The sequence below is a fragment of the Gossypium hirsutum genome, chromosome D07 (genome assembly GCF_007990345.1).
Source record: "Gossypium hirsutum isolate 1008001.06 chromosome D07, Gossypium_hirsutum_v2.1, whole genome shotgun sequence".
Classification (NCBI taxonomy): Eukaryota; Viridiplantae; Streptophyta; class Magnoliopsida; order Malvales; family Malvaceae; genus Gossypium; species Gossypium hirsutum.
The window spans coordinates 31,131,175-31,203,263 of record NC_053443.1 but is presented as its reverse complement, the minus strand read 5'-3'; the positions used below and the strand labels follow the sequence as shown (position 1 = coordinate 31,203,263).

At 33.0% G+C, this 72,089-nt stretch overlaps 4 protein-coding genes across 8 annotated transcripts; 1 reads left to right on the top strand and 3 right to left on the bottom strand.

The window, feature by feature from the left end:
- Positions 1–20,637: 20,637 nt before the first annotated feature.
- Positions 20,638–24,194, bottom strand: LOC107954683 (E3 ubiquitin-protein ligase RNF4). Of its 3 annotated transcripts, none has more exons than XM_016890311.2 (5): positions 23,959–24,194; positions 22,945–23,306; positions 22,652–22,706; positions 21,601–21,716; positions 20,638–21,395 (listed from the first exon to the last, which is right to left on the bottom strand). In XM_016890311.2, exons 2-5 carry the CDS (start codon positions 23,188–23,190, stop codon positions 21,174–21,176), a joined length of 639 nt encoding a protein of 212 aa, XP_016745800.1. In that variant the 5' UTR covers positions 23,191–23,306; positions 23,959–24,194; the 3' UTR covers positions 20,638–21,173. The 3 variants fall into 3 exon arrangements, with proteins under 3 accessions (XP_016745800.1, XP_016745799.1, XP_040952468.1); XM_016890310.2 differs by having other exon boundaries at positions 22,945–23,244; XM_041096534.1 differs by lacking the exon at positions 23,959–24,194 and adding an exon at positions 23,356–23,586 and having other exon boundaries at positions 22,945–23,244.
- Positions 24,195–26,200: 2,006 nt separating this feature from the next.
- On the top strand, positions 26,201–33,229 carry LOC121219053 (uncharacterized). 2 transcript variants are annotated; one of them, XM_041096532.1, is made up of 5 exons: positions 26,201–26,518; positions 28,343–28,418; positions 30,214–30,295; positions 32,035–32,405; positions 32,481–33,229. In XM_041096532.1, the coding sequence occupies exons 4-5, from the start codon at positions 32,100–32,102 to the stop codon at positions 32,883–32,885; spliced, it is 711 nt and encodes a 236-aa protein (XP_040952466.1). In that variant the 5' UTR covers positions 26,201–26,518; positions 28,343–28,418; positions 30,214–30,295; positions 32,035–32,099; the 3' UTR covers positions 32,886–33,229. The 2 variants fall into 2 exon arrangements, with proteins under 2 accessions (XP_040952466.1, XP_040952467.1); XM_041096533.1 differs by having other exon boundaries at positions 26,223–26,518; positions 28,343–28,448; positions 32,481–33,209.
- Positions 33,230–37,114: 3,885 nt separating this feature from the next.
- LOC107954684 (GPI transamidase component PIG-T) lies at positions 37,115–42,247 on the bottom strand. Of its 2 annotated transcripts, XR_001699652.2 has the most exons (6): positions 41,830–42,243; positions 39,630–40,889; positions 38,633–38,782; positions 38,365–38,545; positions 37,322–37,563; positions 37,115–37,170 (listed from the first exon to the last, which is right to left on the bottom strand). XR_001699652.2 is itself a non-coding variant. In XM_016890313.2 (5 exons), the coding sequence occupies exons 1-5, from the start codon at positions 42,076–42,078 to the stop codon at positions 37,382–37,384; spliced, it is 2,022 nt and encodes a 673-aa protein (XP_016745802.1). In that variant the 5' UTR covers positions 42,079–42,247; the 3' UTR covers positions 37,115–37,381. The 2 variants fall into 2 exon arrangements, 1 of the variants encoding a protein (XP_016745802.1); XM_016890313.2 differs by having other exon boundaries at positions 37,115–37,563; positions 41,830–42,247.
- Positions 42,248–58,762: 16,515 nt separating this feature from the next.
- On the bottom strand, positions 58,763–63,961 carry LOC107954685 (ER lumen protein-retaining receptor). The gene is made up of 6 exons (XM_016890315.2): positions 63,707–63,961; positions 63,348–63,613; positions 63,128–63,243; positions 62,278–62,351; positions 59,067–59,130; positions 58,763–58,977 (listed from the first exon to the last, which is right to left on the bottom strand). The coding sequence occupies exons 1-6, from the start codon at positions 63,795–63,797 to the stop codon at positions 58,941–58,943; spliced, it is 648 nt and encodes a 215-aa protein (XP_016745804.1). The 5' UTR covers positions 63,798–63,961; the 3' UTR covers positions 58,763–58,940.
- Positions 63,962–72,089: the final 8,128 nt, after the last annotated feature.

Here is a 72,089-nt window from a genome sequence, read left to right as displayed (position 1 = left end):
GCATAGTCCCTCTTGGCTCATTCTCTTACCACATCACCTGAAATAAAAACAAATACTATAAGTTCAAGAGAACTTAGTTAATTTTAATACAAAATATCTGGGGATCCTCTTGGTTTTATTTCTCACATCAAACGTTTGATTTCATTAATGTTGGGCAAACACATTCATAATCCTGGTGTCGTACTATATGCCAACTAACATACTTAGCATACCAGATATATTATCTTCCTGTTTGACTTATGATCCTTTTAGAACATTCCAATTTCCTTTTTCTCTTGACTACAAAAGTACCTTTCCAAAGAATATGCCTTCAGGATCCACTCTTACAAACCATATCTTCATACATACACTTACTTCAGAATGGTTGATCAAAGATATTGTTCACTAGCGAATACATACACACTTGGCAGATACTCACGCAGATTTGGATACCATCAATTTACTAATCAAATCAAATTCTTGTTTGATACCCGACAAGATCACTTTGATAATGAACTATAAAGATCATCTAGATAAAATCCACACTACTTTATTACAGAACCCCATATGCTCATAAATGCGATGACTCGGGTTCCATAAGATTTCAGAAGAATACATGGTACTGTTCAAATATGGTGGATACTAGATACTCATATTTCAACACTATATAACACAAGAGAACTCAAATTAACATCTCCTTATGTTTTTGAAAACTAAAAACAAGCCCATATTCAACATTAATAGATTACCGTGGCGGATACCCTTTTCAACTTACAGATAAAAACTTCTTTTTCAAGAAATTCTTTTAAAAAAACTTCTTCGATTACATCTCAAATCCAATTCAACCAAATTAATCTTTGGAAGTATCATAACATTATCAGTGCAACACCTATCATAAAATACTCAGAATTTATCAAGTATTTACCTAAAGGGCGAATATCCCATTCTACCATACAGGCTTAGCAGGGTACGCCACAAAGGCCAAATAGAATATGCCACAAGGGATACATATAGAATCACGTGTTTGTTGTCCCGACGCACTTTCAGATAAGGTCCCATGGGTTTCTCCTTCATGGGCTTACACATAATTTCATATATTTCCATCTGCCCATTCAATCTACACATTATCAAAGGTCACACATATAGGATCCGGTGCCCTAAGTGTAGCATTTTCGTCTAAGTACACTTGCAATTTTTTCAAACAGATTGGTTAATAAAATTATTCATGAATTACATTAATACTTTGTATATTTTCCTTACAAGGTTTTTGCACGCAAAGCAAAATAGAAGCAAATGTTGCTAACTAGTTTTCTAATGTTTAACTAATACTAAACAGTATTACATAGTCAGATCATCATACAAAAAAATAGTTTGTATTAGTAGAAAAACCTAAACATGTCCTTAGTCTAATCAGAAATGAGCAAATAGATAGAAAGACTAATATGTTGTCTATCAAGTCCAATTAGGGATATGCCTTATCTTGGACATCAGAGAAGAAGACTCCCAAAAGATAGAGACATAGATGTGACTAACTAGACTGACAGTACATCGAACAGGACCCAAGGAGAATAGATCCTAAATTATTTTATGGATTTATTCACTTTTGACATTCGTAGTGTGGCACACCTAAATCCTAAGTGGATGGCAGACTATGTATGCGTGACTCGTAAACTTGATGTAAGTAAAATTTTGAGTTCAAATAAATAAAGAACCAAAAGTTGGTGTGTTGGGTTTACGACTTCTGTAGTATGTAGTGACATTCACAATAGTGGAATTCATAGCACAAAACATGGGTAAATGATATCCTTTCATTGGCATTACATGATTGATGAAAAGTAAACGTGGCCACGGGTCGTTTGTCTTTGTGATAGATGACTTGATTACTATTTGATAGTGATTAACTTTTCATGAAGAAAGGTGTAATGATTACCATGAGATAAAATAGAATTGTATTAGGAGAATGGATATTATCCCAAAGAGATCAAGGATATCCCATGAGGGTAACACACTTATGATAAAGTCATTAGACGAGCACTGAGTAGTTACTTTTGTACCGGTATGTCGTTGAGGAGAGCTCAGTCATGATACTATAGTGGATTGAATTTGTGACTAAATGAGTTTATAATTAATAGGTGAAAATCTGGAACTTAATTATAAATCATTTAAGCCTCAACTACGTATGTCCAATCAGTCCATCCACTAGCTCGTTGAAACCAAAAATGAATTGCGTATTTGAGTAGAAATGAACAGAATGAATAGAAAAAGAGAAATGGGAAACATTCAGGAATGATTATGGTTTTCTCCAAAATGGAGAAATTGAATCATTTGGAAGTGAATATAGATTTTCAAAAATGGAAATGAAAATGGAAATTTGCAATTCTATATAGGATTATGTAGAAAATGATGGAAGAATAGTTTATGTTTTTTAGTTATTTTGAAGCTCGAAAATAAAATAAATCATTTGGTCATAGTGAACATGTTAAGTTGTGACATATTGGACGAGTTTTCTCAAAATTTTATAAGGGTAAAACAGTCAAAATTTTACTGGAGTAAAATTGGGATGAGAAAATTATTTAATATGTAAATATTAAAGTTTATTTTGGGAAATAAAAAAACTGAATCGAGTTGGATCACATTATAGAGTACTAGGTCAAAAAGGCCAAGAAGTACTCGTAATTGGACCCGATGTGAGAGAGACCCAAAATCCCTCATATAACATGAAGGGGGTAGCAACCCTAGTAGAAATATAAGGGTGATTCATTCACCCCTCTCCTACACTAAGTAGGATATTGTTTTTCCACCCAAAATAAACCTCTCAAACTCTACAAGGGTTCCACCTTCTCTTCCTATAAATAGATGGTATCAGTAAAGCTATTTAGACAACTTTTGAAAGATTGTTATTCTGCCGAACAATAGAGAGAATTTATTTTCAACTTATAAACATATTTTTCATAATAACAATTTTACTGGTTTCTATTAAAGAAGAGAGAATTTTCATTTTCATCCCAAAAGGATTTTTTTTCTAGTTCTGTGTTTTGATTCAATTGGTTCGAGCCTACACTCAAATTAGTTCATGGTACGATAATAGTGAAGAAGATTGTTTGGTTGAAAGCCGAAAAACATCAAGGATCCGCTTATCCAAAAAACACAAGTACGAATTCGATTAAGGTTTATTTCTTTAAATATCACAAACCGGGTCGATTTTCAAAATTTTAATTTTTCGTTGTCCAATAAAATCGTATTCAAACCGAGTTTTTTCCAACAATACCATCAATATTCATACAATCATATTTTTCCATGGGTTTCAACGGCATGAATGTGCATACTTTCATGTATCATGATCTGTCAGTCTAGTCTTCATCTTACTAGAGGCTATACCATGAATGTTTTCATATCATATGGTGTCATGGGTCTCAACCTCATGGTCTTACACTTGTTTTCATATTGTGATCTGTCAATCTAGTTAGTAATATAACTGGCCTACCAGAGGCATCATAGAAGGACATTTACACAACTTCACTTACCTGAAATCGTTCACGCATCTAATTGATTCATACCTTTTCTATATCAAACTATATATGCATACTTACTCATCGAATTTTATTCCAACAGAACTTCCTACATATCATCATAACGCTTATCTCGTTCTTATTATTCTTCTGACACTTATCAATTACTAGAGATATCATCGTCATTTAGATATACTTCTATTTTTACAGTACACATACAAGAGTCGAGATAAAGATTTACCTTGTAACTCACCTACTATAGTTCGATGCTCCAGACCCAGGCATCCTTCTCGAATCAATAGTAACAACTGCTTAAAGAACATAGGTTTACCTAATTAAAACTCATTTACACACAAATTTCTATCATTTCAATTATTGACAACCCTCATGCAAAGCCTTGTGCTTACAACCTATTGTTCTTTTGTCCCCTACAAACCTACTCTTTCATAACTTAACATGCAGAACTGTAATGCTTATAGCTTATGGAGGAAAAGATACAATTAGACTTAAGAAAAAGAATCAAAGAGTAACACTAAAGGAAGAAGAAAAACTCCATTAGGATACCTTCTAACACATATATATATGTGACCCATTTCTTCATAGTGTAACTTAACAAGTATCACATATTTCAGAATTTGTCTTTCTTAATGGCCTATATATTTTAAGAGAAATATAAATGAGAATCCTGCATTATAGATATCAGAGCAGTCTATCCAGTTGGTTCCTAACCAGGTCACATTACAACCTAATTACCACAGTACTTCAGCCAAACAATGCGTACTATACCTTTGGAGTTAACTCATACCATAATTAATTTCCACTTAACAAAATATTTATCTTTAGATAAAAGAATAATTTTAAATAAAATCTTCACTTACTTACACGATGATTACTCTAGGCCCACACATATGCGCCAAAAGAAACAATTGTGCGAATTAAAATTCGCCAAACAGATTATTTTACTAGAATACGCCTAAATCTTGGACCCTTCAGACTTGGGATGTGACAGATCCGCTTATCCGAAAACACAGGTATGATTTCGATTCAATTTTTATTGCTATAAATATCACAAACTGGGTCGATTTTCAAAATTTTAATTTTTCGCAGTGTAAGAAAACCATTTTCAAATCGAATTTTTTCCAACAAACTTGTCATCACATCTCTATAAATCTTATATCCTTTGAAGGGAAGTCGGTTTAACTATTAATTCAGCCAAAATCGAGCCATCTTGGTCTAAGGTTAAGTACGCATTCATTGCTCTCAAAATGAACAAAGACTTTCGGCTCAAAGCGTTGGCCACTACATTGGCCTTTCCTAGATGATAGTTTATAATGAGATCATAATCTTTAAGCTGCTCGACCTATTTTAATTGTCTCAAATTCAACTCTTTTTGTGTGAGCAAATACTTTAAGCTCTTGTGATTCGTATGTATGTGGCACTTTTCTCCATAAAGATAGTGCCTCCAAATCTTTAAGGCAAAGACCTTTGTGGCAATCTCTAAATCATGAGTGGGATAATTCTTCTCGTGTGGCTTGAGCTGACAAGAAGCATACACAACTACCTTACCTTCTTCCATCAACACAAACCCTAGGCTATTGTGAAACACATCACTGAATACCACAAAATCCTTCCCAAGCTCGGGTTGTGTTAGAATAGATGCTTCTATCAAAAAAAATTCCAACCTCTCAAAACTTTGTTGACACTTATCCAACCATTCAAACTCCACATTTTTCTACAGTAGCTAGGTCAATAGAGAAACAATCATCGAGAACCCTTTTACCAACCTCTAGTAATATCCCACCAAACCAAGAAAACTCCTTACTTTGATGATATTATTTGGTGGTTTCCATTCCAGAATCTTTGAAATCTTATTTGGGTCTACTCAGATGCCTTTCACTTATATTACATTCCCTAAAAATGATACTTCCCAAAGCCAAAACTCATACTTGTTGAACTTGGCATACAATTGATATTTCCTCAATATTTGCAAAATGGTTCTCAAGTGTTGATCATGCTCTAACTCATCTATCGAGCGGGCTAAAATGTCATCAATGAACACCACCACAAAAAGTTCTCAATAGCACTAAAAAATTTGGTTCATCAAATAAATAAAGGTTGTTGGTTTATTGGCTAGCCCAAATGGCATTACCAAAAACTCATAACGTCTATACAAAGTCCTGAATGCAGTTTTAGGTACATATGAATCATTCACTTTAAGCTAATAATACCACGAGCGAAGATCACTCTTCGAAAACATACTAGCTCCTATGAGCTGATCGAATAAATCATCAATCCAAGAAAGCCAATAATTATTCTTCACCGTAACTTTTTTCAGTTATTGGTAGTCAATACATAACCTCAAAGTTTCATCCTACTTAACAATTAAAATCAGAGTACCCTAAGGTGACACACTCGGTTGGATAAAACCCCTATCATGAAATTCTTGCAACTATACCTTTAATTCATTTAACTCTATCGGAGCCATATAGTATGGTATAATAGAAATCGGTGTGGTACTCTATGCCATTTCAATAGCAAACTCAACCTCTCTATCTAGTGGTAATTTTGGCAATTCTTCAAGAAACACATCTGAATATAAAGAAATAGTAAGAACTTCCTTAAGCTTTGATTCAGAAACCTTGGTGTCAAGGATGGAAGCCAAATAAGCTTCATATCCCTTCTTTAAGTATTTTCGAGCAAGAAGGGTCAAAATTATATTTGAGGGGCACTTCAGTTTTTCCCCAATAAAATTTACTTCGACTCCATTGGGAGTTCTCAAGGAAATCTTTTTCAATTTAGAATTCACTATAGCATCATGAGTAGTCAAGCAACCCATACCAAGAGTTGCGTCAAACTCATCAAACAAAATTGCCATGAGATTGGTTGGAAACTCATATCCTTGAACTTTCAAAAGGAAACACTTGTACACTTTATTAACTATAATACTTTACCCCAACGAGTTGGTCACCCATACATCAAACTCGATAAACTCAACCAGAAGACTCCTCTCCTCAACCAATGCAGTACAAATGTATGAATGAGTTGACCCAGGGTCAACTAATACATGAATAGATAAATCAAATAAGGAAAATATACTAGTGATGGCATCAAGAGCATCTGCCTTCTCGCTAGCCTTAATAAGATAGGCTCTGGCTGGTGCACGGGACTTTGGTCTAGAGGAAGCTTCCTTCAAAATCCTCTAACTATTGTCTGTGTTGCTACTCACCCTAAACTTCCTACCTCATTGTGATGTAGGACCAGGTCTAGCATACTATTCTATAGTGTTCTCGTGTAATGTGATCCATGGAGCCACATCAAAATCAAGAAATCTCTCAAAATGTGATCCATGGAGCCACATAAAAATCAGGCTCCCGTAAAGTTTTTACACTCACTCAAATGCCTTCTTCCACAATGCTTAGAAATAGGTGTAAATACATCTCTCATGCCCCTAGTACTAGGAACTAAGGTAGTTTGAAGTTACTAGCTATCATGCCTTTATCCTCCCCTCCTAAAAGACTATGAAGGAGTGGAAAGATAACCTTTGAAGTCCTTAGCCCTTTTGGTTGATGGTGATGGCAAGGATCTAGTTGTGGTTCTCTTTCGTTGGTCTTTGTTTCCATTCTTGACCTTTTTCTTCTCCATTGTCAAGTCCTCCATCTTTTGTACCCTCTCAAATAAGGTTGTAAACTCTCTCAGGTCAACAATTCCCATTGACATGCGAATATCCTCATTAAAACCTTATTCAAACCTAACACACATGTCTTCTTCAATGGTTACAAACTCCTTTGCATACTTGCTCAACGATACAAACTCATACTCATACTAGGCTATTGTAATGTTACCTTGTTTTAATTTAATAAATTCTCTATTTTTTCTCTCAAAGTAGAGACGTCCCACATATTTTTTACAAAACTCAACTTGGAAGAATTTCCAATTGACTCGATCTCATGGTGTCATAATTGTCAAAGTAACCCACCATTGGTATGCTTCTTCCTTGAGTAGGGAAACTACACACCTTAAACAACCTTTTGGTATGTATTGTAGTTCGCTAAAGACCCTCTGAGTACTCTCTATCCAACACTCTGCTAATTTCTACCACCTCAGCTAAAACTGCATCTTGTGAGGGGCGTTTTCACACCTTCCTTTTTCAACCAAACCTCAAACCATGAAAACTTTCCAGTCACTGGGAATCCCTGTCCTTAATTTTCAGACATCTTGAGAATCCTGGGATAATTTTAGTTACTCATGATATATTATTTTCCATTCTTACCCACTAATTGCCTATATAAAAGGGTTTTTCCTCCCCCTACTCCATAAATTCTCTCAGCCACCACCCTTTAACCCTAAAAAATTCTCTCCTCAATTATTTTTTTAAGTGTTGAATATTTTGACGAAAATAATTATTTTTGTTTGAGGGAGACGGTGTGCTAGCTTTAATGTGTGTTTGAGTTCACGATGATGTGGTGGCACTTGAAGACCGATACATTTCATCTGTCATGTCAGGATGGAACCACTGCCTTAGAAGCCTATCACACTACAACTCAGGCTCAGACTTCGCCGTGCTTTTATGGTCATGGGTTGAAGTATAAAAGTGGATCGTACTTGATGAATATTAATGTGTGGTCACGGGTTAGAGTATAACTCGAGAGCCTAATTGACAGTGGTTTTGCGATCACTGGTTCAAATTCCATCTCACTAAAACAATATAGTTTGTAAACCTGATAAATAAGTTTGACATCATCATAATAGGAAAAAACTCTGGGGCTTTCCAATATAATCACAATAATCTTTTTGTCCATCTTCACCAAATGTAGTATCATTAACCTCCATCTTCTTCGAAACTTGTGACAGAGTTTGGGGTAAGAGGACTCTCAAAGGGGAATGACTATGACGATGCATAAAGATGAAAGTCCTTGTAGGCCAACAATGATTTTTGTGATCAAATAACTCATTAAAAACTACAACTACTGTTACCCCGACTCGAGTTTTATCTTCTCTCCAACGACACAGTCACTCCCCCTAAGAGTCTTCTTGTATCCAACTCTATCACAGGTTTCGGATAGAGAGGTTGATGATACTACTTGTGGTGGAGATGGAGAAAAATATTAATCTGATTATACTGGAAAGCCCCTAAGTGTTCCTTATGATTATGATCTTAAACTTATGTATCGGGTTTACAAACCATCCTCTTTTGATGAGGTGAAACTTGAACCCATGACCACATAACCACTGCCAACTGGGCTCCCCAGTTACACTCCAACTCGTAACTGCACATTACATTAATCAAGTAAGAGCCCTAGTTATAATTCAACCCATAATTGTAAAAGAATTGTGAACTGAGAGCCTAAGTTGTAATGTGATAGGATTCTAAGGTAATGGTTCCACCTCGACACAACAGATGAAATGTACGGATCTCTAAGAGTTACTGCATCACGGTTAACTCATATATACATTTAAGCTTTCACATGTCTACCTCAAACACAAATACAAATAAATCTCTACCCCAAAAACTTCCAGCCGTAAACCTTAAAAAAATAAAAACCCCAAAAAAGATTGAGGAGAGAGAAAGTAAAAACATGTCAAGCAGGACGTATTTTCGCTTCTCTCTGTAAAATCGACCTATACCCTTAAATATCTCACAAATCGAGCCAAAATCAAAATTAATTTTTAATTTTGGCATTTATGTTAAAATCCTCAATTATTTATTAAGGAAGAAAACTTCTTTTTCTATATAAACTACCAATGGTAGAATTCTAAAGCATACTAATAATATTAATTGGGTCAAGTTCTAATCCATTATGGACAGACTTAATCCAATATTTCCACCAAGAAATAGAGGAAAATAAAAGTTTTGATTTTATGTTTATAGAGGCTGCCGAAAGCATACAATATTTTGATTTAAAGTACTTTTTGGTTTTAGATTTGAAATTTTTGAAACAAAAAATTGATTTGGGAATGACTTATTTTAATTTTAAAAGACAGGAAAAATAATTGGTTTTCTAAAATTTTTTAGCTTAAATAGAATAGAAAGAATCAAACTTTTTAGCTTACAATAATAGGTTTTCTAAAATTTAAAGTACTATATTTATAAACTGTATAAAAATATAAGTATCAAAATAGACTTTTTAAAAGTAAAGATACCATATGAAAAGATTGGTATAAGTTCAAGGGGCAAATATGGGATTATCTCGTCAAATTTTACTATAGATGGAAGAAATTAGGTTTGTACAAGAATTGGGACTGAACAGAGAACTCATAAGATCCCCACCTAACTTACTATTTACCAATAAAAAGATCAAAATTACAAAATATTGTTGAGTAATATTTTCTTATATGTTATTGATAGAAGTATTCGGGTATTTATACATATTGTTACAGATGCTATTACAGCTCATGATAGGGCCCCACTATTTTGTCTTGACTCTGCTGCCTTTCGTATTGACATTCTCTAGCTCTAATATTGACATTCTCTATCCCTAGTACTGACATTCTCTGTGAACTCTAGGTTTGCTGGGTACGTGTCCATGGAGTATGCGGTCCTTTTTATTCCTGGTATTGGTATTCTGGGCAGGCTCCATGCCTACTGGACACGTGTTTAGATGGCCTGCGAAGCACGCGGTCCTTTCTGTGAGCTCATTGGGTGTATATGAGCTGAGACCGAGGCCTTCTTTAGGTTCTTACGAGCTAGATCTATGATCTTGCCCTGTGAGCTAGGTCCTTGCCTTTTCCTTACGAGCTGGGTCTTTGGTTTTGCCACATGAGCTAGGTCAACGAGCTCGTTTTGTTGTCCTTTCATGGTTCGCCTCCTACTCTATCTTCTAGTGAGACCTATCTGGGTCACGAGTCAGAGACCCAGATCCCTTCTAGGACTTGGGTCGATGATTAATGATGTATACCAATCTACTCCCCTCCCTAATGGGCCTAAAGGGTGTTATAAAGTAGCGCCCTTTAGGTCCATCAGGTCAAATTTAAATGCAACTTGCTGGGTATGCTGCAAGCTGTGACGTATAACAATTGTTCTGCCACGTGTGCAAACGGGTTTCACCTAGGAGTATTTGACCGTTAAGAGTTGAACCATTTCCATCTGCTTGCATCTGGATCGTTGATTTTCCTCGATTATACGAATCGTCAAAAAGTGTGAAGAGAAATCCTTATTTAAAATGGGAGACCTCTAAAGCCCTAAATCTTTCACACTTAGAATTTTCAGCAATCTGAAACATAATCTGAAATAAACGTAATTTCAAAAACATTTGTACTTTTAATTTCTACCTTCTTCTTTTATCAATACTATAACGAAGATTAGAGAGATTAGTAACTGAATCATCCAAGCCCGTCCACCGCGGGAAGGATTGTCTCTGATTCGGGTGACAAACAAACTTTATCCCTACATCACTAAGCAATAGGAACTGCAACGAGTTCTGGCCGTGTGAGGAATCAAACTTCCCAACTTTGAGTATGAGTTCTCCATCCCGAAGGGGTCACATTGGCTGTGCAAAACCACCGACAATAGCTTCCTACTTCCAATTTACGCACTTGAAGCTGGGTTTCACTTGCCACTGCACCTTTTCTTCTATAGTCTACTTAAGGACTATAAAATTTCCCCTGTTCAGCTCCCAGGCTTTTCTTGGTAGATTGTCATGGCGTACTTCATCGACTGTTCTCGGCGTGATGAGGTTCTTTTGCTCGTTATTTTCCAACATCTGTATCAGTTGAAGGGCCATAATCTGGAGAACTCGTTGGGGTTCTATTACTTCTCTCCTCAAAAAAAGGTGGAGACGATTATAGTGAACCAATGTTCCAACCTTCATCTGAATTAGGGGAAGTATGTTCGAGTTCGCAGCAAACTTGGCGAGGACTTTAGGTTCCCAATAAAGTGGTCCTCACCGAGTAGGGATGTGTGCTCATTTTATCGAACCCTCCCTTTAAAAAGAGCCGTGGCCCAATTTCAAAGGCTGCATACTGGATGCCCGCTAGTTCTGAAGGATCTCATCATAGCGAGGAACATATTTAGATATTTCTTAGAGGGTTTCAGCCCCAATGAGAGAAGGCCTGGTGATAACAATGAAGTCGCCCAGTCCGTTGGTGCACTGCCTAAGAGTTGTATGTGGCCTCATGACTCCTTTGATGAGTTATGTCTACTATTGCAAGGCTCCACAGAGGAACCCTTGAATTTTTTCTATCATTTCTGTTAGATGAAGCTTCGCCCGTTTGCTCTCGTTTAGTCTTCGTAAGGGGAAGATGGTAGGCAGAATGTTAATTTGTTAATTGTTCCCACTGATCACAGGGTTGTTGCTGATGTAGGGATTAATCAAAGCTCTAGGGATAATTCAAGTGAGTTTGTTAGTATCTCTTGCGAACTCAACAAGGCTATACATATTGATTCTTTGATTAGGGGTGCTCGCAAGAAGCATAAGACTATCGCGAGGGCTGTGTGCATTGACTCTACCAGTGTGTAGAGGAATAGTGCACCATTGAAGCGGCATAGTAAAAGAAGGGCAAACTCAATTGGTTGCAAGAAGCTACTGTGGCTAGAACTCCTAATTCTCCAAGTTCTCCAGTAACGAGCTTGCCACCTGTTCCCTTTGTTAGCTCACCGATTACCATTGATAAGGATACTCCCCCACATGTCCCTCTTGTCTCTCCCTCTATGTCTGTTGTTGGATAAGCTCCAATTAGGAGTAATAGAGGTTCATTTTTGTTGTGTGAATGATTTGAGTGCGCGTAGGAGTATCCATATAATCCTGTTGATGTGTGTTTCAGATTGTAGCCTCTTGTGCCAAAAGCTGAGAGGTTAAGCAGTTCACGAAGGCCTTCTACAATCAGCCTATTCTCATCCCTAAAATTCTTGCATTCTGAAGTTAACATGGTGGGGTTGAAATATGAAGAGGCTCATCAGAGGGAGCTTGTAGAGACTAAGGCAGAGTTGGCCAAAGTTCGCGAGCTATATCTTAAGATGAAGGAGGAAAATGAAGTTGTCAATAGATAAAATGGGGATCTTACAAAGCCTTTAATTTTTATTGAGATTAAAATGGATGGGCTAGCTTGCAATGTGGCTGCTGAGAGGCAAAGCAAAAAGGTTGCACAAGCTGAGCTAGATAGGGTTGTTGTAGAGCACGCCGTTCAGACGGACAGGACCATCAACAAGTGTCATTCTCAAGTAGTGAGGGCAAAGCAAGATTAGCTTGAAGCTCTGGAGAAATTTAAGAAGAATATGGCTAAGAATGTTTGTAAGTCCATCTCCAAGCTGAAAATGAACATATTGTTTCACACTCAGGTCGCTAGTGGCCCTTTCGATGCGCATAAAGTGGATCTCGATGCTCTAGATGTGGTAGATATAAGCGACTTGGGTTTTGATGTACTTTTTCCCTCGGGTGCTACATAGGATTCATTTGTGTCCATTTCAAAGAACTCCTCAAACTTATATTTAGAGGACTACCCAACTGAGGGTAAGGATGTGGTCCCTCCCACCAAAAATAATGACGTTGCCCCTCTAGATAATATAGACCAATGTGCTGATGGAGAAGATAATTTATCATAGTTTCCTTGTATTTGTTTTTTTTTTTGGAATGAAAATTTTTTATTGAAGAAGTCTATTTTTTATAGTCTATTGCCATTGTGTCTTTTGCAAGCTTATCACATTCGCCGCATAGCTATATTGTTATTATAAAGGCTTTAAGTAGAAACCTTCAAAAATCAAAAGCTGCGAGCTATTCGAGACTTAATGAGTTTGTTAGTTGGGAATATTAATCCGTATACTTGAGAAAATTTTGAAAGATAACCAACTGAGGATGTAAATCCACGAGCTGTTTTATACTTCCTTAAAATTTTGAAAAATAACACATCTAGAAGTTTTTAACTCTCACTAACTATGTTGGAGGATGCGATCTTTATCCTGCGAGCCTTAGTATGACAGCTAGGAGCTTTGCTCTCGCTAACTGTGTTGGAGGCTACACTTTTTATCCTGCAAGCCTTACTATGACAACTGGGAGCTTTGCTCTCGCTAACTGTGTTAGAGGCTATGATTTTTATCCTGCGAGCCTTAGTATGACAACTAGGAGCTTTGCTCTCACAAATTATGTTGGAGGCTGCGGTTTTTATCCTGCGAGCTTTAGTGTGACAGTTGGGAGCTTTGCTCTCACTAATTGTGTTGGAGGCTGCGGTTTTTATCCTGCGAGCCTTAGTGTGATAGCTGGGAGCTTTGCTCTTGCTAACTATGTTGGAGGCTATGGTTTTTATCCTGCGAGCCTTAGTATGATAGGTAGGAGCTTTGCTCTTGCTAACTGTGTTGCAGGCTGCGATTTTTATCCTGTGAACCTTAATATGACAACTGGGAGCTTTGCTATCACTAACTGTGTTGAAGGCTGCAATTTTTATCCTGTGAACCTTAGTATGACATAAATGTTGTTAAGGAAAGATTCTTCATTCACAGGGTAAGGATTTACACAATACTTTTTGAGATGTCGGGCATTCCAAGTTTGTAGTAAAATCGTACCCTCCATTCTTGCTAGCTTATATGCTTTGTAACCTATTTTTTCCATAACTTTGTATGGCCCTTCCCAATTTGAAGCCATTTTTCCTTATTGTGAAGTGAGTAGACTAGCTTCAATATTTCTTAAAACAAGTTCCCCAAATTGGAACTAATTTTTTATTACCTTGGAATTTAGTAGCGAGCTACTTGTTGGGCACATGCTGCATTTCTAATTTCAGCAGCTTCTCTAAGTTTGTCAATCAAGTCAAGATTGAGCTTGATGTCCTCCTAATTAGCTTCCTTGTCGAAGTGTTGTGTTGTGTGCGACCTCAAACCAATCTCTGTAAGGATTTCAGCTTATGCACTGTAGACAAGCAAAAAAGATGTTTCTCCTATTGCGGTATGGGGTGTAGTTCGCAGAGCCATTAAAATTCCAGACAGTTCTTCCAACCAAGCATCGTTAGCCTCGTCAACTTTTCTTGAGGCCTTCTCCTGATCTATGTATAATACTTGCAGTATGTCATAGCTCAGGGTCTTCCTATACTCGAGTAGGATTTTCCCTCTTTGTTCGATGACAACAGAGGATGCTAATTTGGACAAAGCATCAGCATGTTTGTTGTCACTTTTTGGGAGTTGCTTAATTGGAGTTTGTCAAACCTTGCAAGCAACTGTGTTACCATTGCATGATATTTTTTCAGCACCGTTTCTTTTACATCGTATTCGCCATTCATTTGTTTTGCCACCAACTATGAATCTGTGTAGACAATCAGGTCATCTATTCCTAGCTGGTGTGCTAATTGTAGTCCCGATACCAAGGCTTCATATTCGATGATGTTATTGGATCTTTAGAACCCAAATGACAATTTGCACTGCCATTCATTGCCACTAGGGTTGATTATGAATGCACCTACTCCCGATCTTGTTTTGGCTGCGGAACCATCAATATAAACTAGCCAACTTTTTGAATTATCAATTGCATGTACACTTTCTAGAGGTGGGTTAACTGCTAAACGGCGTACAACAAGAGAAAGCAATTTTAGTATAAAATGTAAAATACATGGTGCTTCATCATAAAGTATAACATCTGTAATTGTTAGCATGTTATGCCTCATCATAAAATATAACTAATCAAACTGTTAACTTACATCAATGTTCATACAACATACAATTTTTATAGGATAATTACAATCCAACATTTCAAATTATAACCCATATTACTTTTTGTGTCCTCAGTTCTTTCAAAAGAACACTCTACTATGAACTCAGCTAGCAAGTCTATTCCAAATTTAGCAAGTTCAATACTCCACTTCGTTACACTTCCTGAAGTGTCTACATTAGACAGCACTTCCTTTATAGGCTAATTGGTAACCACAACGATTAGATAGGCTTGGAGATACGAGCGTAATTTGCGAGCTATAATTATCAAAGCATAGATACACTTTTCTATTTTTAAGTACCTTAATTCATTGCTTAGGAGTACCTTGCGGTGTAGTATACCAAAAATTGGTGGACACCCTCTGACTTAACCAGTACTATTGCAACTGTCTCTTCCGATGTAGCCAAATACAGGTAGAGGGTTTCTCCTACCTAGGGTGATTTCAAAAGTGGATGGGAGGTGAGATATAGTTTTAATTCCTTAAAGGCCACCTAACATTCTTCAGTCCATGAGAAGGAGGTTATCAAGGCTTTGAAGAAGGGGAGGCACTTGTTCGCCATCCTGGAAATGAATCTATTTGGTGCCACCATTTTACCTGTAAGGTGCTATATGTCTTTTATGGTTCGCGGAGGAGGCATTTCCATGATAGCTTGGATCTTTTTTAGGTTCACCTCTATCCCTATTTTTGAAATCATGAACCCCAAAAACCTACCAGCTCGCGCACCAAAGGCACACTTCTCAGGATTCAGCTTCATGTTCTGAGCCCTTAGGACTGCAAATGTCTCTGATGGGCTTTGCACATATTCCTTCACCAACTTGCTCTTTACTAGCATAAAATTTACATCGACCTCGAGCACGTGACCTATCTCGTTCTTAAATATCCAATTTACTAGTCTCTGATAAGTTGGTCTCACATTCTTGAGGCCGAATGGTATGACCCAATAGCAAAAAATCCCTTCCTCGGTGATGAAGGTTGTCTTTTCTTGGTCGCTCTGATCCAACAGAATCTAATTGTATCCTAAGAAAGCATCCATGAAGTTCATGAACTTTGTGGCCTGTAGAGGCGTCCACTAATCGATCAATCGAGGGTAAGGAAAACTGTCCTTAGGGCACGCTTTGTTAAACTTGGCGAAGTCGATACAGATTCTTCATTTGTCATTTGTCTTCTTCACCATTACTACATTCGAAACCCAATCTGGATATTCCACTTCTTTGATGAATCCTACCGATAATAGCTTAGCTACCTTCTGCCTTACCGTTGCCACAACTTGTGGAATGAACTTCCTTCTCTTTTGCTTTACTAACTTCACCTTCGGGAGTACATTCAATTTGTGTACAATTACTTAGGGGTCCACACCTGGCATGTCCGTTGCGAACCAAGCAAAAACATTTCAATTCTTCCTCGAGCATCGGATCAGTACACTATTTTCTTCTTCTTCCAATGTAGAAGAAATTTTTACAGTTCTTTCTTCTATGCTCCTCTCTCACGTCCAAATTGTTTAAATCAAGAACCTGACCCAATTCAGGTCCTTACATACTTTGCCCTTCGACCACAAGATTTCTCGCTTGTTTGACAGACAATATAACACTGCCTCACAGTCTGCTAATCCGATCATAAGAATCTAACCCTAGTTTTTGTCGAAAACTTGATTTTCATATAGAACTTTGCGACCACCATCTTTTCCATCCTTATTATTGACCTTCTGAAGATGCATTGTATGTCATTGAGTGGTCTACCACGTGAAACTGAACATATTTCATGGTTGTGTGCTCAAAACCCATGGATTTTTTTTAGACCATCGAATCATTACCTTCTCCATCGCGGACAAGTTCCTCGTCTTCACTGCCAAATTCTACATTCTATTTCTCCTGCTATCATAGCCTCTTAGGAGTGCTAACTGATATTACACTTCACATATATACCCGTTTCTTTGTATTGGAACCTGCCCAATCCTTGTCTGTACCTACGATCACATGGATGGTGCCTCTAACTTTTTGCTTACCCTTGGGATTGTTGCGTGAGCTTTGACCCTACTGCAAACCACTCTGATTTACGAACTCGACTAGCTCGCCATTTTGAATCATTTTTATAGCATCTTTCAACATGAAACAATCCTCGATTTTATGTCTATGTCATTGTGGAAAGCGCACTGATCCCTCAAGTTCATCCTTCTCCCCATGTTCCACTCTAGGGTGGCTTGGGTAAGATCCCAAGGCTCTTGACTTGAGTGAGAATGTAGGTTCAGGTAGCATTTAAGGGGGTGTAAGCTTCAAACCTTCCCTAAGGAACATATTTTCTAGTATGGTCTTACTGAGGTCTCGAAAAAACCCTGAGTGTGTCACTTTGGGCCTGAATTTTCTACGGCCTATCGTTTTTTACTCGCAGTGATTGGCTAGGGGGCCCTGTCTACTGTGAGGTCCCTTATTGTTTCTGAACTTTCTATCTTCTCTTTAAAAGGTGGCACGCGACTCTTTTGATTTCCTTCGCTTTTACGAACTTGTGGGCTCGCTCATAAAGGTCAGTCAGACTCTACGGTCTATTATCTATGAAAGAATATTGTACATGGTCATTTTGTACACCCATGATAAAGGCATCTATGGCCCACTGGTCTTCTAAGTTCTTGGTGTTTAGGGTCACCGCATAGAACCTCTTCACGTAGTCCTGAAAGAGCTCGCCCTCACTTTATTTTACATATATGAGTCCCATAGGCATATTCATGATCGCTATGTGGGATCTGAATTACCCAAGAACATCTGTCCCAACTACAAGAAGTTTCAAACTGAACCTTGTGGAAGGGATAGGTACCAATCATTGGCACTCTCTTTGAGCGTTGTGGAAAAGGCTTTGCACTTCGTTGCATCTGATGCTCCCAGTACATTCATGTAGTCATTATATTGCATCAGATGAGCTCGTGGGTCCCTTCTTCCCTCAAATATATCTTTCGAGACCTTGAAGTCACGTGGTAAGTTCACCACTACGATTTTAAAGGTCAATGGGTTATTGAAACAGAACAGTCAATTCATGTCCTGCGATTCAGAGTGTAACGCCCGTACGTCTCTATGCAACTCGTCCATCTCGTTTTGTCATTCTTTGATCTGCGTGCCTAGGGCCTCGTCTTGCATGTTTACATTATCCTGAAAATCGGAGTTATCATAATGCACCTTTCTTCGCAGCTTCTCGTTTTGTTTCAGCAACTCTTATTGAATAGCTTGTTGTTCGAACCGCACCTCCTGAGCGGCCATCTATTCCCTCATAAACCTCATTTGATCCTGAAGGGCCAGGAACTGCTACGGAGGTGCCTCTTAGTTGAGAGGGAGTGGCAACCCCTCACTAGTGAAGATATTCAAGTCCAAAGGGCCAAAAGCTCCCTGATAGACCGTATTGCCGAGATTTTATGGTCTATCAACGAACCACTTGGCAAATAAGTTTGTTTTGTTATGATGGTCACCAAAACCTAACGCTCCGGCCTATCCTGATGAAGAGTTAAAAGGGAAATTTTCACTCGAATGAATCATTTGCTTCGAAAACTGAAAAACACTTAATCAAACTCAAAAAAATCTGATGACCAAAAGTTTGTCCGAGCTCACCACACTAGTTGTTGAGTAATATTTTCTTTTATGTTATTGATAGAAGTTTTCGGGCATTGATACTTGTTATAAATGCTATTACAGCTCATGATAGGGCCTCATTATTTTTCTTGACTCCGCTGCCTCTAGTACTGTCCTTCTCAATGAACTCCAAGTCTATTGGGCATATGTCCACGGAGCACACGGTCCTTTCTGTTCTTAGGACTGACATTCTGGGCGGGCTCTGTGCTTGCTAGACATGTGCTTGGATAGCCTATAGAGCACACAGTCCTTTCTACGAGCCCCTTAGATGTATGCGAATTAAGACTAAAACCTTCCCTATATTCCTACAAGCTAGATTTGCGGCCTTGCCTTGCGACTTGGGGCCTTGACTTTGCCTCACGAGCTCGCTTTGTTGTCCTCTTGTGGTTCACCTTGCACTCAATATTCTGATGAGACCTATCCGAGTCACGGGTCGGAGACCCAGATCCCTTTAAGACTCGGATCAATGATTACTGATAAATAACAAATATATAAATATTAATAAAGATGTTTTTGTAGTTTCAAATTAATATTAAATTCATTAAAAACAGACCTAAGCAAAAAAAAAGGTTCAAAGCGTTGCCCGGGGCAGCGGCCAGCAGAGAATGGGAGAAATGAGGTAGACATTCTACCAGCTCTGTCCAAAACTTTATTATTATACGAATTTTAGATATCAGATGGCTCCACGGATATTGAAATTGATAATGCTTAACCTTCAATTTTTTATCTACCATTCTTAGAGCAACCTATGGCGTGACATTTTAACGGGAAACTATGGATCTCAATTTTTTTTTTCTAACTTTTGTTCTATTTTTTATGTTTCAAGTATTCATGTTTTTTACACTTATATTCAAAAAATGAGTATATATATTTAAATTGTTTTAAAAAATTAAAAATATAATATCAAAATATATCTATTCTCTTAACATTGATTTAAAATTGGGTAAGATAGATAATCAGCAGGGCCGCCAGGCATGAACAATGGATAACCCATTCCAAAAGAACCAATCTTTCCGTTGCATAATGCAGCAAATATACCTCTCAAAAAGAGTAAGCAGAACGTCAGAATTTCACTATAAAACGGGTTCGGAATGGAACAAGGCACCCCAGGAACAGTGAGTAACACGGGGAAAATGGCCAAGGCAACAACACTCCTCTTTCTTATGGCCATTATCCTGACTGAAGGAGCAAGGGATATGCCACTGAAAGACCAAGTTTACAATCCCCAGGGCCTCCTTGGTCTTTGGGGCCTTCCTTTATTTGGTTTGCCACTTCCCTTCTTTAAACCACCCCCATGTCTCGGGCATGGAGGACCATGCTGCGGAGGTCTGTTTCCATTCCTCGGGAAACCTAAAGCTGGGACACCCCTCAAGAATTTCACTAGAGCTGATGTCAATGGCGATGCCATTGACCCATCCCCATGACCCAGCCGGTACAGGAGTTCACAGCCACCGCCGGTTTAACTGTAGTCATGTTAATAAAGATCGTACCACCTAGTTGAGTAGTGGCCATGTTTGTGCTTTTTGTTGTACTTGAATTAATGGGAAGTTCACAAGCTTCTAGTGATCTTTTACTTAAGATCATCCGTCGACAAACAATTAAAAAAAGTTCTGCGTATACAATAGATTTCAAGCAAACAGCCCCACCACCACCTCATGTTTAAAAGGAAAACAAAAAGCTAACAAAGGTAATTCAGCCTGACTTATGCTTGTGGCTGATAAATTGCTTGTTTTTGAAGGCACAATGGGGTCATATAAGTTCAACATAGGGAACTTAGGCTACCACCTTTCAAACCAACCAAACTTGCCTAACGCAATTCACCTTAACCAGCAAACCAGGCAGACAACCGAGACCAATCGGTTCACAAACCTTAGCAGAAGGTGCAATATAAGGGGAGTCCACAACCACAAGCAACCTAAAGTCAATTTCTTTTACTGTACATAAATAAGTTGTTTGTCAAGTCTAGATTTAATTCAAATAATAATGAAGCTGAGGTTATCAACTGGCAGATTCACATGCATCTAAGAAAGCAATGAAAAGCATGCTCAGATAACTTGTCAAAAGGATTGTTTGCAGAAATATAGTTTAAAGCTTGGGCATCTTGAAGATTCCAAAATCCAAAAATTAGCTCCGCTGATGCACAGAATTCAATGCTTCTTTCTCTTTTCAATTGCAGTTTGAGTTATCCCTGAAATAGAATAGCAACCATCATCAGAAGTTAATTTGAAAGAATGAATAATATCATTCAGAAAGCTGGCTACATAATTGAAAGAACATCTTGAAGCCCAGTATCATGACAGAAACAGAATGCTTTAGAAAAATGGCAGCGTAACAGTACATATATAATTCCCTTTCACAACCTTTGATTCATTTTCCTTCCAAAAAGACATCACACACATACACACACACAGAACAGCAAGTTTACATCACTAATTGGGCATGAAGCTCATTTTCAGCTGGCTGATGGAAGGAAGACCCTAATTAGTTCCTTTACAGTCACTCTTTTCCTGCAAGTTGGGCATTTTCCCTGGGCTGCTATTGCAGCTTTGATGCATGCCTTGCAGAAAATGTGCCCACATCTTGTTGACATCTCCTCATTTAATGAACCCATACAAATTGGACAAGTGAAGGTTGGCTCCTTGGGAAGTGACTGGGGCTTTGTAATTTCCTTGACCTGCCAATCAATTAGTTAGTGACTTTTATTCATAACTTCAACAAAAAGCCAGAGGTGCCACTGCATGAGAACATGTGAATGGACAAAAAGTTGGGAGATGTCCAGTCAAAATGTCTTAGATCTGATGACTAGAAACATATGTACACCCTATCCTTGAAAAAATCTGCCTTGCATCTTTTGTAAGCACTAAGAAATAAGTTCTTACCATAGACTGCGGTGAACTCTCCAAATTGATATACCGATCACAATTGATAACTACTGGGGTCGGAGGAAGTCTCCTGCACCTGTTCAGGTTATTATTAGTTGACCGAGCAGGCCGCCCTGGAAGGAGAGAGATGTGAGCTGCAACAACTTCAAATACCTAGTAATCTAGGGTCCAACACTTCAACTACAAAAGAATAAATAAAGTAAATAAAGAACCACCAGTCTCTAAGTTGGTTGACCTATCCAGTGACACAAGAAACATAAAATTGGAGTAGATCAGTTCGCTGCGAAATAACATTTACCTCACTTGAGGAAAAGGTCTGTTTTATTCTAGTGCTTGAGCCATCAGTAAACAGTACAACCCACTTCACAGGCCCCGATTAAGGGCAAACAGCTCAGAGACATGTGTATATTCTATAATCCCCTTAACAAACTAATATAGACTATAAAGTTATCAAAAATTAGTAGTATATAGTTCTAAATCTAAAGCAATCACACCAAAAATATGTTCTGAGAACTCGAGGACATACGAAACAAAGTTTTAATACAATTCTCAGAAGTATATAAAGAAAAAATTGATCGGTTTCTTCTAATGAGTTATGAGGCACATGATGTCAAATAGATTTCCACTTGGATTAAAGACATGTTTGGTAAATAGATTGTGATTGCTTTGCTTGTAATTGTCATTTCTGAAGAGAATTCATCCAGGTTCCTTCCGTATTCCTATTAATCTTTTATTTTATTATTATTATTATTATTATTTGGTATTTTATCACCCAAAAAAACCACACGAAAATCCCTTATGATCAACAAGTTAAAGGGTGGTCTTAAGTTTCCCTAAGGACCCTCTAACTCATAAAAATAATTAATCACCTAAATCATGTCAGAAATCAAATTATTATGGCGTCAATAATATAACTAAAATGGAATCTTTTGACGTCGAGCAGATATATAGAACAAGGTTCTTTTATGCAACATGCTTACGGCAATGCAGGTAGCAGATGACGAAAAAGAAAATATTAGCCACACCCTTCCCTAATAAATTTAGCTACCTGAATCTACGTCAACAACAGTCCTTCCACGGCTTCTCCTAGAATTGTTTTTAGCCTGACATAAAACCCCAAGAAAATTAATAACAGTCTACATAATGCAAATGAATCCATAAAGACAAGTTTAATGTACAGTTAATGTGAAAACAAAATACTATTGAACAAGAACTGCATACCGCTGCGAATGCTATAGCGGAAGATTCAATTACATCACCATCATGCAAATGAATCCATAAAGACAAGTTTAATGTACAGTTAATGTGAAAACAAAATACTATTGAACAAGAACTGCATACCGCTGCGAATGCTATAGCGGAAGATTCAATTACATCATCATCAATAGCTTCAACATCAATAGCTTCAACATCAATAGTTGCAGATGGTGGAGGCTGTACGGGTTGAGTAGTCAGTTGCTCAGATCCAGCCTGCTGCGAAGTACCCTCCTGTTCCCTGATTTCAGTGGGAGGAACATTGAGATCCAGGAGTGCCTTCCTTCGTCGATACCCTCTAACAGAAGGCCCCCTCACTTCTATTGTGCTCATGTTCGGCTTAATATTTTTCCTAAGTGCTATTCAAATATGCAGCCTCAACAATACCTAAAAACAATCACCTTGAACTTCAACATCAAGTTTTCACTAAAACCAATAAATTCTTTCACCTGATTGAAGCACGAGAAAAATAACATTTGAAAAGTATAAGAAACTCACAAATACTTGATTCAATCTCGACAGTTACGAAAAAAACTCATGATTTAGAACTCAAAAAGATCCAGAAAATGAGCAGACAGACACTTAATTCTTCTAAACTCTTAATTTGAAAAAAATGAAAGAGTAATATGCAAATAGTAATTTGAATAATATTTTAGCAAAAAAGATATGTTTTTTTTCTTTCTCAAGCTTGCTTCCTTAATGATCCAAACAGCACCAAATGAGTGAACAACTGATTTCCATATTTCCAGCTTGATATTGTTGATTAAATTAATTTATTTAAAGAAGTACGGGATAATGAACAACCACTCGACATAAAATCATTTTTTTTTTAATTAGTCAACATTCGAACTAGAACCGATCGGCAGATAAAAACCCGCAACCAATCAATTATAATAAACTGATAATCAAATAAAAAATGAACTTTAAGAAATTTAATCAAATTTAATTTAAGAACACATCAAGATTAGAAAAAAAAATGTAATAAAAATATCTCAAATCTCAGCAATTGAACATCAACCAGATCACCGCATTGATTAAAACGAATTGAAAAAAGAATAAAAGAAATTAACAAGAGAAAGTATGAGAGATTTAAAAAAATACCTTGAAATCATGGAAAAATGGAATCAATTTTCGAATTCAAAAAATTCCCAAAAGAAAAAAAAAGAATAATTGGAAGGAAAAAGAAAATTAGGATTTGGAAGGGAGGGAGGGAGATGAGGGAAGGTGGAAAACCTTATGAAAATCTTGTGAATTTAGGGTTTTTAAACAGGCAAAAGAATTTAGTGCGAGGGAATGGAAAGGAACTGCTGGTCACAAACCAGGAAATCTTGGTTTCCACGTGGCTTGATCTCTCGAATTCTAATACCTGTCACGTGGTGACTCACATATGCACCACGTGGCTATTTTAAAAATTAGTTCATTTTTAAAAGTTAGATTCATGCTAGATTCTCATTCTTAGCAAGTGGCTTAATTATGTTTATGTGAAACCATGGAATAAAAATATAAAAATTTTATATTTTTTATACATTTATAATTTATTTCTTATTTTAATTTTTAGGAATTTAATTTTTATATTTTTTGAATTTAAAAATTTAATTTAGTTATTATGATTATTAAATTTTTTATTAAATTTATTAGAGTAAAATCTTAAAATTAAAAATATATATTCACTTGATAATTATGCAATAATAACCATAATGTTGAAAATAGTAACTAAAATTTTTTTCCTTAAAATTATTCATTTGAATTTGTCATGATAAAATATTCTTGGTTGTTGTTGTGTTCATAAGAAAAATTGACATCAACATTTGATTGACATAATTAACGATATTAACTGTTTAGCCTAACTAATTATATTATAAAATAAAGGAAGCAAATTATATAAAAAATTAAAGCATGTATATATTAAATCTCACATTTCAGTATAATATAGAGACTATTATCTTATAATGTAAAAAAGAAAACAAAGACAAACTCAAAAGAAATGGGAAGCCACTCTATCAATCTCTAAGAGTTTTAAGACATTTAAATTATATATAACAAAGTAATATTTTAATAAAAAATAAAAATATTAACTATTTTAATTAATTAATAATATTATAAAAATATAAAGATCAATTTGTGTTAGAATTAAAATATAAATATTAAATCACAAATTTAAGCATAACAAAAGAATTAAAATTTTAACCACTAATTTATGATGTAAAAAAAGTTTGAGAGTACCATGATGTGCCATGCGTCAATAGAAGGAGGATCATTTAGACCTTTTTATATCTATATTATTTGTAAAGAATTATAAAAGATTATGTTATTTGCAAAGTAAGATATATGATTTTGTCAGTGTTTTTATAAATAAAAATAAAAATTTAGGCTAAATAGGCTATATATACCAAAAAAAATTAATTGACTAAATAGGTCGATATTTTGAAAATTTAAGGAAATAGACCGTTTTTAGAGAATGTGTGAAAGTGCCTCCAACTGGATGCGCTTTCCCTTTAAATTGCATTTTTTTTTACTTTTTTTATATAATTAGCTTCTAGTTAGATGGTTAAATGTTAGTGGTTTTGTTCTTGAGTTTCGAGTTAGATTCTTTTTTCACTCACATTTGTATTTTTTATCTTACTTTATTCTTACTTTTCTTATTATTCTATTGTTCTTGTCTTCTAATTTGAATTTTTGAATTTATTAAAGAAAAAATTTATTACAAATTGTCGAAAGATTCGATTCGTTAGAATCCGATCCAAGAACAAGGATTATTAGTAAAAATAGAATTTTCGGGAGATATAGAAAGATGCAAAACTCTATATTTCTATTCTATTTTTTCTCTATTTAAATTATATATACATATGCAATGGAGGAAGATAAAATTTGTTTTATTTGTCTCTCTAAATTCGAATTTCATTTCACAAAAGAAAATTTTACTTTTTATCTTGTTGCTAGAGGTTTACTCATTAGTAATGTCAAACAATAATAATTATTCACATAACTTGTTTTTCGACAATTCCTTTTTTGTCACAAAGTCAAAGCCCATTACGCGGGTTTTGACTTTTTTGTTCAATTCCTTTTTTTAGTGAAATGGGATTTTCCTATCATGTCAATATTCATGCAAAAATATTAAAATAGATTTTTCTTTAAATCAGATTTGTGGTTACAAAACTACTATTCCAATAACCTTGAAATTGGGTCATTACAAGGACACTATACATATAACAAAAATTTCTTTTACCATTAGAATTACACCATGTTTGGTTAGATGTATTGGCATAGCCATTACACCCCTATTCTGTGGGCCCCACTTAATTCCACTTTAATCCTTTGTTTGGTTCACTGTATTAGCTAACACGGGTCTATTACATTACAGACCTAATCCCTAAAATTCACCGATTTCTAATCCCTTGTTTAGGTCATGCTTCACTTTTATACCCTGTTTTACCCTCCCTCCCGATCGACGCTTCCCCTTTCCGTCTTCTGTTTCTTCCTTCTAGCTTGCGGTTTCTGCAGATTTACTCCTTCTGTCTCTCTGTCACTCTTTCGCTTGGCCTTCTCAACCTTTTCAACACAATTTACGCTTGGCCTTCTCAACCTTTTCTTTTCTTTTTCTCTCTGTCACTCTTTCGCTTGCTCTCATTTGGTGGGTTTCCAAGTTTACTGCAACTGAAAGGTAAACCAATTTCTAACTCTCTTTTGCTCTCAAACTGCTTTAATGTTTGCAGCTCTAAATTTATACTTTGTTTTTTGGTTTAACTTAAATCTTTCTTTTTTGGTTCTGTAACTCTCTCCAGATTTTTTTTTCTTTTATTTTATATTCACTGTTTTTTCTTCACTCTCTCTGGATCTGTAAGCCCTCTCTCTCTCTCTCTTTCTCTCTTATTTTCAGTTTTCATACTTCCCGTTATGATTAACTTGCAAAAATCCTATCAATAATTTTTCAGGGTTTATTATTATTATCTTTTTTTTTGGAGATTAAGTTGTGTGGTAATTAAATGAAAACTTGATCAAGTGTCAAGGACTTAAAGATTTAATCTTTTTTGTTATTTAATTTTGGTCACAGATTCATTTCTCTGCTATTTTTTTTTCTTTGACTTTCATTGTTCATAATATTACTACTTCTTACATCATGGAGGATTTAGGTTGACCGGTTCGTTTGACTAGGAATGGTCGAAAAGAATTTCTTATTATGGATTCCATCTAGTGTTTTGGTTTAATATACTGGAATATGTTCATGTTTCTGAAAATCAATGAATAAGAGCCTATAGACCCAGATTTAGATACAGATTATTTTGTTCCCTTTTTTGTTACATATTTCCTGTTTAAATAGCTAAAGAGTGAAAAATGGAGATCCTATTGTTTGTTAGGCAGTTTTGAAATGGATGTCTACTTTCAAATATGACTCTGTTTGATATTGAATCCTCGACAAGCACAAATCCCCTTTTTCATATTGAATTGCATTGTTCATGCTTCTTTCAGTGAGTCCCAGTTACTTCTCTTTTAGAGTTTGATTTAATAGCAGGGCAGCAATTTCCATTGCTAGTTATATTTTGTTTGGTTCCTTTTTCATGTCTATGGTTATGGTTCCTATTGTTGTTGCATTTGTACAAAATATTATCCAGTCGAAGAAAGGGATATCCCCCCTTAACTTCTTAAAATCCAAACATTAAATCTAGAAAGATTTGATATTGAATTGCATAAGCAATTGCTGTTATTGTTCTTGGATTTGTTCATACATTTTTGTCTCACAATTTTTGTCGAAGCACAAATCTCTAACCTTTGAAACTAAAGTACGTAGTATGTTTCTCAGTCCAACTTAGTGCTAATGCATTTTCAAAGAAACCATGGTTTGAATTAACTTTTTAGTTCCATTATTTGCTCACCTATTCCTTGTCTCGTTGAAGCAGTCCCCTAATACTGGGGTTTGATTGAAAATTAGCATATGTGATCTCATATACTTTACTAGGATATTGAAAATTTAGCAGTCCCCTAATCTTGTTTGTGGTTGAAACTTTAATAGCAATGGAAATTACTGATAAGATAGGATATTGTAATTGCACCAGCCGAGCTGCTGCTTTTATGTTATTATGGAGGCACTAGGTCATGTTGCTTGACCATGTCCTAATCATTTTGGCAACCTGAACAATTTTACTGATAAAATTTTATTGCTGCTGTAGTAGTTTGTATTCTAATGAAATGTCATCTATGTCCTAGTCATTGATGATATTCTAATGAAATGTCATCTATGACCTGGTAGTCCAATGCCTTTTTGTTTTTCTCTGGTTTCAGCGTTGTGGGCATAACAATTGTGGCTTCAGGCCTTGCAAAATTTGAGATTTCAGGCCTATCTAAATAATGTGTGATTGATTTTAATACTAGTCAAATGCTTAGAAGTGTAAATTATTTTGTATATTAGCACAGTTGTTAAATTTCTTGCGCCTGGTGTATCTGACCACTGTTGTTCCAGTATATTGATGTTCTATGTGAAATTTTGTAGGTATTGGACTGTTAGCTACCGATTTGCTCCAGACATAAATCGTTAGCAAGCTGAAGCTCTAGTTGCAATTCAAGAGGTTTGGTAACTTATCCAATCTTCTAAACTTGTAAGACTTCAAAATCAAATACAGAGAAACACAGTAAAACACATACATGCTGATTTTTTGCATGGAGTTTTAATTTTTTTTGGAAATTATTTTCTTTTTTCGGTCTTTTAGTTATTCATTTTCTATTTGGTAAAGTAAATAAGAATTTGTGCTTACAAGTATTTTTTTTAATTTTAGCTACTTGAATCATTATAATTTGGGTAAGTGTTAAAACAATCATCAACTGTTGTGAGATTACAACACTCAAGAGTTTGACTGGACATAAATGTTTCATCGTATCATAATAAGAACTGTATGATTATGATGAACTGTATGCTAAATTGCTAATTTCCATTTTCTTAATTCATCATATGAATTTTTTAGGCTATTAGTAAAAGATGTTGTTAGATTAAGCTGTGTTGTGGATCGCCTGAGTTCTACATGTTTCTTTTGTTGAAGAGCCAAGCCTTTTTCATTTTCTATGCTGTCATATTGCCATGTATTCACATACAAGCCTTCTATATTCTTCTTATTTCAGGGGCTACAGATTTTAGCAATTGATTGAACTTAATTTTAAAGCACAAGTTTGAATGAATTCCTTCTATTTTGCTTGTTTGTATGCATGTTACTTTGGTTTTGCTGGAATTCTTTGAGGGATGATGGGCTCAATTACGATACTTCATCATTGAACTCAAGTTTCGGTGTCTACGAGAACTATATATGTTCTGTTTTTTTTTTTTTTTTGGTTTACTCCATAGTAATGTTTGGAGAGTTATATTTTGCAAGTGGTGATGTAGTAAGTTGATTTTTATTGGTATTGAAAAATTTGAATTTGGGATCGAATTTCTTAAGTTGATGTAGTTCAAAAATTTTAATCGAATTTTTTAAAATTGGAACATTAGATATAATCAAGTAAAGAACTTGATTAAAAAACAAATATTCAATATATTAAAATTGGATCAGTAGATATAATACAATGAATAAATTGTAAGGTGATTAAAATTGAATAAATAAATTAGGAAAATTTTATTAAAAATAAAACTAATTAAATGTGTATATTCATATACACCGCATTAATTAAAAATATTTTTAAATGATACAAAGTAAAAATATTATTTTAATAATATTACATATATATCGACTTTTGAACCAGTGGCAACTACTCCAGTACAAAATAAAAAAGGTAATTAATAAGCAGGCTCATTCATAATTTTTTCCCCACAGAATGAATGATGTTATTTGCAAATAAAAGCAGTCCTCAGAAATCTTCTCCCAAATTTTCTGTGCCATTGATATAAATATAAACCGGTTAATGTGGTATATTAATATATAAAAAGAAATGAGTTTATGCTCTATTTATAAAAGCAGAAGCTAATTAGAGAAATTTTAATGAAAACAGTATACTAAATTGATCTACTTATAAAAGCAGAAGTTAAGAGTGGAATTATTATATGATGAATTGCATGTGCACCCAAATTTAGGCATTTAAACATAGCCATGTTCAGTATTTAATACAACCATGTATATTTTAAGTGACTATTCTCTTAAACCGCATTTGTAGCTAACACATTCTCATTTTCATCGTTCATGTTGGCTTTTATTGATTAAAAATACCAACACCATTTATTGTAATCATGTGCTTTCAAGTTTCAACTTCTACTCTTTTGTTATATATATTTTATTTTAATACAATGATACACGAGATATAAATTGCAAAGGTAATTTTAATTTCTATTTTTTGCTTCGTTAAGATTCTAAACTTGTATTGTTCATTTTTCTTTGATAGTGTGATATTGCTTCCTATTGAAACGGCTTGTTTGATTGCTTCCTCCACCCACAGTGTATCAGCTTTTTTTCACACAATCACTGTAAGTTCTTTGGCAATTAAATTATTTAATTTAATTTTACTGTTATTGAAATTATGATTGGAGAAATGTGACCCTTTTACTGCGATTTGACAATATGGAACACATTAATATATTGCAGTAATGGCTCGTCTGCCTTTAATTGCATAAAGTATGAGGCGTAAAAGAATTGGTATTGCATTGACAATATGGTTGGAAATCTGTAGAATTGCGATTTGGTTCTTATTTACAATGGGTGCCAGCCTTAGCCTACATACTTATAGACCAAGGATCATATACCTTAGATTTTTATGCAAAACGGGATTATGTGAAAAGGCTTGTATATGCTAGTGACGAGACATGTATTGAACAAGTTAGGATGAATAGAACTGTCTTTTTTAAACTATGTGAGATGTTAGAATCGTTAGGGGGATTAAAGTCGCCGAGAAACATGCTTTTTGATGAGCAAGTGGCAATGTTTTTACATATCATCTCCCATCACCTGAAAAATCGAGTTATCAAGCATCACTTTAGAAGGTCCGGGGAAACTGTTAGCAGAGCATTTCATAGTGTTTTAAATGCTGTCATACGCTTACAAGATGTGTTATTTAAAAAGGCGGAGCCAATTACAGCTGATTCTTCTGACACAAGGTGGAAATGGTTTAAGGTATTGAACTGAGTTTTATATATATTTTGTACAACATTTAGTTGATTTAGATTTAAATTAGTATTCTAACTCAAGGTTTTATATCATCTGATATAGAACTGCTTAGGTGCTCTTGATGGAACCCTCATCAAGATTAAGGTTCCAACCGTTGATAAACCTAGATATCGAACGCGAAAAGGTGACATAGTAACAAATATGCTAGGTGTTTGTACACCTGATATGCAATTTGTTTATGTTCTTCCTGGTTGGGAAGGTTCGGTTGCTGATGGACGGGTTCTTCGAGATGCCATTAGTAGGAGACATGGACTAAAAGTTCCTCATGGTAAAGTAGATAGTTAGAGGACTTTGAATTATTCATTAATATCAAACTTTTTGTGCTGAATTAATCATTTAAAAAAATTATTTTATAGGTTGTTATTATCTAGTTGATGCTGGATACACAAATTGTGAGGGATTTCTTGCACCTTTTAGAGGATAACGATATCATTTGAACGAGTGGCGTCAGGGTTATTAGCCAAGTTCTCCGCAAGAGTTTTTTAATATGAAACATACCTCAACACGTAATGTTATTGAAAGATGCTTTGGGTTATTAAAACTTAGATGGGGAATACTTAGGAGTCCATCATTCTATCCTGTAAGGGTGCACAATAGAATCATTATTGCATGTTGTTTGCTCCATAATTTTATTCGAACCCATATGAGTATTGATCCTATTGAAGCGGATGTGGAAGAAGGATTACCTAGTAATGTGGTGGATGACGATGAACCGAATATCGCAAATATTCATCCATCGGATGCTTGGGCTACTTGGAGGATGGAACTAGCCAACCAAATGTTCAATGAATGGCAAGCATCTAGAAATTAGTTAGGTTTAGGGACAAAATGAGTTTGAGTTAATTTGTTTATGTTATTTTATGTATCTAGTTTGTGAAACTTTGGTGGTGTGTGAATTGATTTTTCTATTGTACTAAACTTGTTGAATTATAATTTAATTTCTTTTCATTCATGATATTGAACTTAATTATAATTTTATAAAGTGTTCACATTTTGATATTAATTATTAACAGTAATTAATATAATTTGTTTTTTTCTTAAGATAATTATGTCAGGTGTGCAAGCTTCAAATATTTCTTCTCAAGCTTCTCGAGCAACCAAAAGAAAATGGGTTCCAGAAGAAGATGCAGCATTAGTTCCAGCATGGTGGACTTGCACAATGTTGGAACATTTAATGCTGATACTGGGTTCAAAGCTGGTTCTTTAAACGAGTTGGAAAAAATGCTAGAGAAGGCTTTACCCAACGCAATGTTGAAGGCTAGACCTAATATTGAATCGAGAATTAGGTTACTAAAAAGGGAGTGGTCAATCGTGTATGACATGCTTAATGGCCAAAACAATAACGGTTTTGGTTGGGACGAGCATAGGCAGCTCGTTGTTGTTGAAGATGTGGTTTGGGACTCCTATTTAAAGGTAAGAATTATTTTAAGTCTTTATTATCTTATTTTTACCAAACTTATAACCAATATGATTTCCCCATTTTTTTAGAGTCACAAAGATGCCGCTCAATTCAAACATCGTGTTTTCCCTTACTACGACCAGCTTACTGCCATATACGCAAGAGATCGAGCGACTAGGAAAGATGCTCAAACAGCTGCTGATGTTCTTGAAGAAATAAATGCTAAGGATGTACCTACTACAGATATGAATGAAGAAAGAAACTCATTCTATGACTGCGAAGCTGACATCCCTTTGGATGACATGATGTTTTTGCTACGGAGCCGAGACAAGATAGAGACCAAGGGGGTTCCTCATCTTCAAACAAGAAAAAGAAGAAATCCGATGCTCTTGATAATATGTCTTCTTCATTTAATGAGGCTGCCACTTTATTGGCCGAAAACATACGGGCCATTGGCGATCAAATCAGTAGGAGTATTGCCTCCGATGTGGTAGTTCAGCAGAAGTCAGAAGAATTCCAGATCATCCAAGAGAAAGCTACAAATTTATATTCAACCTTATGGGAAATTGAAGGTTTAACCGACGATGAGCGGTATTGAGCTTTGAGTAAAATTTCAGATCATCCAACTCAAATGCTCGTTTTCTTTAGTTTACCTTCTGCTGCGCGATTGGAATGGGTCAGAAGATTTCTTTCTGACCATTAAAAATCAATGTTCAAACTTTTTGATGTTGTAAAACTATATAACATATGGATTATGATGTAGAATTTTATTTTCATCTAACCTTTTCTTAATATAAGTTAATTATGTTTATGCAGAATATAATTCTCAAGTTATATTATGATTTTAGTAAATTCATATATGAATATTTATTATTAAGAATTTTATGAAATTATATATCATTATTAAATTATATTTAATATTAATTATTTTAAATTATATAAATTCATATAAGAAAATTTATTATCAAGAATTTTATGAAATTATATATCATTATTAAATTATATTTAATATTAATTATTTTAAATTATATAAATTCATATAAGAAAATTTATTATCAAGAATTTTATGAAATTATATATCATTATTAAATTATATTTAATATTAATTATTTTAAATTATATAAGTTCATATAAGAAAATTTATTATCAAGAATTTTATGAAATTATATATTATTATTAAATTATATTTAATAATAATTATATTAAATTATACAAATTCATATAAGAAAATTTATTACTAATAATTTTTTAAAATTTTATTAAATCATATATTTTAATTAAAATATATTTAATAATAATTATTTAAATTATATTTTATACTATAATATATTATGATTTTAGTAAATTCATATAAGAATATTGATTATTAAGAATTTTATTAAATCATATATTTTAATTAAAATATATTTAATAATTATTATTTCAAAATATATTTTATACTATCATATATTATGATTTTAGTAAATTCATATAAGAATATTGATTATTAAGAATTTTATTAAATAATATATTTTAATTAAAATATATTTAATAATAATTATCTTAAATTATATTTTATAGTATCATATATTAGGATTTGAGTAAATTCATATAAGAATATTGATTATTAAGAATTTTATTAAATTATATGTTTTAATTAAAATATATTTAATAATAGTTATGTTAAAATATGATTAAATTATTTATTATTGATATTAATAATCTTATTAAAATTTAATAACAATAACAATAATCATTTATCTAAACAAATTTCTGCTAAGGGTATTCTAGTCATTTTAGTTTTTTTCCTTATGCTATTACACCTCCATTCCATTCAACCAAACACAACAATACTATTACGCCTCTATTCCATTACATTCAACCAAACAATTGATTTTCTATTACGCCTCTATTCCAATACAGCGAACTAAACGTGATCTTAAAGTATTTTTAATCATTTATAAGAATTTTTAATAAGTATATTTATTTTATAAATTTGTTATCTATTTATTTATCTATACTTACTATTTATAAAGCATTTTATTGAGCTGGTGCCACCCATCAAGCGAGTCTCAATTCAGTTAGGGAATTATAAAAAAAATCAGACATGATTTTGTGAGTTTTTTTTATATATATATTTATAAATAAAAATAAAAATTTATATATAATGAGATTTGAATAAAGACGTTTTGCATATTAAACTTTTACTTTTCTCAATTGAGCTAAAGCAATTTTTAGTTTTTATAAGATATTTTAATAAATATATATTATATAAATTTGTTATATATTTGTATATCTATATTATTTATAAAACTTTTTACTGAGTTGCTATCCTATCAATTAGGGAATTATAAAAAAAAAACCTTATTTGCAAAGTAAGATATATGATTTTATTAGTGTTTTTGAATTTTATATTTTATAAAAAATAAAAAATTATACATAATGAGATTTAAATTAAGAACACTATACATAAAAATTTATATATAACAAAATTTTCATATTTTATTATTTATTATATGTTATTTTTATATTTATATTCTTTATTCGCGATTTATGCATGTAATAAAATAAAATTTCTAGTATAGTTTACTTACGAAAGTGATATCAGCCTGATGATACATACCATATTTTTAACTGAATCACATATAATATTTTAATGAGATCAAAATTAATAATTTTTATAATAAAAAGTTTTAAAATTTAGTTTGAGAATTAAAGCATAATTTAAAATAGTTTCTAAAATGAAATCATGAGAATCCAACTTTCCCCCATGATAAGAAAATGTTTTAATTTTTACCATCTAACTTATTTATAAATAAATAACTTTAAAAAATTATGACAATATCATATTATTTATAAGAAATATTATAAAAATTATTAAACACTTAATAATTTTTTATAAAGATTATATATTATAAATTTTTTATTTTTTTATCTAATTTACATATTATAAAAAGGGTTAAAATTTAGTATAAGTCTTCAACAAATTAAATTTATATAATTTTATATAACCAAAACTACATATTGTTTGCACCGTGAATCCAAATATTATGCGGTAGATGCTAATTATGCAAATACTAAATGTTTTCTTGCACCATATTATAGGGTAAAAATACCATTTAAGATAATGGAACGAGACAAAAGCACTAAAGATGACTCACAAACTATTTAATTTGAGACATTCAAAACTTCAAAATGTAGTTGAGAGGACATTTGTTGTTCTAAAAAAGGATTTCTCATATTAACAATATCATCTCATTATAGCATAAAAAAAAAGGTTTAATGATACTAGCATGTTGCATACTTCATAACTTCATTCATAGGTGGAATGAAGATGATTCATATTTTAAAGAGTACTTGGAAAAAAGAAATCTCGATAATCTTAATGATACATATTCATATTCAGATAACGAAAAACTCGGTCAATGACCAACAAATGATGATAACGAGTATATGTTAAGTGTTAAAAGGGAATAATCCAACAAGTATGGTACGTCAGAGCAATTAAATAAAATTGCATGAGATATTTATTTATTTTATTAGTAATCGTATTATCAACCACTTTCATGACTAACATATTACATATGATGATTTGATTTTAATTTTTATTACTCGTTTAGAAATTCTTTTATTGTACTAATAACTTTTTACAATAATTAATATTTTTAAAAATATTAATATAACTATGTAATTACAATTTGTACTATCAAACATGGTAGAAAATTACAATTCTTTATAGTTAAAAGAGAGTGCACTTACTTTAGTAATTACACTTTCATCTAAATATTTTGTGCTATCCAAAGAGACCCTAAATGAAAATAATCAATAAGTGGAATTAAATTAATCAATTCAATAAATTATTAGGTTCCCTGATTAAGTATCCTTTTATGAATTTGGAACATCATAAAGTTATAAAGTATTTACTTGAATTTAATAACTCATTATAAATTAAATAATTGAATTTGTTAGGTTTATAAACTTTATAATTAATCATTTCAAAGAAAGTAAAATAAAATATGGATGCAGTTAATAAGGGCATGTCTCTTAATTTTTATTGATTTAATAGAAATTCAATATATGAATTCTATTAACGACATATTATTGTTGGTGTATAAGAGTCACCTCTCTATAACAAACAAAATATTAACAAACAAATGAGATTATTATAGAGATAGTTGACTATAGAAGCTAAGCTAGTATAGGTAATCAATCTTGCATCTATTCTAATTGTATTGATTGGTATACACCGAAAGTAAATTAGAATATTCAACTCTCTTTTCTATTGGTACATGAATAAGGTTGGAAAAAAATTGTAAATTTACATAATTATAATAACATTGTTGCTTAACGTATGAGATGATTTTTTTGGAGTTGTTGAATGATAGATTTTTATTTGAATAATTGATAAAAATTAGTAAATATCAGATTCAAAGCAATTGACTAGCATGTACTAGTTATAGGAGAAAAATGATACATCTATTCATACAATACTAATTACCTTGATACAAAGACTACTTTCATCGATTTAATTGAGCCTTGATTGGTTAAAAAGATTTCTCCATTCCATAGTATATATCAAATCAGATATATCATTAATTTTCAACACTAACTAGCTCTAACAAAACATGAAAATGCTATTTGTGTTAAAGCACGACCGTATGATAGTCTCAAATCCAAGTACTATAGATTTATCATACTTTAGCAACATGAGTAGAATAATAAACAAAAAAAAAATCATAGCATAGATGGGGAATTCGAAACTCTTATCAAACCCTTCCTTAAGCCGTTACACCAACAGAGCTGGAAATCCAAAGGAGAACCATTTTTCAGAACCAAGTTCGGTTAAAATCTTCACATTTTCAGGAAAATTATAAAAATGGTTCAAAGTTTCAAAAACTAAAACAAAATGAACAATAGCTCAAAATGATACACAAAATCCTTTTTCCCTAACCTGAGGTACACTATGCTTTCGTTTTCCTTGTATTGTACACTGAAAACTTCTGTTATATCTTCATGAAAAATAGTATTGCCAATACACCGCGAGTCCAGCTATGAGTATGACTTTGAGTACTGATTTAGAGTTAATGAAGGATGATGAAGCTGGGGGTGCTTGAGGACCTTCCAAATGCCTACCTCTAAGCTTGGCCGACAACTTTGATAGCAGCAGAGGTATCCGATCCATTTTCTTGGCAGCTGCAAGCCAAGAAATGAAACGCAAATATCAGAAAGTGGATTATGAGACAATCCAACAATCACAACATCAATACTGGTTCAACAAACCAAAATTATTCATATGTGATGGGGAGATGAAAATAATCAAGATGATGGGTAATTAAAAGATATCCAACCATTCAACTACCCATTTTAGCTTAATGCAAAGCAACGGCCTGCAGTTTAGACATGAACTTGGCTACAACAATAAAAGATATTGTTGTTTTCTATTTTTATTCCGTATTGTTTTTATTAAGTTCGATCATGTATGCAACCCTTCAGACCTTTTACAACTGTAGATTACTAGATTATATAAGATATATGCATTCTCCAAAGAAATTGAAGTTCTGAAAGCATGTTAAAGAATAATCAGAGACAGCATCCCAATTTCCCAACTACAAACATAGAGAGAGACCCATCCAGAACAAGAAACAAGAAGCTATTATTATTACGTTGTCAAATGACTTAAATGGACCACAAAATTTAAGAATGATTGGCTACGAGTGAAGTCTAACACCCTTTCATTTCAGTCTCATCTCCAAAATAACTCATCAGACCACATGGCTAAGTTACTTAGATATGTGGATAGGCATGATCACACTGGATGTTATAAAAGTTTGCAATGAACTTGAAAAAATGGACTTTTGTGGTGTTGACCAACTACACATAAAGGGCTATTGCCATGATAATATAGGAGATTAATATAACAACTTAAAACAATAATTTAAGAAAACCAGATTCTAAAGAGAACTGATAATGACCTGCTCCATGAGGTAAACTTACCTTTGTCTTTAAGAAATCTCTCCTCCTCAGCAACACGCCGTCTTAGTGCATTGAGCAATGATCCAAAATACAATGCAAACACTGTGCATGTGATTGTGATAACATTGTAAGGCATGCTAAAATCAGGAGTTGTCAAAGGTACCAGTAATACTTCTGTGTAAGACATGACAGGACTCTTTTCCTGCATGACAGATCAAGCAAATCCCAGATGAGAAGAAGAATAAAAATTGATCAGGTTTAAGACCAGAAATCTCAAGAGGCTTAATACCTGAAACTTTGACAACAAGGGTGACTTGTTCAAAGAGTCATTTTCAAGGAAAACCATTCTTGCATGGAAATTGGGAAAGCTTACAATAGCTGATGGTATGTCAAATCCTTGATTAGCATCAGGGGGGTACTCATCAATATGTAAAAAACCCTATTCAGACATATCAAAACAGAGGATCAAACAATACACCAAGAAGCAAAAATCATGCTAAAGTTCTTCTCATCAAACAAGAAGCATGCTGTTTTTCTTTCAGTTCAAAATTTATTAGCTTCACCAAAACAGATAGTCATCATCCAAAAACAGAGAATGTCTTAGACTGATAGTGGTATATAAGGCCAGCAGATACTAATCCATTTTCTAATGGAGCACCAGTTTCTGCAATAAAAGGTCTTCTAACATTGCAATGAAATATATATTATAAGACAGCTAATAAGATGAAATATTATTCTTGTGTGAGGATGCTTGATGCAGCCTGTCCAAATTTATCCCCTTTTTAGGCAAAAAGATTATCTGAATTTAAGGTATTCTAGGTTTCATCATATGCATGCAGCTGAAGGAGTAAACAGTGGCCTTAGAATCTAGAGACTGGGATAGAGCCATGCTCAAAACATTATCTATATCAAAAGGAATTCATTGAACATTTTTGTTCAAACTCGTAACATTTCGGGACAAAGTCTGAGTTCAGATATATTTTAATGTCAATATTAGGTATACTCACAGCATTCAATTTGCCATCTTATGGCAGCTTTTATCAGAAGTAGCTTTAACAGAAACGGATTTTTCTTAAGCTATAAAATTGGACTCCAATGCAACAGCATGAACTCTCACCATTACTTGGTGTTGACATTGCTAGGTCTAATATACCTTTAAGTGCTGCTACCACATTTGAAGTTTAATCCTTAATAACAAATGCACTTCTCAGGTAAAAACAAATAACTTGTGTGAATTTATAGAACTGGATCAACTAATAGCTAAATAAAGATAATGATAAGCATACCTTATCAAATTCTATTGTTAAAACAGCTGAGCTCACGCTACAAGGAAGTGTCAGAACCAACTCCATCACACCTGGAGACACTTTGTCTTTGGAAGGTGAAACATGTATCTTCTCAATAATATCTGAAACAGCCTTAGGTTGTTGATCAACAAACACTTGCAGAGAATGGAAATATACCTTAACATACCAAGGCACAACTTGAAAAACATCAACTCGCAATTCACACCTTTCATCATTGGAATTAGAGCCCATGAAGCCCTCACTCGATTGTGTAGATTTTAAGGAAATAGCAATGGCACCCCTCTCATTCCCACTTCCCATCAAGAATCTATTAGCATGTAATGGTGCTTGTTGACACAACCAAACTACAGGAGTCTTCCAGAAAAGGCCAAGATCAAATGGCTCAGATTCACCGTATTTCTCAATTTCGAACTTGTACAAAACTGAAGCATTCTTGCTAAGCAAACTGCTTTCTTCTATGAATATCCTGTCTGGTTTAGCAGACAACTCAAAGCTGGGATTATTCCAAAACTTCTCAGATATCAAAACATTTTCTTCAGACTTCTCATTTTCTTTATGTATATGTTCTAGTTCAGCAACTAAGCCCTTGTCAAGTAGAAAGTACACATTACTAGTCTCTGCAAGAACACATCTTCCACTAATTTGTTTCCCAAAAATTGAACTAAGAGACCAGCTCGGTTGAAAATGTTTTTCACTAGCATGGGCCAGACTGGCCCTTTGACTATCAGGCTGGAGGACAACTGTAAGTGTCTGTTCTAATATGATACCTGGATCCATCCCCTCGGAACCAGATCCAGTTGAGGTGAGATGCAACCTCTGAGAATGATAAAAACCTCGGTAAATTGATGGCCTATCTAGTAACATGGAAATCCCAGCTTTGTCCCGACAAGGAAGCAACTTCAGCCATGGAGTTAGATTCTCTGTGCAAACAGCTTCACGGGGCAATGTACCATACCTCAGCTTGCCTGAAGCAGGTGGAAAACTCCATTCTGGGGCAGAATAAGCTGTACTAGACTCTAAGAAGTTGATTGAGGCACAGAAAAGACCAGAAAGCGTGTGTGTTAAATTCTTCCACAAAGCATCAATTAGGTGTTGTGGGGCATCAAAGACAGCCCATAACTCTACCCCAGGGGGCTTTGCATTGCTGCTTGGTATGGGATCAAATCCGCCCCAGCTTTCATAGTTCCAGCGCCCTTGTGTGAAAGACAGCTCCATTTCCTTAACTTGAAATTTCAGAACCTGTTCAAAGAAGTTCATAACTATCCACTGTTTTCAAATACTGCAAAGGCTTATCGTAGCTATTCATTTTTTTTTTCTTTTGGTACAAGGGAGGGCCGGTGACCCTATCAGAAAGCAACTACACTAGTTGTTAAACTTTTAATATCTAAATCAACTTTATCTTTTCCTAATGCAAAGAGAAATGCAAATTACAGTAGCACATAAACAATCAGTGCAAAATGTTTTTCAGGTAAACTTATAGCCAAGTTTATACTACACCAGACATAACATTGCAGAAATCATTGGGTGAGTGAGAACATTTTATTCTCATGAGAATTTATGAATCCAGAGAATATTGAACTAACCGTATCTTGAGCAAAAAAATAGCAGAGATGGGCTGAATGATATTTTCAACAGTACAAGCTAAAAGAAGGTCTTAAAAACAAAAAGACAAGAACTTTCTTAATTGACTAGGCCAAGCTGAGTGCTCCAGAGATAGTGATTATATTTAACCCCCAAATGTATTGCATCCATTTTTCATCATCAAACAAAAGCTAGCAAATCAAACTTTCAAATCCTAGTTATTCCAGTAACTAGTTGGAGTCCAATAACTACTTAGAGTGACTCAGCCTGAGCCGACAACTCCATAGTACTTACTTAACCTGACCCTTGAGCCTTAAATATAAATTTCAAGATCCAGGTAAAAGCAAGCAAGCAAACCCAAGACCCTCCTTACAGCACACAATGGTTCAATATTCAAGCCTTAGGGTATTTTCCCTTTTTTTAAACCAGCAATAGATTCAGAAACTAAAATATCCACTAGACTAAGCTAAGCTAACTTCTCCAACTCCATTCAAACAAAAGCAACACGAAAAATACTCGAAAAATTTATGTTCTCTAAACCACAGGATTTCCTAGTGACCCAGAAGAAATATAAAATGAATAACAAAACAAAAAGTACCAACTGAGAAATGGCTTTTGGGAATAAATGGTGATGGCGGCCATTCGAGGTAGAAGGAGGGGCAGAGCTTTGAAAATGGAAATGGGTCAACAGTTTGCGATCTGGCAATGGCTTCAAGAGTAGTTCCTCGTAGAATTCTTCTTGTTTCTGGCCTTCTTCATTGACCGATCCAAAAGCAATCCGAAATTGCAAGAATTGATGAGTTACTATAAGAAGGAGCAGGAGAAGGGTTCTTCGAAGAAGGGCCATTACTGGGTTTTCTTAGCAAATTGAAACTACGCTACTAGGCATAGAGAATCCGCCATGGAAGCACCCAGTCCACGGAGCTTTAAAAGATTTTATTTTCCCTAAAAAAAAAAAAACCTGATCAGTGAAGAGCTTTTCCTTCTTTCCTATTTGTTTCTTTTCCCCCTTTTCCTGGGCAATCAGAGATCGTATATTGGGCTTTATAAGCCCATTCGGTTATTATTGAGAAAATAATAATCATTTTCAAATAAAAAATCCACGGAAATATATGTGTATGATTTTACTACTTCTATTTTTCATCTTAATTTATAAGAATTAAATTGTACATATTTTAAAGATGAAATTCGTAATTGAAAATCATTTCAAGTAACCTATCTTTAACCCTTTTAAATCTACGAATAAGTATCTGAATTAAACTTTGTAAAACTTTATTGCAATTTGATATCCAAATTTTATTTTCGTGAAACACTTATAATTTACTGCTTAAACTTTACTTTCATTAAGAGATTAGTCATCCAGATTATCTGATTTTAGTTTCTTTTTCTTAGGAAATGTGAATTTAGTTATATACTCATAAATGTTTGTATAATGGTAAAATATATATATTTTTTAAATTCATGTTAACATTATTGAAAAGGGTAATCACAAAACTTCTATTTAAGTTCCTGCCTGAGTTGGTGTTACCCTCAATGGGGTCACCAATTTGGTTAGGAAGTCTTTCTATAATTAAAATAAGTGATATTATATAAATGATTTAATAAATTCAAGTGGTAAGACCTTAAGATCAAATAGGTTTAGAAAATGAGGTATCGGGACCTCGTTTCTATGAACCAAGTCGTAAATATTTTTATAAATATTTACAGAGTGTCATTAAGATGATATTAAAGTTTTGTTGAAAAATTTTAACGTTTCGATAGTTAATTAATTAAAAGGGACTAAATCGTAAAAGATGTAAAATTTGATCACTATTTGATTTGAGTGATTAAATGGCTTATTGAATAAAGGAAAAGGGACTTAAACAATAATTAGACCATTTAAGGAGTTACTGGACAATTATGGTCATGAAATTGGTGTTTTAATTATTTATTAACCAAGGTTAAAATGATAATTTGGTTTATTAAAATAAAATAAAAACAAAAGGTTAATTGGTTATCATCTTTTTAGTTTCTTCTTCAAAGAACCGAATGCCCACGGAGGTTTTAAGTTAGGTTGGCCATGGTGCTTTCCTATTGCATGGTATGTGATTTTGGCTCTATTTTTAATAATTTTTATGTTTTTGATATCGTTGCAACTAGGTCCAGCTAACTCGTACCTTCGATTTTGAAACTATTAAAGATTTTGAATGTTGCCATTGTTGAACCTTGTGATTTTAGATGTTAAATTATGAATTTGAAATATTATTTGTTATTTAAAAGTATTTCATTAAGTATTTTTTGATGAATTTATCGATTAAGGACTAAATTGTTAAAATAGTAAAAATATAAGGATTTGTTGTGAATTTGTTGCATGAATGGGCTGTATAGGATAGCATAAGTACTCTTCTGTGGTCAATTTTTGGTAAAAATGATTAATTTGCATGTTTTAGGCTCAACGACTAAATTGAATAAAAGTAAAACTTTAGGTGTAATTTTGTAAAAATTTCAAAAGTGACTAAATTGCATAAAAATACATTGTTTTACTGTCTAAATTAATATATTGAATGAAATTATTAATTTAGATCAAGATCCAGTAGAAAATCGAGGAGAATAGAAAACTACCAAAATGCCCTTGTACTTTGTCATTTCTACAATTTAGCCAGGTAAGTTTGTTCAATTTAATTTTAATTTATATTTAAGTGAGATATATGAACCTAATTGCATAATATTAGATTATATTGATGTGTGTAATTGAAAATGAAAATAATGAATTGATATTATGTCGATCATTGATTGAGAAACTCGGAGCCATTACTGCAAATTAACTATGTAAGTTCATCATACTCAATTATATTTCTAAATGTTTATGAATATTAAAGTTTAAATGATGTAAAATTACTAATATTAGATTGATTTGTTGATAGAATAAGAATTGTAAAAAGTTACGAAAATGATAATTTCTAATATCAAATGATACAGGTTGCATTCGCACGTAAGACCATAGTGAGGCTATGGAAATTATTCAAACGTAAGACCATGGTTGGACCATGGCAGTGTTTATATGTAAGACCATAGCTGGGCTATGACATTCAGATGATAAGACCATAACTGGGTTATGGCACTACGAATGTAAGGCCATGACAGAGCCATGGCAATGTATATGTAAGACCATAGTTGGACTATAACACAAAGGAAACGTATACCAGGGTTTCAATCGTCTTCACAGTATTCATCGATTATAGAAAAGAGATGGTTTCGACCATCGTTTAGCACACTTTGTGTGAGCTCCAATAAGGGTTTCGATTGACTTCACTACATCAAATATGGAAAGGTATGATGTGCCAATGATTAAAGTATGAATATTCATAAATATGAAAAGTATGATTTAAGAGATGCTATGTTTATATGCTATATCTTACCATGTGATGATATCGCTAAGTTATGTGTTTAATCATTAGCTTGTGGCTATGGTAAGTGTTTAATATGAACCAAGGCATGTGTGTATGAAATTTATTGAAATGGTGATACATGGAAAACATGATATGTTATGAAGGATGATAAATCCAATTGGATCATACTTAAGTATAATGGTTATTTATGTTAAGTTCACATGAATTATATTCAATTAAACATGTGTTGTTGTTGGTGATTAGGCTTGTGCCAAGTTGGTGGTTGAATTATATCATGTTTAATCTTAATGAAATACATTGAAACGGTAAGTGCTCAATTGGTAATATGCTTATGTCTATGAAAAGGTGGAATAAATCCAAGTATGTAATTTCTTATGCAATGGTTGATTATGTGGTTGATTCCTAAAGAGCTATGTTTAAATGCACTAGCTTGTAGTCATGGTTGATGGTATGCTTATAACTTGTGTGTTATGCATATGAAATGGTAAATACATAGTTGTAATGAAATTTGAGGAAAAGGGAAGTAATGAGTTTGAATGATGTATTATATGTGGAAATTGAAGTATGCTATGGATGAATATATCTATAACATGGATAAATACACTAAGCCGGGAATTGATAATGTTGTTTAGGCTTATGATAAGCATTGGGAACAGAATGAAAAGAGAGTAAATTAAAAGTGTATAATCTTATAAAAAGGTTGATGATTATCTATTAAGTCTCATAAAATCATATCATGATATGAATGATAAATATGTGCGACACTAGTGAACTTACTCATTTGTGAGTTAATGATCATATCGATTTATGAATCTTATGGCATTGGCATAGATTTATGTTTATTCTATAAAGTTTATTATTGAAATGGAATATTATGCTTTAAGTTTATACGAACTTACTAAGCATTCATTGCTTACGTAGTTATTTTTCTTTACTTTACATATTATTGGAAGCTCAATCAGGTTGGAAGCTAGTCGGAGATCCATCATACTATCCATCAGCTATATCGGTAGATTTTTATGATTTTGAGTCATGGTTATAATGGCATGTAGAGGTGTCTTTGTTTGATGAAATTAGTCATTATGTTTAGCTTATAAATATGCTATTTTAAATGATGAAATAGTTGTTATATTGACATATATGTATGGTACTTTAATGGTTGTTAGTTTGCTATCTAAGTACTTAAATGAGGGTAGTTGAAATGATGAATATAAAGGTATGCTATGAAATGTTGGTTTGGTATGGAATGAGATAGTGCATTGAGTTGTTAAATGGCTAATTTTGGTAGCTTTGGTTGTTGTTGGCATATGGCTAAGTTGCTAATATATTGATTGAGTTGTGTTGTGTGAATGGTCATATTAGTGGTTATGAGTACGAAAATGATATGTGAACATTATGGTATGTGTAGTATATAAGTTGTTCAATTGGTTGATTGATTGATGGCTAAATTTAGAAAATGTTTAGTCAAATTTGATTGAGGTGCCTTTAAGGTATATTGGTTGTATGGATAGATGTCATTTTGATTTAACTACATTATGCATGTTTTAGGTACATTTTTGAATGTTTGAAATAGGTACAAATGGTTTGTATGTGGGAGCATGTTTAGGGTGAATGAAATGGCTTGAAAATGACCTATTTCTTGTCCACACGGCCTAAGACACAAACATGTGTCTTAGTTGTGTGTGACACACGGTCACGCGACATGGCTATGTATCCCTTGTAGGTTTTTATAAGTTGTATTTCAAGAGTTACACGGCCTGGCACACGGGCGTGTGGCTTGGCCGTGTGACCCAAGTCAGAGAGTTACACGGGATGGGACATGGCCGTGTGTGATACGACCACGCCCCGGGTACACTTTTGGACCAGCTCCCTAAGCATTACTTGCAAACCCATGCGACCTGAATTAGTTCAATTCCATCTCGTTGAACTCCGTTTAGCTCGTTTCCAGCTCTTAGAGCTCGAATCAGCTCAAATCTAGCTTAATTCCATTTATGCAATAATATAGTTGCTGAAATAATTATTTGAGTTAGTTAATTTAGTTATATACAGCTCAATTAATTTTTAATGTTTAATTGGTCTTAAATCTGGACGAATTTAATTATGCATGTTAATTGTGTTTCTTACATGTTTTTAAGTCATCTTAATTCCTACAGCTTATAAATATGTTTTATAGCATGTTTTAATGTGTCTTGTCCTAACCGAATTAATTAGGTATTAATTTAATTAAATGTGTCTTGTTTTAAATATGTGAATTTAAATTTTCCAGATTGTGTTTTAATTATGTTTCAACTGAATATAAATTAATGTAAGTTCATTTGCTCCTTTTGTAGGTTGGCCGAATGTGGGAGTGCATTTAAAAGATGCATGCACGTTGGATTCTATGTATTTGGCAATACATGCATGGAATGCAATTAAAATGGTGTGCTGATTTTTGAAGTTTCCTAAGTGACTATTCGGCCAAAGGAGATGATGTTTCCTACTCCAAAGCTGCCAATTAATTCTTTCACATTGCTGGATACATTTTGGCTGTTCGGTTCATGGTGTTCACACTTCAAAAACTCTTCAAAGCTGAGCTTTCACACTTCATTTGGCTGCTCAATTTCCTTTTAATGGCTGGTCACTTTTCAGCAAAAGTTGCATCTTAAATGAGCTTATTTATGCTCATTGGCCGAACCAAGCTCATCCATGCACCATCCAAGTTGTCCAAGATTCATTTATCCATCTAGAAGCTGACCATTGGAGCTCACATTCAGCCGAATTTAGCAAGACCGTTAGATGAATTCATTTGCTTAATTCCTAAGGATGTATGTGGCTATTCGGCTAGCTTAGTCTTTGCCTATAAATAGTTTACTTGTTTATTGTAAAAGGTTATAGAATTTGATCAATTAAACTTAATAGAGCTTTTGTTCTTGTGAGGTTACCTCCTCTATTCTTTCGTTCGAGTCTCGAAGCGACTTATCTAGCTTACTAGTGGCGTCAATCCGAACTCCATTGAACTTATCACTGAACCGGTGTGGCGTTCAACCATATTATTATACCTTTGGTTCTTACCTCCATATAGGTAACAGGTCAAGGTCCGCTTCTATCCTTCATCAAAATTCACCTTAAGCAATATAAGACTCGGGGCAATACTTTTTAGTATTAAAACATTCTTGAAGCTTGAGTTCAACTTCCATTCCATTTTATCTATCAATTTTTAAATTATTTCTTTATTAAACTGAACCTATAAAAAAAACATCAATCCAAGCCATCTTTCGAACCCAAATTGCCTGCTTCCGCTTATACATCTCCATAACTCAATTTTCATACGACATCAAAACGAAGACTTCTCGTCGACGATCGGGCAACTACGTGAAACGACTCAATTAACCTGAGCCGGATGCATCAGTGTGTCCCTACTTCGAATACCCACACGGCCTGAGACATGGGCGTGTGTCTTAGCCGTGTGAGTCACACGGCTTGGCCACACAGCCGTGTGACCCATGTAGTATGAATTTTTCTATCTTTTGCCATGAAGTTCTAAATATTTTTGATTTAGTCCCAAATCATTTCTAAAGTGTTTCTAAGGCCTCGAGGGCTCGAAAAAGGGACGTTATGCATGTGTTTAAATGGAATATGATGTGTTTTATAAATGATTGTAATTGAATGTTTTACGTTAAAATTTTTTGGTAATGCTCCGTAACCCTATTCTGGCGAAGAATACGGGTTAGGAGTGTTACAGCTTAGTTAAGTGGTTAAGATATGACTGGCATGCCAATAAGAGACTCTTGTTTTGTACTTCGGTACTCATGTTATTTGCACTTCAATGTTCCTATTCCTGGCACTTTGTTGCAATCCTAATATTGTTTTTGGACACTTGCGCTTCGACGCTCCTGTTAATATAATTCTGAATAATTTTTCCTTAGTATCCTATCTTTGCTTTCTAGGCACGCTAAGGACTAAAGTTAACTAGCTTTGATTTCTGAGAATAACTTTATTTTAGCATGATAAATACAAATACTTGAATTGTTAAATGTGAATTCTTGCATGTGTTCTCATGGTACTAAATTGTTCTTTGTTTCTCTGAATTGTCATGTAGTAGCCATTCACATTAGTTTAAAGCATATTATATAATCTTGTACATGACCTAAATCTCAGTTCTAAAGATAAGTATATAAGGTATTATCCATACTGTCATACTATTGGAAAAACGAGTTTGGAAAACGCAGTAGAAAATAGATTTAGGGAAAAACCAAAGTTTTAAAAATTTTCCAAAATAAGATCTTGGTTGTGATATCTAAAGTAATAAACACTTAATCAAAATTGCACCTTTTAGATTCGTCTAGGATGAACGCTTCGGCCAAGTAGTCTTCTCTACTATCCTCAAGCTCACGTCTGTCGAGTGTGAGCTCACTTCATATCAGAAAACTTTTCACAAAAATTATTAGTGGAGTAATTTTACAATTTCTATAAACTTTTGGGTCAAGTTGTAAATCAAAAAATAATCTTTAGAAATTTTCTGGAATAATCTCTTCAAAGAATTTTCTTTCTACAACTTTCTCTTAAATTCAAATATGTGTAAATAATGACTCAAGGCTCTCTTTATATAGGGAGAGCTTAGAGAGTTCAACTATGATTAAACTTAATCACTTTAATATTAAATTAATAAAATATTATTAAGATAAGTATTAAATTAAATTTAATATTAAACTATTAAAATAATATTATTTTTGGAATAGTTAATTTGAAATAAAATTCTCTGGTAAAGTTCCAGTAGGAGTATAACTCTTCCACTATTCAACCACCAATAACCAATCGACGCCAGCCATCGGGACGTCGTAGTCGTAGCCACCAACACCGCTGTGTCTGGTGATGCAGGTGCGACACCCCGAGTCGGTTCGGCTGCTGTTGGTTCGGTCCGGGTCAATGACGACCCGACCGGTCCGACCAGTTTTTGGGTCTTAGTCTCAGTTTTGGGCTCTTGGGCCCAATTTACAATTTCAGGTTCAATTTTCAAATTCAATTATCCATTGGGCCAATTATCTGACTTGAAAATTAATTTCCAAAAATATCATATTAATTTTAATTAATTTGATTAATTTAATTTTACTTGATTAAAATTAATTTTTCTAGAAACAACTTATATTTTCCAAATTAATTTTTCAAGAAAATTTTTTAAACAGATTCTCTAATTGAACAATTCTTACGGCCACCTAATTTAATTCCACATCAAATAAATTGACTCAATGAAATTATTCCCAAAGCCGTAGAATTTACTTTTGATTCAAATGCAATCCGATCGAGCTTTTGTTGAGCTAGTGGAGGGACCAATCAGACATATACAATTAGGCTCTAGTGATTGTAATTATGTCCAGAAGCATTGTTCTGATAATTCACAATTACTTAATCATGGAGTCAGTCCACAAGAAGTTCCATGATTGAAAACTCTTTATTGTATACTCTTTACGAAAGTATTTCATCCAATTGTTTTGTCCAATGACCTCGTCATGTGTGTTACCCTCATATGATATCCTTGATTCCTTTGAGTTAAATCCGTTCACTTAATACAATTATATTTTATCTCATTGTCATCATTATGTCTTCTTAATGATTAATATGATCACTGTCAAAAAATTATTGTGATAAATTGCTTCTTCGAGAATAAGCAACCCATGACCATGATCCATATTTATCAATCCACACAATGCCAATGAGAGGGTATCATTAACTCTTTAATTGAGCTATGAATTCCACTGGTGCTAGTAAAGCCATGCCATACACAAGTCATGTACCCAACATACCGGCTATGGGCTCGATCTTCTTTAGAGCATAAGCCTCCACTTATATCAAAGTACATGAGTTGCATATGCATCGTCAGTGACTAACTCAAGATTTAGGTAAATCACATCATGAACGTCATAAGTAAATTAATTCACAAATGGATTTAGAATTAATTCATCTTAGGTCCAGTCCAATGTATCCTTCTACCAATGAATACATCTATGTCTTTACTCATGGAGTCAACTGCTCCGATAGCCAAGACTGACCATCTTCCCAATTGGAATTGTAGACGACATAATAATCCTTCTCAGTATTTGAATCAAATATCCACTTTGATTCTTTTACGAGATTATGGGCTCATTCGGATTATCTACTGAAGTAAGTTGTCTTTCTCGCAATGTAAATGTTCTTTACAATGTCACTTATCTTTTTTTTGAACTTCAGATAATCAATAAACTAATATTTGCTTGTCATAATTTTGCTATGCATGCAAAATATAAAAGACAGAAAATACAAAAGACATAATAGAGAAATTTGAAATTAACTTTATTTATTTATTCATCGTTCAAATAAATAGAAAACAATTACATGTTTAATACAATATGGGCACATTTCCCAACACTTACTAAGTTTTAAGCTTAATGTGTTGTTGTTTTTACGCGTAGGTCTTCTACATTAAGGCTCGGTGCATCTCAGGGAATCATAAACAAACACCATTGTCAACATTGAAGAGTATGAAATATTTGTATTTGCAATTGGTACCTACTAGTATGTATTAGAAAAGTCATTTAGGGATGCATATATAAATGTTCCATATAACTATTAGTTGTAATGGTGATGATATCTACTTCTATTTTGTTTATTTTTTATTGACCTTGAGTCAAATTCTATATATTTTGAATGTATGCATACAAGCTTTGATTTTCGATGCTTTAGATTGGTTTTTGGGTAATTTTATATAGGCTTAATGGGCTAGCTTAATATTTTGGTTATTATGACATGTTATACCTTATTTTGAACATGTTACGTAAGCATAGATTGTGGTTTTTAATTTATATTTTTAACGTGGTTTGTAAAAGTCTAGTTTGGAGGTGTTTCAGTGTTTCTTCTCAACTAATAAAATGTGAATTTTAAGATCCCAAAGTTTGGTTTTTATTATGGTTCAACTAATAAAATGTGAATTTTAAGATCCCAAAGTTTGGTTTTTATTATGGTGAAGTTTGAGGATGAAAAATGAGTGTTTTAGGGCAATTTTTGGCCTCAGGGGTTGAAGTATCTATAGAATGGCTCAGAGGTACTGACACAAGAGTGTTAGAATGCCTCAATGGGCTGTCTAGAGCATTTGTATCGGTACATTTAGGCACTTCGACCACAAGAAGTGCCTAGACTCGAGAAATTATACTATTTTAAGTAGTTTTGACTTTTCGAGTTTGTTTTGGGTCTCGAGCACCTTTGACCACCCCGAACATCTTCAAAATTATTTTAAATTATCTTTAAAGTCTTTTAATTTGTCAAAACTTGGATAAATGATTTTATGAAAATGTTTTTAAAGTTTCAAGTTTAGTAAAACTCTTATTTTCCTCAACCCAAATGACTCCACTTTAAGCCGATAAGCTTCAAACATTTGGTTTATAAACTAGATGGGTGCTAACATGTTTTCAATGACCCAAAATGATTTCAAAATTGTATATTATTTTTTCTTAAACATTGAGAATTGTTTTAAATAAATTCTATAAGGTTGTCAAATGGTGTTTTATTAAAAGAATATTTTGACAATGGTTTAGAAAGTGCTCCGATAGCACCTGTCATTCATATCATACGTTAGGACGAGTGAGGAGTGTTACAAAACCATACATTTCATTGTTTATTGTATGTAATTTTTAAATAGACATTTGTGTTCTAAACTTTGGTTTTCACACGCATACACGTATGATAAGATTTTTAGTTAAAATAAAATCGCCCAATACTCAATTCAACAAATTAAGTGAGCTCATAAAGTTAGATATGAAGAGATTCAACTTATCCTATTTTTGGATTGAAGGAGAGGAAATGAAGGGAAACGTTTATCCAATTCTTTATTTGGATTGAAATTTAATTTAAGCAAAGCCAAAAAAATTTGAATATCCTCTACATTCACTTGAAAACTCAAATTTTAATTTACCCCAATTTAAAGAGAAAGCTAAGTAAAGCCAAAAAAAAAATCAAGATATAAAAAAAAAATTTACCCTCTCTTTTTAAAATAATTTCATAAAAAAATCATAATTGTAAATTTTTATTATAATTACAGCATGTTTGGTTTACTTGAATAAGATTCCTATCTAGGCCTCATTCCATGCTCTGCAGTAAATTTATTCATGGGTCGGGTCAGACTAGGTTCAGTTTGGGTCTTGATAAAATTTTAGGTCCGTTTGATAGGCCCGGGCCCGACTTGGCCCAAAAAATGGGTCTAAAATTTTGTCCAATCCCAACCCGGATAAAAATGCTAAAACCTGAGTCCGACCATATTAAATTTCTATAAACAACTTTTAAAAAATATATAATATATCAAAAACACTAAAAATATTAAAATAAATATTTTCCAACAAAAAAATAAATTAAAATTTTTTTATACTTAAATAACATTAACATATGTGCAACTTAACAAGCAAATGCCTCTAAAATAGTAGCAAAATTAACAATAAAATAAGAGTTATACAATATTGAAACAATAACAACAAAATAGTAACAATATAATAGTGAAATGGCAGCAAAACAGTGAAAAAATAACAAGAAAATAGCAAGAAAACAACAATTTTTTTTTCTTTTTGCAAATTTAGTTTGGGCCCGGGCCAAAAAAGCCTTACCTGAGACCCAGCTTGTTTTCTAAACAGGCATTATTTTTTTGTCCAAGACCATTATTCAAGCCTATATTTTTTCCCAAACCCCCTCATTTTTCGAGCGGGTCTTCAGGTCGAATAATACTTTTGAGAGCTAAATGAATTAATTAATGATTCAAGTTTTATCATACTAAAATATCTTATTTTAATTTGGAAAAGTTTTCAAATATATATATGGTTTCAAATTTATGTGCTCTAACATGGAATCAGTTATATTCTAACAAGACTTTAATTTGACATATTTAATTTTTTTAATTTCACTTGATTAGATTCGACTCGACTCCATTAAAAAAATTTAAATTAAATTAAAATAATAAAATAAGATTCGTCAACTCGATTAGCTTGAAGCGTTGAGCGCTAATTATAAGTGTCATCGAATAACAAAAGAAAAGCTAGGTATAATTTTATCCCCCACTTAAAACGGTGGACAAACCCAACAGAAAACTGTAGAGGGGATTAGAAAAAAAGAGGGGGCAAGGGAGAGGGAACTAACTAACTTTGGAAATAGTAATGCCGGAGCACAGCCAGCTGAAAAAAAAAACTTTAAAAGACCATAAAAATCAATATCTTATGCAATCATCTAAAAAAAATAAGAAGAGACATAGAAGTGAAACTTAAAAAGACCATAAAATCAACATCTTCCTCAAACACAAACATGCAATCATCTAAAAGAATAAGAGACATAGAAGTGAAACTTAAAGAGACTATAAAATCAACATCTTCCTCAATACTCAAACACAAACATGCCATCATCTAAAAGCAGTTGATAATCTCCAGTTGAGACGTAAAAGTGAAAACTTGAGATTTTTATTTGTTTTCTCTTTAAAATTAGATTTATTATTTTAGAGGTTAATTTAGGAGAAGATAATTAAAGTATCAAAGAGAGAAATGAAGATCCACTTGTGATAGTTTTTGGAGAGTGAAAGAAGTTGGTCGGCGGCAACAAATAATGGTGAACTCGTCGGAAGATTGGGTTTGTAAAGGTTTCTGAAAAGAGAGCGAAAAAGATGTGGAAAGGGATAACAAAAAAGTAAAAAGCAGAGAAGAAACAGACGATTGGTGGAAAAAATAAGGTTTAAATACTCATTTAGCCTCCTCAATTTCTCATTTTCTCCCAACATGGTAATTATAGGGTTTTTTTTTGTCCCAAATTTGATGTTGGAATTTTCATTCCATCATGGTTTTTAGTACTTTTTTGTAATAATGTTAGGTTTGGTACGCTTGACACTTTTGGATAGTAACACCTAACACTGCTAATGATTTAAAAAAAATAAAAATTTTATTTTTTTAAAAATTATAAAAACTTTTAAAATAAATAGAAAAATTAGAAAACTCTAATTTATATAATTATAAAAACATATACAGATTTAAAAATATATAAAAATACATAAAATTTTCGCTTGCCACCAATACTCGTCTTCCTGCTTGTCGTCTTTCTTCAGTATGATGCCTAGAGGGAGATTGAGCCGAGTTGTTGTTTGTAAATGTAATTTCAACGGTGGGGATAAGAGAAGAAGATGGTCGTGGTGGTAATGATGATGATGTTGATGATGGTGAGAAAGAAGAGGTTGAAAGGGCGCTTCGTTTGGATAGTACGATTCCATCTACTTCCGGCGAGTTTCTGCGACGAGCTTCATCTCGGGCGTATGATATGTAGTGGCATTTGCAGCAAAGTTTTGATAGCAACAGTTAAGGTGCTTAACAAGCTCTGCAAAATTTGGGTGTTTTTCAATGCAATTTTTCTTCTGTCTTTAGCTTTGATTGCTTGTGATTTGAGTTATATCTAGTGTAGAAACCACATTTTTTTTAAAAATAAAAATTTGGTTGTTGACTTAAAAATGAAAATTGGAGTCGTCACTGATATCTTAAAGAGGCGTGATCGGATCACCTTGAAAATGATTTTAGGTCTATGAATTTTGAGAAAATAGGTTCGGGAGTCGGTTACGCACGAGGAAGGGTTAGCACCCTCGTAACGCCCAAAATTGGTACCGAATTGATTGTTTAATGTCTTAATGTCGAGAATTTGAAAAGATTTTAAAATACGATCCTTCATTTTTTATTAATGTTAATTTTATAAAAGATGCTTGGATAAATCGATGTGAATGCTAAAGACCTTCTCATCTCGGAGTAATGAAATGTCATGCCCAATACATTAGGACACGACATTTTTAGTCCTCAAGAATGAGCTTATCTTTTGATTTTCAAAACTCTTGTGGTAAAGTCAAAAAGGGATATTCAATTGCTTTAAGTCAGATGAAAAATTGAAATCCAATACGTTAGGGCACAATTTCTCAAAATTCCTAGCATTGAATATATCCCTTATTATTATTAAAAATCTTCATTTCGAGAAAACGACATGTCACATTCAATACATTAGGACATGATGTACCGAATTCTCGAGAATGGGTTTTTATTTATGTGTTTTGATTAAAGAAAATTTTCGATTATTTAGATTCAACGAGTAAAATTGGAACCCAATACGTTAGGGCTCAATTCTCTCGAGGATTCTAAATTTCGAGTATTGCGTATTTTGAAAACTTTTGTATGAAATGACTTTGACATTTGTGATCTTTTGAATGAATAAAAAAACGATTGAATAATAATGTACAACATAAAGGATGATTTGTAAATAACATACACTAATGAATTGCGAATAATCAATAGGCAAATACAAACAAACATAGTAACAATAATCTCAATCATACATTATGCCAATGCTAATAATATCGACATCCAAAGAATAAACGAATTATCAATAAAAAATGAGTTATATGTGTAAAATTTAAAATAAACAATATACATATATGAGTTTAAAATAAGTCAAAAATGAAGATAAAAAAATAAATACCATAAAAAACTATCAAAATGAAGTTTAAGGTGAATATTGTATACGAAGAAAACCAAAATACATGAAATAATATATATATATATTAATTTAAATAATATTACACATGTGAAATGAAGATGTTAATAACAATATGAATGATAATATATACATAATAATATATATAAAAAAAGGTTGAAATAAATGAAATATATAAAGTAGGGCTTTTAAAAGAAAATAATTATATAAATATAGGAATAAATAAAAATATATATAATAATATGAAATCGGTAATATAGTATATGTACATGTATGTGTGAAAATAGTTTAATATGAACTGTATATACATATATAGATAGAGCATTGTATAAGAATATTATTGTATAGTGAATTTTAAAAAGTATTATAAAATAAAATCATTAAAAATGTATAAAATATATTGGATTAATATAAAAATAATAATAAGTTTAAACATTCCAGTAATATTAAATTTTAAGTTAAAAATATCATAATAATAAATAATTAAATAAATAAACAAACAAGCGAATTTAAATCAACTAATAAGGATTGAATTGAATTTGAAACAAAATTAAAGGGAAAAAAACAAAAATAAAACAAAACTGAGGGCCAAAATACGACACACGGATAACATGAGGGCCAAATAGGAAATATTCCCTTCCCTCAAAACGCAGCGCCTTGACACGGCCCAAATTGGAACACATTTCCAATGTGGAGGGAGTTGAGGGAAAAATAACCCATTTAACAGGAGCGCGCGGATCCCCCATGGAGCAGGTCGGGTCGCGCGCGGATTGCTGGGTAATGGCCAATACGGCGCTGTTTTGAAGCTATTGAATCAAGCTTCAAGCGGTGCCATTCTATGATTCCTTTAAAACCAAAATCTAAACCCCTGTTTAGCAGTTCCTAAATCAGGTTGGCCAAAACCCTAGCCGCTCTCCTTAAAAATCTGGCCATCCGAATGCCGATTAATCTCCACCCAGACTCCGACGGCGACGGAGGGAGCGAAGATCCACCGGCGCTGTTAAAAGGTAATTTCTCCCTTTTTATTCTATATCTATTCTTATATATGTTTGATAAAAGAGGAAAAAGCAAAGAAATATGAATCGGAAAAAGAACCGAATGACGGAAAGGAAAAAAGGAAAGGAAAACTTTGAAGAATCACCTTCAAAAACGGAAAACTTTGAAGAATCACCTTCAAAAACTCAGTCCCTTTTTTATTCTCTTTGTGTATTGATATTGCGTGTGTCCGTAAAAAGATTACAAAGGTCTCGCCTTTTGTTTTATAGGCCGAGAAAAAAAAATGAATATGAAAAATAAAATTTCTCTTTTCTGTTGCGTTGTTTGCTCTATTTGCGGGTACGGCCGTACGGTTACGTGGCGCGGTGGAGGCGTGGTGCGTGGCGGTGGCGTACATGCGAAGGCAGAGCCTGTGTTCGTTTGTCCTCACTACAGGTATGGAAGAGTCCAGCTGGCGGTACGGGGACCAACGTGGCGCGTTGGTGGTGGCGTGTGGCTAGCTGCTGTGTGAGTAAGGAGTGGCACACAAGTTTGTTAGGGTTTACTGTTTCTGCACATTAGTTAGGTTAATTGGGTTTAGCGTTTGGGCCAATTGGGTTTAGTAGTTGGGCTTGGGGTTAGGTTAAATTTGGGTAGTTTAGGTTAAAACGGTTTGAGCCACGTTGGGCCCAAGTATTTAGACTGTGGACATTTAATTATTGTTTATTATTTTTTGTTTTTTTTTTGTTTATTCTGAATGGGACCCGGGCAAATTGGGCTATTACATCTTGAAGTTCTTTCAACTTAAAAATGATAACTTTAGCCTGTTATTGCTTAGTGGATTGTCTGTAATTGTAGCTTTCTTCCCAAATTTCAGGATGTTTATTTGGTGTTTCTTTGTGAATTTAACTTTAGCCAAAACCAGGAAGTTTTTATTTATCTATTTTTGAATCAGATTTATGTTAACAGAAATTTTTATCTGTTTACATGTATATAATATATATATATAATTTTTTATGTATTTATATATATTTTTATAATTATATATTTTTAGATTTCTCTAATTTTTCTAATTATTTATAAAAAAATTATGATTTTAAAATTTTTATGATTTTTGTAAAATATATATTTTTATTTAAAAAAATCGAATTATGGAAATTATAATTAAAAATATTTAATATATAATTATTAATAATGAAAAATGAAAAAACCTTATAAATAAGGCAATTATTAATAAATAATATATGTAATTAATATTTATTATATTAAAAATAAGTTTTTAATAATTAATACTATATATAAGCAAGTATTATTTTGTTAATCATATTTTGTATTATTTTATTATATAATTTTCAAATTAAATATTTAGTAAAGTATCTTAAGATCATATTTGTAACTATTAGATTAATTAAAAAATAAATTTAGGTAAAAAATTGTAAAATATTAATAATATAAATAAATAAAATATTTTTTATTCAAGTGATACTTTCAATGATTAAAATCACTTGCTTATCGTCCTTTAACTAATTTATTCTATCCATTCAGTTTCTGTTCTATCACATACGAGTTTTAAGTATTCAAATAAGATAAATTCATTTACTTTTCTCTTTTACTGATTTTAATCCAAACATAGTGTTAATGGTGAACAAAAAATTAAGATTTAGCAGATACCATACCATCTCTTACAGTTAATTGCATAAACTAACTGTTCAAAGAAAAACAATTGTTGTTTGTGTTTTTATCTGGAAAGGTATATATTTCTAAATGACATGTGAAATGGGATGAGCGTTCATCAAAAACAAAATTCCACAAAAGTTCAGATACTTGCAATCCTTTGCATGGGGAATCAAGCTGGCAACTGGAGCTTTTTGTTGTTCTTCCAGCTGCAACCATCATGAAGCATTTGAATATAAACGAGACAGTTTCAGAAACGAACAAGCATGTGTATGAAAAAAATTTAAACTTCTTTTACCTGTCGAAGTAATAGTAGAAAAAGTCTGCATAAAGGAGGGTCTGAACAATCCCAGAAATCCAAGCTGAAAGTGAGAGCCATAAAAGAATCAATTAGAAAGAAACTAAAGTAAGAAGTAAACAATAGAGCATAAAACGAAAGTCAGAATTATTGTATCTGATATTCTAAGTTTAATATTTTCATCTATCTACATTTATATTTTTTCGAACAAATTATTTTAATAAAATTATTCATAATTACATTAGTACTCTTTGTATATTGACTTCCCGTGATTTTTACATGTAAAATAAAAATAAATATCAGCTCACCGGTTGTCTAATATTTAACAGTATTACATGATCGGATCATAATACGAAAAGACAATTTATATTAGTAAATGAATTTAAACATGTCCTTAATCTAATAAAAAATAAACAAACAGATTGAAAGACTAACACGTCGTCTATCAAGTCTAATTAGGAAGATGTTTTGTCTTGAATGTTGGAGCGGATAACTCACAAAGATTAAAATATAGATGTGACTGACTGGAGTGACAGTACATCGAATTGAACTCACGCAAAATAAATCCTGAATCCGTTTGTGGATTTATTCACTTTTAACATTCATAATCTAAACTATCTTAATCCTGAATGGATGATAAACTATATATGCGTGACTCGTATATTTTAATTTAAGTAAAAACCCAAGTTTGAATATATGTAATTCATAGCCTAAGACATGGGTAAATGACATCTCTTATTAAGATTACATGGTAGATGAAAAATAAACGTAACCAAATATCGTTTGTTTTTGTGAAGAATGATTTAATTATTATTTGATAGTAATTAACTCTAAGAGATGAATGATATATTATGGGGGTAACACACTTATAATAAGATCATTAGACAAGCACTGATTGACTAGCTTTCGTAATGATATGTCAGTAGGGAGAGCTTAGTAACGATACTATAGTGAAATAATTTTGCGACTAAATAAGTTTATAATTCATAGACGAAAAGCTAGAACTTAATTATAAATAATTTGAGCCCTAATCACATATGTTCAATTGATCCATCCTTTACCTTATTGAAACCATAAATGAATTGCAATTTTGAATCAAATAGAGAGAAATTAATAAAAATGATAAAATTAAAGAAATGAGTTACATTCGAAAACAAATATGGTTTCTCACTTAGTATAAAAATGACTTGAGAAATAATTTAATTTTTTTGAATTATTATTTAAAGAAATAATTGAAATTCAAAAACGAAATGAAATTAATTGATTATTATAAAATCCGTTGAATGTAAAAATTAAATATATTTTTTTATAACAGTAAGGTTGTCATGATTTTAACAGAATTAAAATTAAATTAAGAAAATTATTTAAGTTAGAAAATTAATTAATTTAATTTAATAAATAATGTACATTTTGAGAAATAGAAAAACATTTACTTGGTTTAAATTATAAAGTGTTAGGTTAAAAGTTTAGGAAACACATATAATTGAATCCAGGAGAGGCCTAAATCTCCATCATAATACATTCTACTTATTCAAGTATAGGCTTCCTCTCTCTCTATACATAGATAACACTGATAGAGTTAAAAATATAATAAGTTACACAACTTTTGAGATATTATTCTGCCCAAAAGTAGTGAAAATTTATTTTTAAATATAAATTCTATTTTTCGGGAATAACAATTTTATCGATTTCTATAAGAGTGGAAGATTTACTTTCAATAGGTACTGAAAGTAAATGAAATGATTTTTATTTTGTGTTTGATTTGAAATTATTCGAGCCCACACTCGAAGCAGTTCATGGTACGAGAATAGCGGATAAGATTGTTCGATTAAAAGTCAAGAACGAGAAGGATCCGTCTCACTCAAAGCACAGGCATATTTCAGAAAAAAAATTTATTGCTATAAATATTACAAATCGACTCAATTTTTTAAAATTTTATTTTTCCACTGTGAAAGAAAATTATTTTCGAACTAGATTTTTTTCAACAAGAACTCCATGAATACCAAGACAAATTAACCTTGATACCACTTGTAAACCAAACAAGATGCTTTGATCTATCATCAAAAAAGAAAGGAAAGGTTTGCAAACCCCAATAAGGCAAATTTGCAGAGAGCTGGAGAGAGTAATAATCGTATGACAAGAGGTATCAAGCCAACCCTTAACTACCAAACCCCATGCCAAGCACCCCAACAAGGGATTAAGCAAGGTAGGCCAGGTGACTAGCCATGACAAGCCACACTGAGTGCCTTAGTGGGGGGTAAGAAGGTGAGCTAGCTTGTAACAAGTCTAGGTGTGAGAAATCAAATAAAGTACTCCAAGGAAGCAGGGTGTTTCAATCACACATTGCAAGACAAGAGGCCTTTGGGCATATATCCAATAAGCCAGTTTTGAGGAAAGGAGTTAAAATTTTCTAGCATTAGCTTCATTAAGTATGATAAAGTTGGTCATCAGTTTGAACCATTCCTAAACCAAGGGATAACTTAAGAGCTGCAAACAAATCTTCAAAGCCCGAATGTCTTCTAAAGGTCATTACACCACATAACGCTAAAACTATGGTGACAGAAGAACATGGTACCCTCTTCAAAATTTCAAAGCTACTAGTACTAATAAAACATGTTGTGTTGCTTGTAGCTAATCAAATATCACCAAGAGGATGCTAAAGGTTTTTGCTAAGGTAACTCCACAATCACCAACATGTCTAATTGTGCAAGGCAAGGAGAAAAGGCTAAGTAAAAACTTCGAAACCAACTTGATGCTAATCAAATATCACCAGGAGGATGCTAAAGATTTTTGCCAAAGTAACTCCATAATCACCGATCTGTCTAATTGTGCAAGGCAGGGAGAAAAAGCTAAGTCCAGACTTCAAAACCAGCTGAAGCATTTAACAACCATACAACCCTAATTGCTTTCTGAATTACAGTTACAGTTATTTTTCGTACTAGATACTAAGAGTAAAATTATTATTTTATGGTAACAAGATCATCATATCAACATATGTAATATGTTGCAGACAACAATTCAAATCATAGCAACTTATGTTTAAGTTTTGAATGATGTAACAACCACTATTGGTAGACAAAGAGGTCCTAGAAATCCCAACAATATAAAATAAGACATAAACAAATTCATATGCAATGACGAACGTAGAACATTCAAAGAGTACATGCTCAGAAAGAGAGAGAGAAAGAGAGAGAGAGAGAGAAAAACTTACGTATCCAGTGGACATAGTGTGGTTCAGTTAAATATCGATAAACCCAGTTAAGAATGTATAATCCTCGATATGCACTGCAATATAAGAGAAAGACCAATAAGCAAATCTGTCCATAACACAAAAATCATTTACACCTTATCTGATTACCAAAAGGAAAAATCAGTCCTTTACACACCTAAGACATCATCAAGTAAATATTCTAAAAAAAAAATGCTTCAAGTTTTAATTCAAAATTTCATATTAAGGTTAATGATGCATTTGTTTCTAAAACCATACTGCATATTATACTACCAGTGCATTTAGAATCATATGCAGAATAACAGCATCAAGTTTTTAATCTTAGTTTACCAAAATTCTAGCTTTCTTCAATGTAGGCTATAACTCTCTGATTCAAGCCTATTGTTCTTTTCCCTTATGGTTCGAGGCTACGGCAAAAAGGATATCTAATCTAATGAAGAGTAAACGTATCATATCATGAGCAGCAAAAATCCCAAGTCATTATCTCTTGAAACTTCAAATATAAACCTTCATAAGGTTGGGAAATTTTGAACTCACAAAGATCATACACTTCATTGAGTCCTAAAGAACAGGAAAAGTACTTAAGAATCCAAAATGCAATGCAAAGGAAAGCCCAAAGTTTTGATACTGAGACCATGAACTCAAAAGCCCCTGGTTCAAACTACAGATTGTCACGTGAAGCTTAATATATGATTAAATGTTAAAACAATAGGCAGAACCAATTCAAACAACAAATGCACTGACCTAAAATGATCAAAACATAGCAGAAGATCTAAGATATCGTCAATGTATAAAATAATTATTAGTTTAAGAACATTGGACTAAAGCATACCCAAGAAGGAACACATATTGGCCGGTCAGATTGTCAATGTTTCTAGTCCTTTGCAGGAGTACAAGCTGAGGAAGTATGGCAACAGCTTCTAGATACAACGAAAAAGTCCACATTACCTGGAACCCCATTTTCCATAAGTCCAATAAATCTTTTTTTTTAAATGAACCATATTTTTCTTTAAAAAAAAAAGAAAAGAAAAGAGAGAGAGAGAGAGAGAGACCTCCTTGAAGGTGAATTTCTCATGAATGAAAAGCGCCAAGAGTAGGCAAGGCAATAGAATAAAATAATGGCGGAAAGTGTCTTGGGCTTTATCGTAAGACCTCCGAACAACGTTATGACTACGCATGTACCAAACAATCGAAAAGGAGCTTCCCAAAAATATTAATTTCATCAAAGTGTTGTAAAGAGATATAAAATCAGTGAAAATGTCCAAGTAACGGCTAGCAAAAACGATGGCGTAAAGTTCTTGCGTCTTCAAAGAAATACCTGTGCCAATTCACAAGTGCTGTAAAATTGAAATTCGAAACCTAACAAAACCAGTATCAAAGAAAAAAAAGGGGGGGGGGAAACAAGGGTTACCGGCGCAAGATTTGATGGTGTGGATCTTGAGGAGCAAGACGAGAACGCTGGCCAGGTGAGTCATATCACCTGCTAATCTGAATATATTCATTTTCGCTATTCCAGATCCAAAACCCTAATTTCCTTTTAGCTTCTAAATGAAAATTGCCGAAATGTTTTCAAACGGCCTGTTTTCCTTTTTCAGAGTGGTTTAGGCTTTAGATCTGGTAGTGTTCAAGTTTTTCTTTTTATGCTTGTTTTTTCTACAAAATTATTATTAAAAAAAATCGAACCTCTTAACGGTGGAGCTAGATATAACGATCCACCACCAATAAGATATAGCCACGTCAATGGTGTGACTATTGACGCCAAGTCTTTCCAATCGTGAAAGTCAATTACCAGTCAATTGCAAAAATAAAGGATTTCTGAACCAAACCGGACCTCAATGTCTAATCGAAAATAGTTTGAAGTATCGGTTTGAAAAATAATTTTAAATAGTTTAGATCAAAAATCAGTATGGACTCTTGAGTAAAATATCGATTGAATTTTTTTAAAACTTTTAATAATTTTTTAATTAAATAGATTAAATTGACAAATCAATAACTTAATCAATTTGATCAATGGGTTGTTTTAAAAAGCATTGGCTAAAAGTAGTTTACAAAATAAATGGAAAATTTTAGAATGAGTTTAACTCTTTTATGAACCAAATCGGACCTACCGGTCAAATCAGTGGGACCGAAATCAATTAAGATATCGATCCATAATAAGAGATTAAATTGGTTGACTCACAAATCGGTTAAACTGTTTGAATCAAATTTCTCTATTTTTTAAAATATTTTATATATATTTTTTTTACCTTTTTAATAATTTATGCAATTGAACCGGTTAAATTGATCCAATTTTGATTCGGTAAATCGAATTTATCAAGAGGAGTGAATCCAGTGGCGAAGCCTGAAAATTTTTTTTGGAGGCAGAATTAAATTGTATATTTTTAGGTTGTAAAAATGTAATTTTATCATTTTAATAGCTTATATCTTTATAATTTTTGGAAGGCCTAAAGTACAATTTTACTATTACTAATTTAAAATATTATAAATTATAAATAGCCTAAATTAAAATTTTACTATTTTAAGAGTACCATAACCCATGAGACTCCATTACACCTCGCTACTGAGTGAATCAATAATTTTAAAATTTTTAGTAAAAGATGAAAAGAGTAGAAAAGATTTTTGTAGTGATTAGGTCTTAACCATTAAGTGTTAACTTCATTTAATAAGTATTTTTATGGTTTGCAAACTTTGAATTGATACTTTTTAGGAAACAATATAGGTTTTACAATTTTTATCTTTTTACTTAAGATCGTCATATAAATAAAAATTTGATTGATATGCAAAGCAATTTAAAAGCAGTAACATTAATTAATAACAATAAATTGAAGAGTCAGAATAATTATTTCCTCCAATATGTAATTATTGGTAACAATGCTGTGGCGTCAAGTCAGTTTATTAATCCAAATCAACAATTTATAGGCTTCTCTCGAAGTCACTATACTCAATCCTATAACTAACTTAACAAATGTCTATGCCAAATTAATGTCAATAATATAATTGCAAGCACCATTCCTATAGGATTATGCACATTAACAATATATGTTTATATCATTACACATTTAAAATCAAAGAAATTAATCATGCACCATTCAAGTTTTACATCCATTAATTACAACCTTTTCAAAATTAACTCAACTACCCACTAATGTTGATCAAGCAATAACAAGTATTAAAGATGAATAACACTTGAATGAATAAACCTTATATTACAACAAGCATCCTTATCAAAGTACCAATAATCTCATATTAGGGTTCCATAATTATTCTAACTAACAAATGTTTAGCCCATACCGAATTAAAAAAAATAAAGCAAAATTCAGTCATGGTTCAAAATAGCAAAATAAAATAAATAAAAGGGAAAGAGAAAGCTGAAGAGATGTTGAGCCGAATAAGGTGGTTTCTTCAAGTCATTCTTATATCTTTTTTCCTCTTTTTCTTCTCTTCTTCTTTTCTGGCTTTCTTTTTTCTAAAAATTTATGTTCTATTTTGTACCTAATGGCTCTCCTTCTTTGTTCTAAAAGTGTGATATTTATTGTTGGATCACTGGTACACCCCATGACGCAGCGAAAAAAATAAATCCGGCAATCACATCCAAGGATCCATGTGCAATGAACGAATCGAGGTAAAAAGGGTATGAACGATTACCTTTAATCGTCTAAAAAATCAAAGAAACAGATTACGCTATTGTATGTCGATTCCAAGCCGCTATGAAAAGTTTCGGCCTCTACGTAATCCACCCGATGTGACAACGAACGGTAAGTACTCTCTAAAACTTTTTCAAAGAGAGAAATATCTCTTTACGGCTACTAGACCTCACACAGTTTATTTTTCAAGTATATAAGGTTTTTTAAAAACCTTATATATCCTAATTCGGGAATAATTGATATTTTTTATATGAATCAAATTATAATAATTAATCGAATACAATAATTATAATTGCCATAATTATAATAATGTTTGACCAAAAAAATTACAATTACAATAATTATAATAATATTTGATCCTAAATTATAATTACAATAATTATAACAAGGATTTCAGTAAATTATTGTTAGTTAAATTTTATACGAATCAAATCCATATATTAATTTAACCATATTTTTCATTATGTGTACAACATACTTGTACATATTAATTCATCCAATATTTAATTGCCTAATTGATTTAATTCTATAATTAATTTAATTCATGTGACAACTAAACTCAATACCAACTATGTTTGGATTCTGTTAGTTTCAACCATAGGGTGTAACCTTGTAGGTTCTTATAACGTTAGCAATAATACTAGAACGATTTTAATATTACAAACAATGAGTGACATCTAGTAATGCACCATTGCTACCTAAGTTACAAAAAGTCATGATTCACATAACATCTCTGTAATCAACCCTTCATGTATTTAAATCCTTTTATCCTTTATATCTAAAATGGACACAAGTTATGGAATAGCCACACTCATATCTCATCTAATGTTTCTTGATATCCTGAGTAGACTATTAAAAACTAACAAGTATGATATCTCATATCAACTTATTCGAGCATGGCCATGCATTTCTAGTCTCACACAATCAAGTGGCCTAGGATATTGCTCCCATTATGTAGGAGGGACAAATTCTATATTGATCAATCACATCCCACTACATAGATTATGGTATATCCAACATCAGCCTTTATAGAACAACCAGTTATGGTGGACATTTGATTGTATCAAAATATACGACTCACAGTGTTAGGATAATGATGATCTCAAGTTTGAGGATCGTATACACAATAATCACTATAAGTAATGTTGTGACTATTACTTAATAATCCAAAAAACATACTCATAGCGGGTCAGTCCAATATGTTGTTCTTTAATACACATACTCATGTATTGATTTTGACATCTCATGTCAAAAACAACACTTTTTCATCAATCAATTACACGTTAGTCTTAATGCATTATTGTTGTCCAAGCCCACAATAATACTCGACTAAGGACCTTTTAAAAACAATCATATTATTCTCAGGACATTATTATAAAACAATTTATTTATATACATAGAAAATAAACTGAAATAATAATGGCTATGCCTTATATTAATAAACGAGATTAAATAAGTATGTTATTACAATCATCTCATGATTGGTCTTTAGGCATACTCTGACATTTATATCGCCCTAAAATATTGTGGACTAGGTCAACTCCCTTTTCTATTATATTTTTGTCCTCTTGGGAGTGTTTGGGCATTTACATTTTCACATAGTCTATTTTTTTTTGATTTTTGGTCATTATCAGCATTTAATTAAGAGATGGGTCAATCCTAAAAGCTGATGTGACATTTTTTAAGTGTGAGCCTCCCAATTTGTTCTTGTTAGGCTCGATGCTGAATTTGTCACAGCATCGGGGCTTCAGATGTTGAAATTTAACATATTATTATTCAATATTCCAGATAGCTTAAATTTAGTAAAACATAATATTTCAGAAAACATAATCTTATTCACATGTTCTTTCCTGTTAGATAAGCGAATCTCCTTATAACGCCTTAGAATGCCTTAATAAGTTTTAACATGTCCCATAAATGTAGCATAAAGTTAAACACTCTCCAAACACACCAACATGTTCCATTGAATGGAGCTTAGCTCGACATTCCCTTATCTCTCCAACCTCTCCCAAGGCCTTTCACCCAAAACATAATGTGAGTACTCACAATCCTATGGCATGTCATTATATCCAACAGTTTCAAAAGATTATAGTTTCAAAACAAATACTTAAAACATAGAGCTCACAAATCATGAGGAGCTTGCAAAACACTATTCATATTGAGTTTGTAATATAGAGCTCGCATATCATTCTTCATAAAAACACATATATAATCTCAAAATAGAGTTTAGAAAAAACTTACTCTCAAAACTTAGGTTAAAACCCTAAGCTCCTGATTAATACTATGGTTCGCACACATATGTAGCGATCTCTGAACACTCACCAATTTGCTGAAACTTTAAACAAGCTTCACTTTTCCCTTGCCTTTGCTTGTATACAGTTCTGTTAGGTTTGCAATTCCACAAACATACACAAGTCACTAATAGCATAAAGCACATTAAAACTCATACATAAACACAATCGAACCTAGGTTTGCACATGCCAATCTTTTGGCGAACCTAGTTTCCTTTGTTATGAACCTTTTTTAATTACTTCTAAACATCAACAGAACAGATAAATGGAGTCTTACCTTAGATTCTAAGAGCTAAGTTCTAGGTAAAAACTTTGATAACAAGATAATCGATAAAGAAATTTGAGAGAATTTTATCATTCAAAAGAATATGAAATTTCGAAAGAAAAAGCTTAATTTATAGGGACTAAGTGTTTTGGTGTTCTTAGAATTCCCTAGTCGTAGTAGAAGTAGGAAAAAATTATGTGCATGGATGGTGTTAAGAATAGAAAAGCAACTTGAATTTCCTAACTTTAGTATAATTACCCTTTGACTACTCTTACGTTTGACTCTTAGTCCAAAATAATGATTACAGCTTGACCGCCTCTGAACGTACTAACATCCAGAGTGTGAATACTGCTACTAAAAATATGGAATTGAGGCGGTGTCTACAAGTACACAGGTCAGGTTGTAATATAGTTATTATAACGAAGAAAGTGAGTACTCCGAGGATCGTACCCAAAGGAGGCGAGTACTAAATTAATATTAACCTAAACATAAATAGATCTAATTAGTACTGTAAATAAATTATAGTACGACAAAGTATAACGTGAAAAATATTTGTTTCTATAATAAAATAAATAAACATGCATAAAATAATGAAAATGGAGAATTAATATGTAAACTCAATCAAATCTAAGCATGGGTGACTAGCTCGCTGCGGTGGTCATAACTAATTCCTATTTCAGGTTTCTACTCAATCAACTAGTCGCTTACCTAGCAAGACCTCTCGATCTTCCACTAAACTAACTAGTCGACAGTAACAACTTATCTCTTGACCTCACAGTCCAGACCGAATTGGGGTAAGGGGTTGACGGATAGGCAATACCAATTTTGGGTTAATTCCCACCTAGATGACTTTCTATGGTTGTCAGGCTTAGGGTTTAAGTTCTTCCTATCCAAAACAATTAGCTTGCTAAGAAACCGTATATAAAAATTAATTAATCACACTTCCACTCGCTAATAAAAGAGGATTAGTTCCTCATGAATCCTATAAATAATATAAACTTGATAAAGAAAATAAACATAAAAAAGCAGGTTAAGAATAAAAAGTTAAGAAAAATCCTGAATTGTATTTTGAATTGTAATGACCTAAAATTTACAAGCACCGGAAAAGTGAGTTATAGGGCCTCCGTCTTAGTAAACTGAGTTCGTAAATAACTATTAGGAGTAATCATGAGTCTAGTTGAGTGTTTAATTAGGTTCAAATTGGGTGAATTTAGCTTAGTTAATAGATATTAGAAAAAAAGACTAAATTGAATAAGGTATGAAAGTCTAATTATAGATTAAAAGAAGATAAAGGGGACTTGTAACAGCCCGATTCTGGGCCTAGTCGGAATAGTGGTTTCGGGACCACAAATCCGACGAGGGAAAATATGGTTATTATTATATTTTTATGATCTACAATTTCACGGAAAATTTTCGTAAAAATTTCGTTCGAAAATTTCGACGTTTGGGCACTCAATTTAGTCAAAAGGACTAAATTGTAAATAGTGCAAAAGTTGAGTTCTACATCTTAGAGGTGTCTAATTGTTATGAAATTTTAAATTGGAGGTCTTTATGTGGTAATTAGACCATTAGTTAGTTGATGGACAAAAATAGACATAAGAAATGGGTGAAATAGATTTTTTTTAAATGGGGGCATTTTAGTCATTTGGTTATTAAATAGAATTAAATGGGAAAAAGATGGCAAAATATGCTCATCTTCTTCATGGTGAACGAAATCAGCAAGGGGGAAGCCATATTTAGGGTTTTTAAGCTTTCAAGCTCCATAGTAAGTGATTCTAAGCCCCGTTTTTAATGTTCTTCGTATTTTTGGAGTCCCGGTAACTTGGTTTAGCTTATTCTACCATTAATTCATGTTAGGGTTCATATTTGGAAAAATATCCATAGGTGAAATGTGTTTATTTTGCTGTTTTATGGTGGAATATGAAGCTAGAGATTATGTTAAATAACTTTTGCTAAGCAATTTTAAGCGAAAACGGGTAAATAGACATAATCGGTAAAAATAATTAATATTCAAAAGTATGTGTTGGAGTGGGAATTTGATGTTTCCATAGAAGGGAAAAATGTTCAGCATGTTATAAAACTTAAGAATAAGTGATGAAGTTTAATTTCCGAGCTTGGGGACAAAAGTGTAATTATGCAAAAGTTTGGGGGCAAAATTGTAATTTTCAAAAAGTTGGGTGGTGGATTATTTTAATAAATGTGGACTTTAAACGAGTTAAATTTGCTATTATAGATCAAGAAAGACGTGAAGAGTATATCAAACGAGGAAAAGAAAAGATAGTGGAGTAAAGTGCAAAATTACGATATTTTGCACCGAGGTAAGTAAACACGTGACTTAATGTATTATTTTGATATTATTTAATATATGTTGAGATTTATTTGGAATTAAAATAAATGTTTGGCAATATCCTAAAAATGTTGTTAAATCGGGAAAGGTGATAAAGGGTTGCAATATATGGGTTATGGGTTGAACACTCGGAATAAGCCGTAGTATGTTGTATATAAAAGGGGTTGCTGTGTGCTGATTCCCCGATTTATGGGTGGTGCTATGTGCGTGATCCACCATATCTTTGAAATGTGAAAGGGGGTTGCTATGTGCTGATTCCCCCGAGGGGTTGCTAAGTGCTGATTCCCCGGTTCATTGGTGGTGCTAAGTGCGATATCCACCATATCTTTAAAATGTGAAAGGGGGTTGCTATGTGCTGATTCCCCCGAGGGGTTGCTAAGTGCGATATCCATTGTATATTTGAAATGAAAAGGGGGTTGCTATGTGCTGATTCCCCGAGGGGTTGCTAAGTGATGATTCCCCGATTCAGTGGTGGTGCTAAGTGCGAGATCCACCAATAACGGTTAACATTCCGAGTGTTCAACAAAAAAGTGTGGAAGGTGAATATTGCCATATGGTGGAAAATTTTATGGGGTAAATATTGAGTTGGACACTAAATCGATCCATGTATGAGATGGGAGAAAATATCAAAAACGAAAAAGGAACGATTTAATTATAAACTGTGTTGAACAACAGCAGTTGGGTAACTTTGAAAAATCACCATAAATGGTGGAAAATGAATGGGAAGCTGAATAATATATGAAATTGAAGCTGGATGTGTCTGTTTTCATATGAAAGAAATAGAATAAGCAAAAGAGTTGTATTTTTGGAGATATCTGAATTTTACTAAAACAGGGCTGGATTGATTTCGAGATCCCCTGTTCTAACTTTGGAAAATTACCAAAAATTGTAAAAAAATAATTATGGCATGAAATTTATATCCCTGGAATCCTTATTGAGTCTATTTTTATTAGAAACAAGAAAACCCATTTTTCAAATTTTTTACAGAGAGTTAAGTAAATTTTAGTGAGAAAGGGTCAGAACCGTTGGGCAGTGAAACAGGGGAAGGTTTAATGAATAAACTGTACTAATTGGCTGGGTTAAAAATTCTGAAATTTTTATGGTGAAATGGTATATGAGTCTAGTTTCAGGGAAAATTTACGGAACTCAATTTGGAGCCCTGTAGCTCCAGATAAAAATAAATTAGCGACTATGACGCAGAAAAACAGCTTGCTGGAAATTGCCTAAACAATAAAGTTATTCATGAA

What these genes read in the sequence shown, in the direction of transcription:
- LOC107954683 (XM_016890311.2), bottom strand. Translation starts at nt 23,190, where the DNA reads ATGAGCACAATAGAAGTGAGGGGGCCTTCTGTTAGAGGGTATCGACGA. An exon ending in CCGCTATAGCATTCGCAGCG is followed by an intron (nt 22,707 to 22,944) that starts GTATGCAGTTCT and finishes GTTTTATGTCAG; the next exon opens with GCTAAAAACAATTCTAGGAG. An exon ending in AGAGTTCACCGCAGTCTATG is followed by an intron (nt 21,396 to 21,600) that starts GTAAGAACTTAT and finishes ATTGATTGGCAG; the next exon opens with GTCAAGGAAATTACAAAGCC.
- LOC121219053 (XM_041096532.1), top strand. Translation starts at nt 32,100, where the DNA reads ATGGGTTCCAGAAGAAGATGCAGCATTAGTTCCAGCATGGTGGACTTG. An exon ending in TTTGGGACTCCTATTTAAAG is followed by an intron (nt 32,406 to 32,480) that starts GTAAGAATTATT and finishes CCATTTTTTTAG; the next exon opens with AGTCACAAAGATGCCGCTCA.
- LOC107954684 (XM_016890313.2), bottom strand. Translation starts at nt 42,078, where the DNA reads ATGGCCCTTCTTCGAAGAACCCTTCTCCTGCTCCTTCTTATAGTAACT. An exon ending in TAACAATAGAATTTGATAAG is followed by an intron (nt 38,783 to 39,629) that starts GTATGCTTATCA and finishes ATGTCTGAATAG; the next exon opens with GGTTTTTTACATATTGATGA. An exon ending in CCTTGTTGTCAAAGTTTCAG is followed by an intron (nt 38,546 to 38,632) that starts GTATTAAGCCTC and finishes TCTGTCATGCAG; the next exon opens with GAAAAGAGTCCTGTCATGTC.
- LOC107954685 (XM_016890315.2), bottom strand. Translation starts at nt 63,797, where the DNA reads ATGAATATATTCAGATTAGCAGGTGATATGACTCACCTGGCCAGCGTT. An exon ending in CACCATCAAATCTTGCGCCG is followed by an intron (nt 63,614 to 63,706) that starts GTAACCCTTGTT and finishes GAATTGGCACAG; the next exon opens with GTATTTCTTTGAAGACGCAA. An exon ending in CAATATGTGTTCCTTCTTGG is followed by an intron (nt 62,352 to 63,127) that starts GTATGCTTTAGT and finishes CTTATATTGCAG; the next exon opens with TGCATATCGAGGATTATACA.